Genomic DNA, 68,587 nt, shown 5'->3' with positions numbered 1-68,587 from the left:
CTCTCTCCCCCTCTCTCTTTGCCTTTAACTCCCTTATTCTTACTCTCTCTCTCTCTCTCTCTCTCTCTCTCTCTCTCTCTCTCTCTCTCTCTCCCCCTCTCTCTTTGCCTTTAACTCCTTTATTCTTACTCTCTCTCTCTGTCACTCGCGCTCTCTCTCGCTCTTTGTCTCTCTCTCTCTCTCTGCCTTTAACTCCCTTATTGTCATTCTCTCTCACTCGCTCTCTCTCTCGCTCTCTCTCTCTCTCTCTCCCCCTCTCTCTTTGCCTTTAACTCCCTTATTCTCTCTCTCTCTCTCACTCACTCTCTCTCTCTCTTGTTTTGTGTCTCTCACACCCACCCACACATACACTCTCTCACAGTGAGATAAGCCCACCCCTCCCCTGTGTTGACACTAAACACAGTCTTCCCAGCACTGCAGTATATCAGCCTGTTTCTCTTCACATGACGTCTGTTATCTCTCTCATTCCATCTTTATGAAGCAAGCGCAGCCAGCGCACCAGATGCTAATCCCAACATGTATGTATTTATGTGAATGTGGAATGTCATAGGGATCATACATGCGCACAAACACATCCTGACGTTTTCATGAAAAGTACGATTTGTCATCAGATCAGAACTGTATGCCCAGACTGTGGCCTTCTCCGTGGTTCGTCAGCTGGACAATAAAATAGCTGGACAGAAAAAATACAGGTGCCTTTGGATTTCGGTGTTAGTGGCAAAGACTTGTGAGACTTCCAAGGTAAAGAAAACAAACAAGGGGATTCTTAACCGAATCAAGCCTCACCAGTCACTCTAAGCTCAGATAACCAAACTGAAGCTCTTATTCTGGACACATTATGAGCAGAAAAGATTGTTACGCTTGGACAAATTGAAAGTAAAACAACTGTCAATAAGATGGAGGGATACAACAAAAACTCAGAATACTCTGGAGAAACCCGGTCCACATGGTCTCCAGGAAACAGAAACAACTTGATGGCAAAATACAACAGCAACAACAATAACAACAACTACAATAAGAAGAAGAAGACGAAGACGATGTAATAATAATGTGTCTAAGCACATGCAATATATATATATATATATATGGAGTTTGCATGTTCTCCCCGTGTCTGCGTGGGTTTCCTCCAGGTTCTCCGGTTTCCTCCCACAGTCCAAAGACATGCAGTCAGGTCAGTTGGTGCTACATTGCCCCTAGGTGGGAGTGACTGTCTGTCTGTCTGTCTGCCCTGCGATGGACTGGCGACTTGTCCAGGGTGTATTCTGCCTTCCGGCCGAAGACTGCTGGGATAGGCATATATATATATATATATATATATCGATGCTGTCAGAACAAAACCTTGTATCTCCAGAACTTTAGAGGAGAAGGAAAAAACCTGCTTTACTTTCAATGTAAGTCAATGAAACCAGATGTTTTTCCAAGTCTTTTTGGCCATTTCTGTTTGTCCATTCTTGGTTAAATTTACACACAATGTAAAAAGCAACAAGCATTCAAAATATGTCAAAAACTAAAAAACGACAAAAATGGAGATACAAGGTTGTGTTCTGACAGCAGCAATACACTTCAACACAAGTGAATATTATGATGCGCACGCACACACACACACACACACACACACTCCTCCTGAAATCAGACATACTCCTTAATGGTTCATCATAAAAACAGTCAGTTTTGGTTTCAGTGTAATTACAGTTAACCTGAAAGTGAACTGCAGACAAATGAGGCAGTAAATTAGAGATTTTGTTCCAGGGACATTTAATTCAGACAGCTCTGCTCCCTGAGGCCCAGAGCCAGAGTGCACAGTGAAAGGGCACAGGGCTGGCTGGAGTTTCATTCAGCCCTCAGCTAGTGTGAGAGAGAGAGAGAGCGAGAGAGAGAGAGCGTGAGAAAGGAAGGAAGTGAAAGTCAGGAAACAACCCAGCAGTCGGTTCTAGGACATGCATCATAATTGTTAATAATCTTGACCTTGTAATATTGATCTGATCTCGTCTTTATTAGGACTGTCACGATACCACAAGTTTAACTTCGATACCGATACCAAGCGCACTAAATATATCACAGTCCTCACTGCAAAAATGATACCATAGCACCACATTAGAAACCCTTCTCATTACCTGAACACACAGAGATTGTGCAAAAAGAAATATGATATTTAATATATATTTATATCATAATTGTTACAGTTTAATCAACATCTCTGACTGTCGATTTCAATTATTTAATGTAGACTAACTAAATCCTTTAAACAAGGCCTCATTTAACACGTTCTGAGGTGAAGACGAACTTTTAATGACTGAATTATGAAGCAATTAGGGGTAATTTGCATTTTGTGACAATGTTATGTGACATTTATGTAAAGCTATGTGACAATGAAACAGCAATCTGGACTGTAAATCACAATGGGAGTAAATCAATACATTGCATTTAAAAATACAGTCGTATGCAAAAGTTCAGGTGCCCCTGGTCAAAGTACATGTTGTTGATTTTGTGCGAAAGTTATGGCACATTTTATATTTTATGTTGAACTTTTTCCAATATGTTTTAACTTTGTGCTAAACTTTTCAGAAAAGTATTACATTTAGATTTGTTCCCTTAAAAATGGACATTATGTGTTTAGACCTTTTCATTCAGTTGCATTTGCAGAAATGACTTTAGAATACAGAAAGGAATATGAAAACAATAATGCTGATAAAAACTAATAGACTCCCGCTGTCCCACAGCTGTTACAATGTTGTTCTGTTGCCATATGGCAACAATTTGGTTTTACTCATTGTATTACTCATAAATGTAAAATGGCTTTGATTTGTGAAAAACAAACTGTGACCTCCCACAGACTGTATTTGCATTTTTTATTGAATTTGTTATGAATATTACACTATGTACACACACTTAAAAAGGCCTTTAGAGGCCAGTGACCAGTGACCGATTACATCTTGAGATTGTCCCTTAAGTATGAACCCTAATCGGCGGGGGGTTGTGGGGGGGGGGTGGGTTGGGTGGTGGTTTCCCTTACCAAAGGGGATTTGTTAAGGTTGCCTGAAATCCCTCGGACAATTCTTAAGGGAAAACACTGAGGGGTTTTCCACAGTAACTGGAAATTTGCTTTGGTAAAATTCCATCGTCGTAATTTTCCATCGTTCTCTGAAAGTCAGCTTCTCCTGCCAAGATGGACAATGAATTAATATATTTGAACTCGTATCTCAGTTTTGTTGTATTCAAAATTTCAAGATGAATGAACCAAAAAAAGGACCAAAATTAGTTGGACAAATATTCTGGTTCCATTGACTTATATTAAAAGTAAAGCATGTTTTTTTCCTTCTCCTAAAAAAACGTTTCGTAGATAAAAGGTTTCGTTTCAACACCAGTGACATAAACACAATACAGTACTTTTAAAATACAAATATTTGTGTAAGATTATTCATTTTTTAAACTAAGAAGACAATAAACATTCAGACAGAGGCACATGGGTCATGAGGTAAAAATGCCAGGGTGAAAAGGTTCCCATATAAAGTGGACTGTCCACTGTCCAGAGAGCATGAACTAATGGCTTTTACATGTAGTGCACTATATGGCAGCCATTCTGGATCCAGCCCATGAGTATCAACCGGAGGCGTATTTGTGTGTCGGCTGAACCATTAGCGTATTAAAAGTGTAATCTGTATATTGATCTCGCCTTGGCTTCTATTGTTAGAGTGCTCTTCTATTTCCCCGACGCCCCCCCCCCCCCCCCCCCCCCCCCTAAAAAAACAACAGTTACAAAGCTGAGAGCCTGTAGTTGGTTTCCATGTCTAGTTGTGTGTGTGTGTGTGTGTGTGTTTGTGTGTGTGTGTGTGTGTGTGTGTGTGTGTGTGTGTGTGTGTGTGTCAATTACCTCGATGTTGTGTTAAAGTTAAAGGGGAATTCCACTGATTTTCCTATATAATTCAATAGTCGAGAATCAGAGTTATTCCGAGTGCTCTGATGTGAAACGGTCCAGTTCAAAAATCTTTAGGACTCTGATTTCTTTACAGTGGTGGTTTCAGGAACCTGGCTTTGACATACAAATATGTCCATTTTATTTACTATCCAAAACCTCCAGTGAACCTACACATGTCTCCTGAGTTTTCCCATGTCCTGCATGTTCCTCTCCACATTGAGAAACCCTCAGGGTCAATTAAGGTTTAAAAGACTAAGAGGAAAACTGGCCAATCAGGGACTGTATTTCTCTGTGGTGTCTGGGTGGATGGTCAGTATAACTAAATGACAGCGGAATCATCCAGTCACGTTTTGATTACCAATAGTTGGGACCAATTTCTTGAGGAAAAACACTACTTTGTGTGTTTGTTACGGAAATCATTATGAAGTGAAGAGAAATTCAGTTCTCCTGTACTTAATATTGCCATATTGCCATTTCATCATTATATGTTTTATGTTCTGTTAACAGCATATTAGTTAAAATTTAACTGAGTGCAAGGTAGTTTACTGCCCTGTGGCTCCTCCCACACATTTAGATGGAACTTCTTTGGAATTGTTTTTTTAGAGCGTAGGTGGAATGACACTGGTTGCGCAACTGGTTTCAGGTCACTGCGTCACCACAGCACTCTGAAAATGACCACAAAAAACAGTGCTGGAGAAAGGAGCTTTGCTAAAGCCAAGAATTAGAACATGTAGGTGTACTGAGGCCAGTAGGCCTCAAAACCAAAGCAGACAGTTTCAACTTTTCTGACAGAAACCAGCTGGATTAATGATGACAGACGCACAGAGCATGGTGAACTGCTCAGTCAAGCTAAAGGCTTCATAGCAGTTCATGTTTATCACCCTTTATTACCTCCGCCTACCAGTGTGAATGGTTGCTAATACGAAGGCTTCTTAAAGTCAGTCCTGGGGACCCAAAACTATGCAGTTCTACAATGCTTTCCCAGATTTAACTCCTTAATCGACCCCTTTGGATAACCCCATTGTAAGAGTCCAGCCTGCACCGCCTGCTGCCAGCAGAGGGCGACGGCAGCAAGGCGCCCAGCCTGCTCCGCCTGCTGCCAGCAGAGGGCGACGGCGGTTACTAATCAGGCTCACTCGATACACCTGTGAGCTCCCCTATTTAAGGCTGCAGCAAAGGCCAGTGTTTGTCACACCTTTGTAGAGGGGTGACTGGTATGGTAGACAAGACAAGACAAGACAAGACAAGACAAGACAAGACAAGACAAGACAAGACAAGACAAGACAAGACAAGACAAGACAAGACAAGACAAGACAAGACAAGACAAGACAAGAGCTCAAAAGAAGCCTTGAACAAGAAACGACTCCAAGCCATGCAAAAGTGTTTGCTCCTCAAAGAGAAAACTGGAAAACCTAAAGCTGACCTTCCTCTCATAATCACGGTGTTTTGGAGGAGGTGTCTTGTTTTGTGATTTCTTTTATTTCACCTTTTTCTAACTCAGCCTTTGTTTGAGCACGCTGCTTTTGGCATTTTCTTTGTTTGCCGTTCTTCCCCACCTCTTCATTTCCACCTTCCTTGAGGTGCTTTGCTTGTGGTCGCTGGTGCATCCCATTGGCTTTGACGCAGTGGTAACACCGCGGACTGCTGGTTCATCAGACGCACACTCCGTGGCCCCATATATCTCCTTACTCCTTTTTGTTGGCTTTCAGTTCGGCGCTTGGGTCCGCCTCCCCGCTGTCCCGTAATGCCCATTAATTAGGTTTTGGACCCAGGGGGCCCGAAGTCTTAATACACACTACATAACCTAAGAATAACTCGGCTAGTTTGCATTGTTGTCCATGTAGTTAATGAATTATAAGCTTTATGTGAAAAGCCTCTGATTTTAAAAGGTTAATGGACAAGCCCCTCATGTACTGGGGCACAGGAGTTAGGCTGGCACAGTTACGTGCAACTTCATTTCCATGCAACGAAGCCTTTTTGCCTTCCGTGTTTGTACCGTTGCTGTTTTTTGGATATTGGTTTTGACCCCTTGCTAGGACTCTGTTTACTCTGTTTACAAACTTTTGCCCGTTTGGATTTGGATGACCGGTTTATCATTAAACCTCATTATCTTCCATCTGCAAGTGTCTGGAATTCTATCACTCCACGCTATACCAGGCTAGTGACTGGGGATTCCCAGCACACCTTTTTCTTTGGAAATAAAATTGCGATTAGATTGTTTTGAATATTTCCAAACTGGTGTCATTGTGTGTGTGTGTGTGTGTGTGTGTATGTATGTGTATATATATATATATATATATATATATATATATATATATATATATAAAATATTCTTTTTTTTTTTTTTGTACCTCCAAAGGCATCTGGATCGCAGGATATGCTCTTTTCTAGGCGTATGCTGTAACATCCTTGTAGATCTGATCTTGCCCTACAATTAAACCCAAATAAAAGCGACAAGAAACGTCCTTCAGAGGAAAGTACACAGTCATAACTGCCAGGCTGACTGCCTCTGCAAATAGGTGCTCTAGCATCCTGTTTGATATCCTGGGGATTGGCTGGTGAATTTCATTAACCACTACTGAGGACATTAAGGTGACCAGCTCGGACACACACACCATCTAAGCCGCTTCTTCTTCTGGGTCATAGGAGATGCTGGAGCCTATCCCAGCTGTCATTGGGCCAGGAACTTGAACCCATGCCCTCCTTGCTGTGAGGTGACAGCGCTACCCACCATGCCACCGTGCCGTCCTAGGCAAAAAAAAACCAATTTGTTTAATTCAAAGGTTAATTCAAACAGGTTGGTCATGGAAACATGAATTAAGAATGTCTTTGGTAGATAAAACCACATCCTAAATAAAAGAGTAATATAGACTATAGGCCTTCTAAAGGGAGTGAATGTTTAGTCTGGTGCTTTTCTAGACGTACGCTGTAACATCCTTGTTGATGATCTGACCTTGGCCTACAATTAAACCCAAATACAACTGACAAACGTCCTTCGGAGGAAAGTACAGTCATAACTGCCAGGCTAACAGCCTCTGCAAATAGGTTGCATTAGCATCCTGTTTGATATCCTGGGAATTGGCTGGTGAATTTCCTTAACCACTACTGAGGACGTTAAGGTGACCAGCTTGGACAGTTGATCATAAATAAACCACAGTGACCTACACCACACAAAGCAAGTATGGCATTTAATTAAGCACTGGAAAGCACCGGCCTTCACCTTCAATCAGAGTCTGCACTGTAATCACATTAACAATTCGCAGGGGCACTGTGGGTGGAGGTTCCTCCGGTCATTTTGTTTTTTTGTTTTTGCCCAGGCAGCTGAAAGACATGCTGAGGTGAAAACCTGAGTGAAATCAATGGCCAGCCTATCACACCCCAGAACGCGTAGCGTTTTCCTGAGGCCCACATTGATCCTGTAAGTCTGACTGATGGACTCCGTCAGTGATGGAGGGCTGTGTTTTTACTCTCACCACAGAGGTGTGAAGCATACCAATGAAGACTTGACCCAATGGTTTCTGGAATTGTAAACAAGGACAGATTAAAGGAACAGTTCAGTGAAAAATCTCATTTTACACAATTTTCCTCTTAGCAAAAATATTGTCTATCAGTCAAGATATTCGAGGTCTGTTCTTTGTTTTATTAGTTCTGCAGTTAGAGCTACGAGGTAGGTATAGCTAACGAGTCAAAAAACGTGTTTAGTTTATTTTACATTGATTTATCATTTAATGTATATGGATCATATTAGTTCAAACTGAACTCCCACAGTAAAAAAAAAGCTCTTAAAAAACAATTAAATATTTAGACCTTTAATATTTAGGATCAAGTTTTGATCTATTTAAACCCAAGGCTTTAATTGAGGCAGTACTAAGCTATAATACATAATTATAATTCATAGGGCACTTTTTTGGGCGGTGTCTGGTGTGGTACTGCTTGTAGGGCCTGGGCTTGTAGGGACCTGGGTTCAAGGTGACCAGAGTCCTCTCTGTGTTTGCATGTTCTCCCCGTGTCTGTGTAGGTTTTCTCCCACAGTCTGGAGACACATTGTAAGGCCAATTGGAGATACTAAATTACCCCTTGGTGTGTATGAAAGTGTATGTCTGTGTATCTGCGCTGTGATGGACTGGCAACCTGTCCAGGGTGTTTTCTGCTTTCTGGCCAGTGAGCGCTAGGATAGGCCCCAACACCCTCCGCAACCCAGGAGGATATTATTATATTTATACAGTCTTAGTCCAACTTTGCATTGTAACTTTTGGAAGTAAATGATGGTGACTCTTCTCTGACCTTTCGTCTCTAAAATTTACTCGGCCACTACTTGAAGTTAGCTCAATATACACCAAACAATATACACACACACACACACACATTACCCTCTTGAGTTGCGGGGGGGCTGCTAAAGCCTCTCAGCACTCACTGGGTGGAAGGCAAGAAACAGCCTGGACAGACCGCCAGTCCATCACAGGGCAGACACACAGACATACAAACTCATACCTATGTCCTGTTCGCCTTACTGCATGTCTTTAGATTGTGGGAGAAAGCCGGAGCAATGTTCTTGCAGTCATTTCCAGACTTGGAAATTACTGGAAAAACATTTCAGACTGAAATTGAAATTAAGCAAATTTCATAAAGTGACCTCCTGATGTTTCCACTGTTGTGTCCACTGTGTGAAAGTTAGTTTCCCACTGTTGAGTAAGAAAGCTTGAGACCTCAGAAACATGCAAAACTGTCTAAGTGAATCTGTAATTTCTGTTTCCTCTGAGGGCTTTTTTTCGTCAAAGGAAGCAGAAAATTCCAATCTTTCATCAAAGCTGTATTCTTTTGGTGTGCATCATGACCCGCTCTTCCCCTGATTCACTGGGAGCAGTCTTTGGACATTCAGCGGGCTGGAAACAGCTGCTCGCTCACACTGCCTGTTTGTAAGTGACATTAAAAACCCTTTCAGGCCAGACAACCAGTCTAAGTAACTGGTTGAACACAATTTTGTAAAATGAGAGTTTGATGTAATATGCAAACATTTTTAACCTTTGTGTGGTGTTGATGCCCTGCGATGGACTGCCGACCTGTCCAGGGTGTATCCTGCCTTCGCCCAATGACAGCTGGGATAGGCTCCAGCAACTCCCTGCGACCCTGAGTGAGAAGTGGCTTAGGAAGTGTGTGTGTGTGTGTGTGTGTGTGTGTGGTGTTTGATGTGTTTGTTACTCAGTGGTCTGTTGGACCCACCACATTATTTTTTTTAAAAATCAATACAGCCATAACAATTTAGGTAAAAATACCTGATGTTTAAAATATCACAAGTGGCCCGTGTAAGGTTCTCCTTTAGCAGCTGTAGCCAGTCAGCAGCCTGTCCACACACTAACAGCAGGCCATGTAGGAGGAGAACAGTGTGATGGACACAGCACCGCCACACTTTTCCTCCCCGCGTGTTCAGCCCAACACCGCGTGTGGGGGGGTGAACAGAGTGAAGCCCCTGAAAATGAGTTATTTTATATGTTCTTCACAGAAAATGAGCAAAGGACAAGAAATAGCACACTTTTTTTTTCTTTTTTTTTTGTAAACATTGAAAATGGGTCCCACAGACCCCAAAACCACACATGGGTTAAAGACTCAATTTATAGACTATACAGTCCATGTATAGAAACTGTTCTGTAAAAACAGCCCATTTTGAACTCCCTGTTTTTCATAATGTCATAAAGCTAATTTCCATACAAACACCTTTTCAGCCAACAGCAGTTTAACTCTGGCCATTCACCTTGAAGTTATAAGGTGTACTGTAGCAGCATATTAGGCAGGTGGTCTTATTTCATATCATTTAATGCTTCTACAGCTGGAGAGACTGAAAAATAATTTCACTGTGATAATAAAATGACGAGTTAGTGCCTTTCTCATAATAACTATAGTCTCAATAAAAATAATACAATACTTTTGCTACCATTTCATATAAAACAAGGCCATTTTATTACAATACTTATGTTTTACAGCAATGCTGCAAAATATGACAACTGAATTTTCTTGCATTATAAATATTTGCCACTCGCAGGTGTATTCCACCACAGAACATCTATTTCAACATGAAAGTGAAAGGAAAAAATGAACTGCCCAAAATAGACATGTGACCACTTTAAATACATAATTGACTTCTCACCAAACATGACTAATTGTGTCTGTTAGAAGATAAACCTGTCTCAAGGATAGCATGGAAAAGGCCTGAAGCTAATTCCCACACCTTTTTCTACACTTAAAGTCAGACTTCACTCACGTCAGGCCTGTTCGTGCTTGTGAAGTGCTGGATGTTGTCCAGGATTAAATGACAGCTCTGTTCTATCTGAATACAGGTGGTAATACAGCACACAGACAAAGAAGCAACTGCTCTAGCACGTGCCAGCCGGGTGATCACTACACGGACACTTTCGGCTAAAACTGTGCAGATGCTTAATAAGCTGGTTTATCTGACGACTCGTCTGAATTGAAGATGCCATTTGCTGTGAACTAAAGTGACATCTTGTGGTAATCAGTGCATTAACGTTCAAGAGAGGCCAAGGTCAAGTGCTGCTCGTCACCATTTGTGGGCAACAGATTTAGCATCAGCTGAGGTGGATTCTCTTACATCAGTGCTAATATATGCTGCACATTAACTATAGGATTCATTTACAACTCTGCAAATGCCAGAAATGTTTGGACATTGAATGTTTTATTACCAATAAGCTGTTATCTCCTCTGCAAGTGACCCATTTCCTTTTTGTTGCAATACTTCAGAAAAGGCACGAGGATTTAGCCTACACTGTTTTCCCACACTTTTTTCCATGGTGTCCAGTTCCATTAGCTAGGTCTCCCTGTCACTAGGAGGCTGAAGGCTACCTGAGAACGCCACCGTATGTTTTTAAACTGCTGCTGACACATCACTGGACAGCCCAACGAGCTTAGCACTGTCATCTTATCCACCCAGAGACACTAAGGACTATTATACTGTCTTGGACACTCGGCCCAGGATGGCTGTGGCATCATTGCTGTCTCCTGACAAAGGGTACACTCTAAATAAAAGTGCCAAAAAGAGCTCTTTCAAAGAATGACATGAACTTTCATTTGAGCTTTCAAAGAGCCATCTATTGAAAGGTTCAATAGAGAACCAGAAGTGGTTCTTCTATTGCATCACTTCTCAAATAACAATTACAGGCTGCAATCGATCAGTGTCAGGAGCATAGGCAGAACTTTTTGAACAGTTTGACTGGGCAAGATTTTGTTGGGGTGGCACACTGATTAAAAAAAAAGAAATAAAACTAATAAAAATAAATAAAAAGCATGGTTTGGAGACTGTGGCTCTGTCTAAAAGACAGGAGGCTGAGCTGGAGGCGGCGGAGATGAAGATGCTGAGATTTTCGTTGGGAGTGACGAGGCTGGACAAGATTAGAAATGAGCAGATCAGAGGGACAGTGAAGGTGGAGCAGTTTGGAGATAAAGCCAGAGAGGCCAGGTTGAGATGGTTTGGACATGTGTTGAGGAGGAATAGTGGATATATTGGGCAAAGAATGTTGGAGATGGAGCTGCCGGGTAGAAGGAGAAGAGGTAGACCTCAGAGAAGGTTTATGGATGTAGTGAAGGTGGACATGGAGATGGTTGGTGTGAAAGTAGAGGAGGCAGTGGATAGGGCAAGATGGAGGCAGATGATCCGCTGTGGCGACCCCTAAAGGGAGCAGCCGAAAGAAGAAGAATAAAAATAAATAAAAAGCATTACTGTACTAAAATGGCATTAATTGATGCGCTGTATTTCTCTGTACATAACTAATGAATAAAATAAAACATTAATACAACTGTCTAAAGGGGTGTGGGTGTGTGTGTGTGTGTGTGTGTGTGTGTGTGTGTGTGTGTGTGTGTGTGTGTGTGTGTGTGTGTGTGTGTGTGTGTGAAATGAAAAAATATTTAATCTCTTTTATAGAGGGGCCATAGAAGTTACTGCATTCAATCCAGCTTAATGATTAGTAAGCCAGCCAGACAGCACTACATAAGCTAACCTCCAACATATGTTTTCAATGATAAAAGAAATTAGAGATCATAATAAATGATTATAGATGATGGATTTTTGTTTCCTCTTATAACTGATTGTTAACTACCTGGATGGCAGATTTTCACCATAAAGGATAACTGACGCTTTATTGCCAGTGGCTGACTGATAATGCCTGACTGTCTTTCCGTAACTGGAATGGCCAGAAAGGTGGCAGTGTTTCATTCCAAGACGGCACTGGCCACGACTCTGATCTCTCCACACTGTTAGCCCCCTTTTTCCCACAGAGGAGAATCACTGCCCCCCCCCACACTACAGGAATGTTGAGTTGTCAATACTGAGCATGCATAATATTTCTGATTTGAAATCAGGTCGGTCATCCCGCACCACAGAATAATCTAGGAGGATAATCACTTAACGCCTTCTTGAAATCAGGACACCTCTGGCGACCGTCGGGAGGAGCAAATCGGCCTCAAATTTGACCTGATTGTCCTGTAGTGTGGGCCAGGTAGTATTCTTAAGCACGTACAGCACTTTATAACATTGTGGGAAAATAGGGGTCCATGCACAAACATCCAAAATATGGGCAAAGCAGTAGCTTGTCTGGCACACCTTTCTCATCTGGTAGCCATTAGAGCAACGGTTTTCCATTGCTCAGCTTTTCTAAAGATGAATGGCTGGGCCGCTCTATAAAACCTGTTATGGGTCCAAAGCATTTTTCTTTTTAGCTTGCAAAGCTGGTGGAGCTTTTGAAGTTATGTGAGTTATATTGTGACTAAAATAGTCAGTGTAGTTAAATAGCAACTGACCACCATGACTGTGCAATTTACGGTCAGTTTCTCAGACCCAGATTAAGGCTAAGGTTAGGCTAATATTGCTTTTTATGATGAAACCCCACAGAAAATCAGTTCAGTCCAACACTAGGCTTAAATCATGTCTGAGACCAAACAATAATATAGCAACTGCTTGTCCATATCATTGTAAAGGAATGTGCTACAGTGTGTTAGCTTGTTTATGCTAATTTTGCTAAAGAAGAAACTCCTTAGAAGAGAATCTGGTATAAAATTCCTAAACCACCGTATGTCAGGGTGTCCGTCTGCAGCCCTAAGCCTGAACCACCCATCACAACAAATACCGTTAAGCAGCTGCGAAGGCGTATTCACATTTTGGACTGTAGCGAGTTAGCATGGTGCGACATATCGCAGTAACACGAAGATTCGAAATGCTGATGTATCCACTGGTCCCTGCCACATCTCAGTTCAAGAAACACCACAGCTTCCATTTAAAGAGAATCTCAAGTCAAAAATCAAACTTGCATTCAGATCAACTGGAGTTACTGAGTAATGAATGTGTATACCCTGCCAATTAGCATGGAAAACCACCAATAATAAATGGAAAAGCTCAGCAAATCCATTATCAACTAGAAAAACTGTAGTAGTCAGTTTCAGAAATCAATACATTCTAATCAACTTGCCTTGCCCCAAATACAGTCTGTTAGCCAAGATATTCTTGCAGGCTTGTCTATTGAGTTTTGCATTGGAGTTACATAGTAATGAAAGCGGGTAACCTACCAATTGCATTGGAGTTCCAGAGTAATGAAACTATATACCCCACCAAATAGCATCACACAAACTGTACACCTAAATCACACTTGAAATAAGAACAGAAATTCGGTTGTAAAAAACAGGAAGCACACGCACCAACTTCAGCAGCAAGTTTTCAGTTCTTGTTTAAGTACAGGGACATGTCTCAGAATGATTGTCCGAAGTATCCAACCATATAATCTGTATCCGTATTTATTTTAAACCGTATGAAATAGAAAGCAGTAGTGCACTATGACTATTAGTGCATGGCCTTCAGTTGGGACCATACACGTCAAAAAACTGTCAAAAAGGAGGAAAAACCACTTCTATAATGATGAACTTCTGCGAGCACCCCTGTAAATTCTGGTATTGTATTAGCGGTAAGCTAACAGTGATTCACATGAAGATTTTTGGCCTTCTAGTTTAAACAAGGACACCTGAAGCTTGTAAAAGACGTCAATTTGAAGCCTGAGGGCCTGTTTGTGGATATAGATGACTCTATGCAGCTGAAAATGTAGTGTATATATTGGATTTTGGAATACTTTGACAGCATATTGTGGTGTATTCTTTTTTTAAAATGGGACTACAGGTCTTTTATATTAACTTAATGGAAGTTACTGAAGTGCAGTGACTAAATAATAGGAGGAAAAGCTCAAGAAATCTATTATTAAAAAGAAAACATGTTCATGCGTGGACATTGTCCCACACTGGATGCACATTTTTTTAGATTTAAGTCATAATCATTTTCAGAAATCACCTGAAAAGGTGTTCAAGGCTAGGCAACCCCCGCAGAACATCAAGTAAGGATTTTTCTTTCTTTTTTTGTGTGTGTAAAACAATCTTGTGGCTTGTGTTACTTACATATTAGTTTAATACTAGTTATCAAATGACTCTTAAGCTTAATGAAAGAATAGGCGGTTCAAATGGGGCAAGCACTGTTGAAACCTTTTCAGCAAGTCATCAGCAGGAAAGTACATTCACAGTGACACTGTGTGCCTTTGAATGACAGCATTTCACAATATTAAAGTAGCAATGAGTTTCAGAAATGATCTCAAGGGCTGACGGCTGTGGCAACCCCTGCAGAATAACAAGTAGGGGCTTTTTTGTGTGGCAATAAACAGCCCCCTGGCTTGTTGTCCAGGACTGCTGGTGCGCTTTTTTTTTTTTTTTTTTTTTTTTCCCAGTGTCTTCTTGCTGAATGAACGTGGATGCCTTTGAGAAGAAGGGAATGTTTACAGGATGTTATCAGTCTCTGCCGCCTGCCCCTCGTCCCTCTCTCTGAGTGGGCTCGCACGAATGTTCGCAAGGGGGATGGAGCCGATCCAAAGGGGGAGTGCCACAAGGTGAGAGGCTATATATACATGCGGACCCTGGGAGGCTGGTGCTTTGACACAGCTGGTCGCTGCTGGAACACTAGAGAGAGCACCTCAGTACACTTTACCCAGCTAACGGTAAGGTCTTCTCTTTTTTTCCCATTCTTTGTCTTTCTTTATTTTTTCTTTTTGTTTTGTCTGCTTTTGTGATTTTATTTGCTTTGCCATTTTTCTTTTTAACACAAAGCACATGAAAGAAAGTTGACAGAGCATAAAAGCAAGTCTTTTCACACACAATTCAGAACAAAATCTTTGAAATACATACATTACTGGCTGTTTTGGCTCAGGAGACACAGAGGTTCCTCAGAAGTAATGTGAGATGGCCGGATGTTGAGCTTAAGCAAATATTGACTGGCATAAGACTTTGTCTAACATTGTAAATATGGCTGGATTAGTAACCAAGGATGCGGTTTTGAGCTGTATAGGTTAGTTGCTGAAAAAAGATTGTGCCTACAACAGTGATCAAAGGCAAGGCATTTTTTTCCCCGTTTTTCTGGCCATGATCTCAAAGGTTCTGGCGCAGACTGTTACGTCTGGCTGAGTTGAGTGAATCATAACAATTGAGGTGAGAAAAATCTTGGCATTTGCGCTTCTTTTCTTTTAAATTGGATACTCACCCGTGGCGGCACGGTGGCATGGTGGGTAGCGCTGTCACCTCACAGCGAGGAGGGCCTGGGTTCGATTCCCCGGCCGGGCGGCCAGGGTCCTCTCTGTGTGGAGTCCAGAGACGTGCAGTCAGGCCAATTGGTCATGCTAAATTGCTCCTGGGTGTGAGTGACTGTCTTTCGGCCCTGCGATGGACTGGCGACCTGTCCAGGGTGTATCCTGCCTTCCGCCCGAAGACTGCTGGGATAGGCTCCAGCATCCCCCTGTGACCCTGAAGGAGAAGCGGCTTAGAAAATGGATGGATGGATGGATACTCACCCTGGAGTGGCAATATTGTTGCAAGGGAGGATGTGATCAGAGCCTCATTAAGGATCAATTTTAATAAGTATAATTTTTTTAATCCAGATTTTACTAGAATGCTGTCATTGACGTTAATTCTTGAGTCATCAATGGATTCCAAATGTGAAAATTCTTATTGTTCAGTGAAACAGAATGACCTTAATCACGTAATCTGGAAGTCGTTATGGGAAACATTATCACATTAAGAATGGGTAAGTCCTTCAAAACATACAGAGAGGTCAAGATTAGCCCAAATTCAGATTGTACGTACTTTGAATTCAAGCTAATTTTGTATCAGGTCTGTTTTTATATACTGACTGGTCGAAAGACTGTGGCTTATATCACTGAACAAGTGTAATGGTTACACATTTTCTCAGATCTGGGTGTGCCTTTTTTTCTGTAGTGTACGCAGGGTCTTGGGAAATGAGATGTGTGTGAGCTTATCTCCCCTGTGTAATCAAAGTACCCAGAAACGTCCAGAAATGCTCAGCGGCTCGGGCGTTTAAATGTCTTTTGCAGCAGCCCATGTTGAAAACAGATGTCCTATACTCTTTTTCTAGCTCTGGAACAGTAACTCACCCCCTTTCGTCCAGCATTATTTCACAACCCTCTTCGTCATGAGATGCGGTCATAATTTGCCTTATGATGTTTACTTTCAACCACAGCAAACTTTCAGTATGTTTGTTCTCATTCATGCCCGGTAGACACCTGATCCTGCCTAAGCTTCAATTGGAAGGTGTGGTGTATTACAACTTTGGGCATGTACAGAATTTTATTTTCCCACAATTTGTTGGCCTCTGCTTATGAGAAACCTGCATACCCATGTCCACAGTGCAGCAGTTTGCAGAATTGCTTGGTTTCTGTGATCTGCATGTCTCGGGTTACCTCAAAGATCTCATGTTGGGGAAATAAATATGACCCTTACAGATGACCCGCATTGATTCTGGCATTGATTTTTGTATTGTGGGTATCACTTGGCAAAGAGGTTTTTACATGACTTATCTCGCTCTGTTACAGAGAGAGCACTTGCCTGGCCCTTAAAGGATTAAGACAGGGCCTCTTTCCCGGCATCTAAAATGAATCGTGTGGAAGAATGGGTTCTGGAGAACAAGGGCAAGATTGAGAAAGGAGTGGAGATAATGGGTCAAGGCTGCGAGATCCTGGCAACCACCGTGGGCCAGTTCCACCCCATCCTGGAGGCAGTTTTCGTGGCCTCGGCGGAGCTCCTCAGCAACCCAGAGGGCAAGGAGGCCAAGTACCTTGCAGAGCAGTTTGAAAGGGTCAATCAGAAGCTGGAAGGGATCCAGGATGAAATTGACAAAATAGCCCTGGAGCTGCAGCGAACATCGATGAACAAGCAGAACTTCGACCGCGAGGCGCAGATGATCAGCCAGTACGAGAAGTTTCAGGAGTTCGTCCTTGCCCAGCCCAAGTTCAAGGAGAAGAAGAAGGAGAAGTTCCTCAGCCACTTCGAGAACACCGATGGCGATCTCAATATTGATGCTTTGTACAACGCTGTCACAGGAGAGAACACGTCTGGAGATGCAATGCTGGACACGGTGGTGACCACGGAGCAGCGAAGCAGAAGGGCAGTGGAGGAATTCTGCGCCCAACTGAAGAAGCTGTTTTTGGTCGGGATCATAGCGGTGATGGGCCACACTGCCCTGAAGGACGGGGCAGTTGGGGAGGCTATGGTAAAGAAATGGCAAGACCGCATGGAGGATGTGGAGAAACGCATGAAGGCGGCAGTGGATGAATGTATAAACAACTTCCCTGCGCAAGCCAAGATGGATGTAGAGCACCAACTTCTGGAGAAACCAGGCAGTGTTGACCCAGAGTTTGCCAAATTCCTGCTGGATGTTCTTGCCAAGAAGTATGACTGGGTCTGCTGGTCCATCAGGGTGTTTAATCATGGTGGCTTTTTTTTCTGGAATTGGTTGGCCGGCAAGATTTATCATGGAATTGGCGGAGGTGGCAATTTTTTTGACATTTTGACCAAAAATAACATAAGAATCGTGGTGTCTTTTAGTGTGGACCCCAAACCGCTCAACAAAAGCCAACTGCATGATCAGATCGAGAACCAAAGGCTTAAGGGCAATATGGAATCTGTGGCACAATCTCTGTGCAACAGTCTTCCCAACTGCCTTGTGCATGCTGTCAGCCGCTATAAGACAATTGAGGAAACCAACAACTTCCAACCAGAATGCCATTACTATAGTATCCACAAAAGGGCATACGTTTGCATCCATTCAGAGTAGTCGACTATAGATATGAGAAATATCAGAATGGCAATCACTTGTTTCTTCTTTTGGCTTTTTTGTATCAGATTTTATTAAAGATCTCAGCACTAAGAAAGGTGGGAAGTGCATGAAGAAATCCATTTTCGCTATGGCTTCTTTTTCACTGTACAATGTATAAGCACTCTGTGACATTATGAACTTTAACATGTTTAATCAAGATTGTCTAAGAGAATTGTGTATGTCTGGGCAAATATTGTGTTCTGTCAAACTCAGAAAACAAAGCATGGTAGTGCGAAACGTGCAAATATAAACAGCATTTGTTGATTGAATGAAAATCTGTGATGCTGGCAGCCTCAACATATTATTTTTAGGAATGATATTTAGGGTGGGAAGAAAAAACATTCCAAACTTTGTCAATGTATTACCAGATGTGTAAGTCCATACTGTCTCTTTTCATGTGTATGATGTCTTTTAGCCTGTATAAATAATATACTGTATTTGCAAAAAATGTTATCTGGACTTTTGTTTGCACAGATAAGCAGTTTAGGCCTTACACGGTCCAGTCTGACAGCAGAAGGGACAAGTCTCACGGAAAATAAAATGCTTAAAAGCGTAACTGCGGCCTACTTTCACTAGTCGAACCTCAGTGTGAAGGAGAATTTCACTGATTTTCCAAGATTTCTATGCTTAAATAATTAGGAGTCAGAACTGTTCACTGGGGTGGTAATAGGAACCAGACGTCGAACGCTATCGCATGAAATGATCAGGGATACGCCTCGGACATAGGTTTATGGTAGTTTTGAAATGAGGTTTTGACCTCGTAAGGAGTTATTATTTCAGATTTACCACTATTTTACCCGTGTCAACACTATATTGAACACTCAAATATGTACAGGTGTAATTCATTCTGGACTGTATATAAAATGGCCATATTTGCGATGGAGACATCACAACCCCTGGTTCCTATCACCACCACTGTAAAGACATCAAAGATACCAAAGTTTCTCTGAAACACACCATTTCATATCAAACCACCCTGAATAACTTTGTTTACATCTGAAAGAGTGGATTTAAGACATTTTTGAGAAACTAATGGAGTTCCCCTTTAAAGTCTGTGCATTTTAACAGGCTAAGGCAAGCTCTTCTCTCAGGAGCATGGGGTGTGCCTCAAGTTAAGATCTACCATTTCTATACGTCTTTAATAAAAACTGAAAATGTAGTATATATTGGATTTTGGAATACTTTGACAGCATATTGTGGTATATTCTTTTTTTAAATGGGACTACAGGTCTTTTATATTAACTTAATGGAAGTTACTGAAGTGCAGTGACTAAATAATAGGAGGAAAAGTAGCGAGTTAGCATGGTGCGACATGTCGCAGTAACACGAAGATTCGAAATGCCGATGTATACACTGGTCCCTGCCACATCTCAGTTCAAGAAACACCACAGCTTCCATTTAAAGAGAATCTCAAGTCAAAAATCAAACTTGCATTCAGATCAACTGGAGTTACTGAGTAATGAATGTGTATACCCTGCCAATTAGCATGGAAAACCACCAATAATAAATGGAAAAGCTCAGCAAATCCATTATCAACTAGAAAAACTGTAGTAGTCAGTTTCAGAAATCAATACATTCTAATCAACTTGCCTTGCCCCAAATACAGTCTGTTAGCCAAGATATTCTTGCAGGCTTGTCTTTTGAGATTTGCATTGGAGTTACATAGTAATGAAAGCAGGTAACCTACCAATTGCATTGGAGTTCCAGAGTAATGAAACTATATACCCCACCAAATAGCATCACACAAACTGTACACCTAAATCACACTTGAAATAAGAACAGAAATTCGGTTGTAAAAAACAGGAAGCACACGCACCAACTTCAGCAGCAAGTTTTCAGTTCTTGTTTAAGTACAGGGACATGTCTCAGAATGATTGTCCGAAGTATCCAACCATATAATCTGTATCCGTATTTATTTTAAACCGTATGAAATAGAAAGCAGTAGTGCACTATGACTATTAGTGCATGGCCTTCAGTTGGGACCATACACGTCAAAAAACTGTCAAAAAGGAGGAAAAACCACTTCTATAATGATGAACTTCTATGAACTTCTGCGAGCACCCCTGTAAATTCTGGTATTGTATTAGCGGTAAGCTAACAGTGATTCACATGAAGATTTTTGGCCTTCTAGTTTAAACAAGGACACCTGAAGCTTGTAAAAGACGTTAATGTATTTTAAGCTTGTAACAGATTGAAATGCACAGGTCAGGCTTTCACTCATATCACAGATTTCCAGCAGGCCTAGATTTTTTTTCCTCACAAAATTGGTCCCATCCCTTAAAATTCTAAATTGTGGTTGATTCCAGTGTCGGTTCCTGATTTAATAAGTGATGATCTAATGTGTAAGGCCTTTAGTTTAGCTCCTGAAGTGCTAGCCAATGGGAGAGCTGTATCTACTTAGAAACCATGGAGACCCAAAAATCCCTGGACGTGTTTCTCTCGGGCATTTGAAGTTCTCACTTCCAACCAAAACAGTAATATAAGAGTATTACTACAACACTCTGACAGAATGTGTAGGATAAGGGGAAAATTCTATAAATCTGATTTTTGGTGGAACCATTGGTTTAAATACAATGATTAGTCACTCTGGCTCAGCGTGTCACAGAGAAAACGCCCCAGCACAAAGGCTCTGGGTCAGCCTATCTGGCACGCTGTGGATGGAGAAACAGAGGAGTCTTTCACTGCATTGTCAAGCACTGTGACAGAAGTGACCCAGAAGCCATAAGAATGGGGGGTTGGGGGTGGACTAGCATGTTTACCATTCACACTGCTTACACTGATGATGCACAGCGGCTCAAAGCAGTCAGGTCAGTTTGGGCCATCATCTGAAACTGCTGCAAGAAGCAACTGTCTACCATTTCCATACGTCTTTAATAAAAACTGTAGACGTTTTTTTTATCAAACCCACTGTTGGTGAGGAAACATGTTCACAGATTGACACTGAGTTTTGAATAATATTTGCATTTTGCTATTTGAAGCCTGAGGGCCTGTTTGTGGATATAGATAACTCTATGCAGCTGAAAATGTAGTATATATTGGATTTTGGAATACTTTGACAGCATATTGTGGTATATTCTTTTTTTATAGGTCTTTTATATTAACTTAATGGAAGTTACTGAAGTGCAGTGACTAAATAATAGGAGGAAAACATTAACAAGAAAACATGTTCACGCATGGACATTGTCCCACACTGGATGCACATTTTTTTAGATTTAAGTCATAATCAGTTTCAGAAATCACCTGAATAGGTGTTCAAGGCTAGGCAACCCCCACAGAACATCAAGTAAGGATTTTTCTTTCTTTTTTTGTGTGTGTAAAACAATCTTGTGGCTTGTGTTACTTACATATTAGTTTAATACTAGTTATCAAATGACTCTTAAGCTTAATAAAAGAATAGGGGGTTCAAATGGGGCAAGCACTGTTGAAACCTTTTCAGCAAGTCATCAGCAGGAAAACACATTCACAGTGACACTGTGTGCCTTTGAATGACAGCATTTCATGATAATAAAGTAGCAATGAGTTTCAGAAATGATCTCAAGGGCTGACGGCTGTGGCAACCCCTGCAGAATAACAAGTAGGGGCTTTTTTGTGTGGCAATAAACAGCCCCCTGGCTTGTTGTCCAGGACTGCTGGTGCGCTTTTTTTTTTTTTTTTTTTTTTCCCAGTGTCTTCTTGCTGAATGAACGTGGATGCCTTTGAGAAGAAGGGAATGTTTACAGGATGTTATCCGTCTCTGCCGCCTGCCCCTCGTCCCTCTCTCCGAGTGGGCTCGCAGGAATGTTCGCAAGGGGGATGGAGCCGATCCAAAGGGGGAGTGCCACAAGGCGAGAGGCTATATATACATGCGGACCCTGGGAGGCTGGTGCTTTGACACAGCTGGTCGCTGCTGGAACACTAGAGAGAGCACCTCAGTACACTTTACCCAGCTAACGGTAAGGTCTTCTCTTTTTTTTTCCATTCTTTGTCTATTTCTTTTTGATGTCTGTATTTTTTCTTTTTGTTTTGTCTGCTTTTGTGATTTTATTTGCTTTGCCTTTTTTCTTTTTAACACAAAGCACATGAAAGAAAGTTGACAGGGCATAAAAGCAAGTCTTTTTACACACAATTCAGAACAAAATCTTTGAAATACATACATTACTGGCTGTTTTGGCTCAGGAGACACAGAGGTTCCTCAGAAGTAATGTGAGATGGCCGGATGTTGAGCTTAAGCAAATATTGACTGGCATAAGACTTTGTCTAACATTTGTAAATATGGCTGGATTAGTAACCAAGGATGCGGTTTTGAGCTGTATAGGTTAGTTGCTGAAAAAAGATTGTGCCTACAACAGTGATCAAAGGCAAGGCATTTTTTTCCCCGTTTTTCTGGCCATGATCTCAAAGGTTCTGGCGCAGACTGTTACGTCTGGCTGAGTTGAGTGAATCATAACAATTGAGGTGAGAAAAATCTTGGCATTTGCGCTTCTTTTCTTTTAAATTGGATACTCACCCTGGAGTGGCAATATTGTTGCAAGGGAGGATGTGATCAGAGCCTCATTAAGGATCAATTTTAAGTAAGTATAATTTTTTTAATCCAGATTTTACTAGAATGCTGTCATTGATGTTAATTGTTGAGTCATCAATGGATTCCAAATGTGAAAATTCTTATTGTTCAGTGAAACAGAATGACCTTAATCACGTAATCTGGAAGTCGTTATGGGAAACATTATCACATTAAGAATTGGTAAGTCCTTCAAAACATACAGAGAGGTCAAGATTAGCCCAAATTCAGATTGTATGTACTTTGAATTCAAGCTAATTTTGTATCAGGTCTGTTTATATACTGACTGGTCGAAAGACTGTGGCTTATATCACTGAACAAGTGTAATGGTTACACATTTTCTCAGATCTGGGTGTGCCTTTTTTTCTGTAGTGTACGCAGGGTCTTGGGAAATGAGATATGTGTGAGCTCATCTCCCCTGTGTAATCAAAGTACCCAGAAACGTCCAGAAATGCTCAGCGGCTCGGGCGTTTAAATGTCTTTTGCAGCAGCCCATGTTGAAAACAGATGTCCTATACTCTTTTTCTAGCTCTGGAACAGTAACTCACCCCCTTTCGTCCAGCATTATTTCACAACCCTCTTCGTCATAATGAGATGCGGTCATAATTTGCCTTATGATGTTTACTTTCAACCACAGCAAACTTTCAGTATGTTTGTTCTCATTCATGCCCGGTAGACACCTGATCCTGCCTAAGCTTCAATTGGAAGGTGTGGTGTATTACAACTTTGGGCATGTCCCTACATGTCCAGAATTTTATTTTCCCACAATTTGTTGGCCTCTGCTTATGAGAAACCTGCATACCCATGTCCACAGTGCAGCAGTTTGCAGAATTGCTTGGTTTCTGTGATCTGCATGTCTCGGGTTACCTCAAAGATCTCATGTTGGGGAAATAAATATGACCCTTACAGATGACCCGCATTGATTCTGGCATTGATTTTTGTATTGTGGGTATCACTTGGCAAAGAGGTTTTTACATGACTTATCTCGCTCTGTTACAGAGAGAGCACTTGCCTGGCCCTTAAAGGATTAAGACAGGGCCTCTTTCCCGGCATCTAAAATGAATCGTGTGGAAGAATGGGTTCTGGAGAACAAGGGCAAGATTGAGAAAGGAGTGGAGATAATGGGTCAAGGCTGCGAGATCCTGGCAACCACCGTGGGCCAGTTCCACCCCATCCTGGAGGCAGTTTTCGTGGCCTCGGCGGAGCTCCTCAGCAACCCAGAGGGCAAGGAGGCCAAGTACCTTGCAGAGCAGTTTGAAAGGGTCAATCAGAAGCTGGAAGGGATCCAGGATGAAATTGACAAAATAGCCCTGGAGCTGCAGCGAACATCGATGAACAAGCAGAACTTCGACCGCGAGGCGCAGATGATCAGCCAGTACGAGAAGTTTCAGGAGTTCGTCCTTGCCAAGCCCAAGTTCAAGGAGAAGAAGAAGGAGAAGTTCCTCAGCCACTTCGAGAACACCGATGGCGATCTCAATATTGATGCTTTGTACAACGCTGTCACAGGAGAGAACACGTCTGGAGATGCAATGCTGGACACGGTGGTGACCACGGAGCAGCGAAGCAGAAGGGCAGTGGAGGAATTCTGCGCCCAACTGAAGAAGCTGTTTTTGGTCGGGATCATAGCATTGATGGGCCACGCTGCCCTGAAGGACGGGGCAGTTGGGGAGGCTATGGTAAAGAAATGGCAAGACCGCATGGAGGATGTGGAGAAACGCATGAAGGCGGCAGTGGATGAATGTATAAACAACTTCCCTGCGCAAGCCAAGATGGATGTAGAGCACCAACTTCTGGAGAAACCAGGCAGTGTTGACCCAGAGTTTGCCAAATTCCTGCTGGATGTTCTTGCCAAGAAGTATGACTGGGTCTGCTGGTCCATCAGGGTGTTTAATCATGGTGGCATATTTTTCTGGAATTGGTTGGCCGGCAAGAAGTATCATGGAAGTGGCGGAGGTGGCAATTTTTTTGACCTTTTGACCAAAAATAACATAAGAATCGTGGTGTCTTTTAGTGTGGACCCCAAACCGCTCAACAAAAGCCAACTGCATGATCAGATCGAGAACCAAAGGCTTAAGGGCAATATGGTATCTGTGGCACAATCTCTGTGCAACAGTCTTCCCAACTGCCTTGTGCATGCTGTCAGCCGCTATAAGAGAATTGAGGAAACCAACAACTTCCAACCAGAATGCTATTACTATGGTATCCACAAAAGGGCATACGTTTGCATCCATTCAGAGTAGTCGACTATAGATATGAGAAATATCAGAATGGCAATCACTTGTTTTTTCTTTTGGCTTTTTTGTATCAGATTTTATTAAAGATCTCAGCACTAAGAAAGGTGGGAAGTGCATGAAGAAATCCATTTTCGCTATGGCTTCTTTTTCACTGTACAATGTATAAGCACTCTGTGACATTATGAACTTAACATGTTTAATCAAGATTGTCTAAGAGAATTGTGTATGTCTGGGCAAATATTGTGTTCTGTCAAACTCAGAAAACAAAGCATGGTAGTGCGAAACGTGCAAATATAAACAGCATTTGTTGATTGAATGAAAATCTGTGATGCTGGCAGCCTCAACATATTATTTTTAGGAATGATATTTAGGGTGGGAAGAACAAACATTCCAAACTTTGTCAATGTATTACCAGTTGTGTAAGTCCATACTGTCTCTTTTCATGTGTATGATGTCTTTTAGCCTGTATAAATAATATACTGTATTTGCAAAAAATGTTATCTGGATTTTTGTTTGCAAAGATAAGCAGTTTAGGCCTTACACGGTCCAGTCTGACAGCAGAAGGGACAAGTCTCACGGAAAATAAAATGCTTAAAAGCGTAACTGCGGCCTACTTTCACTAGTCGAACCTCAGTGTGAAGGAGAATTTCACTGATTTTCCAAGATTTCTATGCTTAAATAATTAGGAGTCAGAACTGTTCACTGGGGTGGTAATAGGAACCAGACGTCGAACGCTATCGCATGAAATGATCAGGGATACGCCTCGGACATAGGTTTATGGTAGTTTTGAAATGAGGTTTTGACCTCGTAAGGAGTTATTATTTCAGATTTACCACTATTTTAACCGTGTCAACACTATTTTGAACACTCAGAAATATGTACAAGTGTAATTCATTCTGGACTGTATATAAAATGGCCATATTTGCGATGGAGACATCACAACCCCTGGTTCCTATCACCACCACTGTAAAGATATCAAAGATATCAAAGTTTCTCTGCAACACACCATTTCATATCAAACCACCCTGAATAACTTTGTTTACATCTGAAAGAGTGGATTTAAGACATTTTTGAGAAACTAGTGGAGTTCCCCTTTAAAGGCTGTGCATTTTAACAGGCTAAGGCAAGCTCTTCTCTCAGGAGCATGGGGTGTGCCTCGAGTTAAGTTCTAATAGGGAAGGGAACCTACGTGGTGGGAAGCCGTGCTAAACCGGACTGCGTAAAACTGCTGTGTTTATCTAACTGTCGAAGGTTTCAAGGTGAGTTTTTAGTCTGCAAGGACACGAATTCATCTAATAAACTTGAGTGGCCCAGACGCCGTCCTTCAGTGCAGGCTGTAATGGTATGAGGAGCATGTTCCCATGAAGGACAGAAGTTGAGTAAGTTAGTTTTGGGCGTTGTTCCGTCTGAAAGCACGTAATTCTCAGAGTTTAAGCAGAATATAAGTGTGGGTTTTTTTTGTTTTCATGGTGGAATGTGATAACAGTTGGCCTTCCTCAACCTTTAGAGTCAGTCATTAGCTTATAAACATCTCGTGAATCGTTGAAAACGACTATGATATGGCTATAGCCTACCAGGAAGTAGCCTTCTCCAACCAGTCTGGAGTAGGCTTCATATTCACCAGGGTGTTTTTTTTTTTTTTTTTTTGTAATTTCCCGTTCCACCTTAAATAGTGCAGCAGCTTCAGCCTGGCGCCTATGCAGGCCTATGTGACCGCCGCGCCATTTAAGGTGGAACGGAAAAATTCGCGTCACGTCAAGCTCGAGCACAACTTTCCGGAGGCAGTGAACGAATTGGCTGTAGCTAATGCGAGTAGTTCTGTCAGAAGGCAACTATAGCAACTTTAATCCAGGCCTGGGTCTCTAATGTGAACTGGACAGTGGTAAAAATCGGACTTAAGTGTTGTTAAATGTTTTCTTGGTGCGTGTTTTGTACGAAAGACGTCGACCGGGCAGCTACACCACACTGTCTGAGTCACACCGTGTTGTTTACAGCTGATAACGGCCGTTCTGGTCACTCTTCCTCAGCTTGGAGTTCAAAACTAAGGGTCAGCTTTTGCTCTGGGCACCTCACTGACATGTTATTTGAGTGCTAACGAAGCGGTCAGCTTTTCTTTTTTAAACTGGGGCATTTTATTTAAACCTATCCTAGAAGAAGTGTGTCATTAGAGCTGGACGATATGGAGAAAAACAATATCGCGATACTGGTGTAATAATTTATCATGATATTTTACTTTTTTTTCTGGCATCTGAAGTGATATCGTGCCACATTTTAAAATGCTGTCAATAATTCAGTGATTTGTATGCAACCTACATACTAAAATACTCCAAAATAACTAATTACGGCTGTGTGCAAAAGTTTGAGCACCCCATTACATTTTGTTCATTTTTTTTAAGTTATAATGTGTTTTTTTGTTTTTTTTTAAATATATTTTCCTCCCAATATGTTAAAATCAGCCAATACACAGCAATTGTGCATTAAAATGTGCAGGAGTGTGTTCTCTGTTGAGCATAATGTAATGAAATGCGCTTGGGAAGTATTTTTAAGTACTAACAATATCCTTGATATGTTCAGAAAATCATATTGCGACACATTTTGCAGTATTTTATCATGAAAATGATAAATACTGCCATATTGCCCAGATCTGGGTATAATACCACTTCTAGATCCGATACCAATTTATGATTTCTGATGTCCAGATTAGTTTCGATTGTGATATTTTATGTGTTTACGGTGTCTGCATTGTGCATAACTCGAATTATAGGCTTCAGTTCACTTTCAATAAATACGAGGCCTCCATTTAACTGTTATTTAAAATGTAAGATGGCAAAGAGTGCACAATACTGATCTTAAAACAGTGCAGCTGCGCTGTAGATAATGCAGAAATAAACCTGGTTTTGCTTCGTTTTGGTCCAAGAAAAGTGGTTTATACAAATGATTGCAAAGGGGAGACCCTTGGAGGGGCTTACAGTGGTCTGGGAAGGTTTAAACACCCCCGGCGGAGAATGGACTTAAATACGGCATTTTTAATTCAGCAAATAAATAGCAACTGTGCATTGAAATGTCCATGTATCATTAATGTTCATGTAGAAAATCATGAGTCACTCGACCAGTTGCGTCCAGATTTTTGCATATGACTGTATTTTTTGGACACTTGATTTTGCTCATCACAGCCTTGCTTAGAAACCTCTTTGCAGCGTCTCAGACCTCATATAATGTGCCTGAAACCTCAGCCACTGCCCAGTATATTATCACTGCATTAGTGGTGTGTTCTGGTGTAATCTCCTCAACATAGGCGCTCTCTCACAAAAGTGCTGCAGAAGCCCAAGGGAGGAGGGGGTCAGATGAGGAAAGCTGTATGGGTTCTGTCTGGTGCTTTTTGGTGCAGTGTAGAAAGAGCACAGTATAACAGGGGGGATTCGATATTGCAGTGGAAGCTTATTTAATGTCCCACTGTTGAACGTGTGAGAAAGTGGAGCAGCTCTTTCGATCTATACGAGCTCACTAACCAATCTCAGATGTTTCTATCAAATACAGTGAGTGTTCTGACAAATGGCGAGCGTTCATGTGGTCTGACAGCAGCATTATTAGGTCAAATTGAACTTGAATTATGTTCTTTAAGTCTTAAGACGTTCATATGGCAGTAAATGTCAGTGTTTGTTGCAGTATCAGTAAAAGTGTCAGTGATATCTCGTGAAGGCCTAATTTTGTATCAGATGGTTCTGCACCATTTACACCCTCACCAGCAGTTCGGATTACATGTAGTTAATATAGAGCAGGATGAATAAAGAAAACTGTACCGATTGGAGGTTTATATGGTCAGCTCAGTGCACGGAGCTGGGAAAGAAGCTGTGCAGAAGGAGGGAGAGAGAGCCTAAAGTAGAAATGTGGGCAAAAACAAATCGCTGTCAGGAAGAAAAAAAAAAAGCTGACAGCCAGGTTTTCTTTGTCTAGTTTCCATGGTTACTGTCTGGGCTGCTTTGGAAAATGTACTCCTGCCCAGCAAGTTGAACTACCTTATTAATCATTTCCCCACCCACAGTGCCACTCACGCACCCTGAACACGGACAAACGACGCTTGTTTGTGGATATTGTAGTAATATTACATGTCCATTGGCGCGTTCTTGTAGATCTTCCAGTGCTTGTGTTTTCTAAATGAGTGTAATGTGTACTTTTGGACGTCTGGGCAAAATGTCAACAAAGATAATGCGTCGCTTCTGTTTCAGATGTGCTGTTAAAAGGCGTAAATGTGCTGTTTTGTGTGCATCATTTACACTTCATTAAAATATCGCTGCTGTCGTAAGAAAACCTCACATCTCCAGAATGGGAACTTTACAGGAGAAGGAAACAACCGACTTTACTTTTAATGCAAGTCAATGGAACCAGACTTTTTGTCCGAGTAAATTTGGGCCGTTTCTTTTTGTTCATTCGTTGTGACATTTACGCACACTGTAAAGCGCGACGAGTATTTTCCAATAATGTCAAAAACTGAAAAACAACAAAAATGCGAGGTTTTGTTCAGACGGCAGCAACGTTACATAACACGGCCAAAACAGTGAAAGCCAGTACTGTGGAATACATCTTATTCTCATGGAAATAATGGAGTGCTAAATGAAGCGACTTCAGTGCATCATTTACATTATGTCCAATGAAAGAGCTGTTATATTAACACTGTCAGTTTAATTGATCTTAATCCCCAAATCAGGTCTTAAATAGGAGCAATTTGCTCATACTTCAGTGTGATTTGAGAACCTGTTCTCAGTATAATGACTGGAGAGGCCCGACACTGGAAATGCCTGGTGTGTTATTGCCTCATTGCTCATGGGGTGTGTCGTCACAGAGTGGCGTGCTGTGATGGCAGAGCTAACTTGCTTTTTCTCTTCCTCTCACACAGTGATCCCCACTCACACAGCGCTCAAAGGCCCAAAAGCACCACAATCAAGGACTGTATGTAAGTTACATGTTTGCTACTTCTTTCTTAACATGAGAAATTACATTTATCCTGCTGTTAGAAGTGCTGTAACGTCATATACATATACCAGGGGTGTCTTCGAAGGGCTGGCATGGCTGCAGGTTTTCATTCCAAACAAACAGGAGTGCACATGATTCTACTTGATTAATCAGGTGATCTCAGTCTTCAGATAATTGGTCATGTGTGCTTCTGCTTTGTTGTAATGACTGGGTGGTATGAGCTGGTTGGTGTGATGGTTCATGTCATAGTGATAAATTGTGTCGCAATACAACATAATATGCTTTTCTGAGCATTTTGTGGATATCGTCAGTACTGACCACCTGCCTGTTTCATTATAAAGAGAGCAGAAATGGATTTAGTGCAACACAGTATGCGAAATATTGTATGAAAAGCATCATCGGGGTCATTGTATTCACATCGAGGTCGTTGTATTTAGTTTTTTTTTTTTCTTTTTTCTTTTTATGATATGGCGCTTCTGGATCGTTTTGAGGTATCGCAATATTATATTTTTGCCATATCACCCACATCTATTGCAGCCACACCAGCCCTTTGCATATACATTTGTACACCCCTGATATATAGTTTTATATTTTGTTTGCATCAAGTATTTGAACCTTACAGATTCATTAACCACTTAAACTGCCAGCTTATTATTCAGTTGAATTGTAAAACTTATTATTGTGTAACTAACAAATTATTCATTAATTAGTAGACTTGTAGCATATATTCCTTGTTTGTGAATCAGTCTCATGATATTGGCCTTTTGCAGTAATATATATATATATATATATATATATATATATATATATATATATATATATGCAGTAATAGAGGGCTCTAAACGGTCAGCATTACTTTATTTTACTGTTTACTGTGAGCATCCTGACAGTTACAGTTTAAGATGTGTGTCTCTGAGTTTTGATGAATCAAGGTATTAATGCAGTCTAACAAAAGTGCATTTTGGACAAGGTAATGCAGGTCAGTCTTAACCCATGCTACATTATTGATAATAAACTGCAAGGTACAAGTAGAAATATAATCAAAATACTAATATACTTTATCCATATTATGCAGACCTCATAACTACTGTGAAATGATTAATTCCTAAGTCTTGTATTATATAACTTAATGTGTGGACCTGCTTACAGTGCTGTGCAAAACTAACTTTTCATTTGTTTAATTTCCAGTCAAAACAGCCAATATATACAGCTTGTTTTGATATTTCTGAGATACATATACAATAATTCACTTGTGTGAGGAAGGTAAGAAACTACCTCTACTGTTTATACTAGTTCAAAAACTACAACATGGGCATCAAAAATATTAAGAGATAGCAAAGAACCACGTAGACGTCAACATCGCTGAATGTGTTTTGGATTACTTGGTTTGTAAAAAGCAGAAAATGCAACCAACTTCAAAGACTGAACATTAGAGGAAAAATACCCCTGCTGATTCCTTTGTAAAACTAAAAGCAAGTCTCCTGAAAAGATTGGAAGCTGTACTAAAGGCTGGATAAATAAAGGGTGGACACAGGTTGGGTTCCTTCACCTCACAAGAATGAGCCATAATAACTTGTACCCAGTATCCCTTTTGACAGGAAATTAAATGATAAATGAAGGGTGTGATGTTTGCACAGTGCTGTATAGACCACTTTACAGGCTTTATCTGGTTTGTGTTTGAAGGAAAGTGGGAATTTGTTGCCTGACCTTCTGTTTTCTTTGCACACAGAGTTGCGCTGTTTGACTTCACACCAATCATTAAAAATGGCGGATAAACTTCAGAAATTAGTTGCGGACAAAAAAGATGTGGTGGAGACGGTGATGGAGGTATTTGAGCAGGGTGCGGAGGTGGTGGCCAGTATCGCTGGAGATTTGTTCCCGGTCTTCTCCATCGCAGCTCCTATCGTGAAGCTGGCACTGGATAACGTGGAGAGCAAAGAAGCGGAATACATGAAGGAACAGTTCCAAAGGGTCCGTGAGCGCCTGGAGGTCGTGTCAGAGGAGATCCAGCGCATAAACGAGGAGGTCAAGAAAAGCGGGGCGGATGCTGCTTACTTCTCAGTGGAGGAGAATCTGACCAACCTGTTCCGCAAGTATATGGACATCCTAAATGCCAAACCGAAATTCCGGGAGGCCAAGAAGAAGCAGTTCATGGAGCACTTCAGCAAGACCGGGGGCGACAAAAATCTGCACACGCTGTATAGCGCAGTTACGGGAGATAACTTTTCCGGAGAGTCTGTGCTGGAGATCACTCTCAACTATGAGCAAAAGAGCCGTAGGGCAGTGGAGGACTTTTGTGCCAGGCTGAAGCAGCTGTTCTGCATAGGCCTCATTGCCTTGATGGGCCATGCGGCCCTCAAAGGCAGCGAAGATGAGGAGCAGCTGCTGAAAGAGTGGGCCGAGAAGATGAAGGTGGTCCAGGAGAAAATGATCATTGTCATCGAAGACTGCATCAACAGCTTTCCGAGTCAGGCAGAGATTGACATCAAGAGGCTTGTGAGGGACAACAGGGACAAGACCAACCAGCAGCTTGCAGACATGATTCTGGAAGCCCTGAAGAAGAAGTACGACTGGATTGGCTGGTCAGTCCGTGTCTTTAACTCACCCACAGGCCTTTTCACCAGCAAGAAGGACTACCATTGCCCCACAGGAAAAAGCAGGTTTCAAGTGCCTACATCAGATGAGAAACTGAACGTTTTTGTTTCTTATAGTGCTTCTCCAGAACCTCTAGACAAAACCCAGATCCAACAGTGGGTCGAGGCCCAGAAGAAGCCCTCAGTTACAGAGGTTGCAGAGATCCTGTTTGAGAAGGTCCCTGTGTGTGTGGTCCATACCGTCAAGACTTCTTGCAAAGAAATGGCCTATGCCTGGAGCTTTAAAGATGAGCTTCACTTCTTTGAGCAGTACAAGAACTTCTACCTGTTTGTTCATTCTGCTTAGACACCAGTAGCATAGAGACTATAATGTTTTTTGGACCAAAAATAATCACTAATATGTTTTTATGCTGAGTTTAGTCCTCTTTAAGGACTCCTGCTATGCATACTTCCCAGTAGGGGTGGGCAATTTGGCATAAAGATAATCAACACATTTTCACACAATGTAATGTTGCACTAGATATAATGCACCAACAGTGTCACTGTACTATCTAAAATACTATTTTAATGTATGAGTATAATTATATAATTGTGATTCAGACTTGCCGTCTTGCAAACAAGGTCAGGAAACCACAGCAACACCTTCTAAACTTTATTCTACTTTAATTTAATTAAATGTGCCGTTTGTGAGGGTTTCCGAGTGGCACAACTGTCTTAAGTGTTGGCGTTTCATCAGGAGACTAAGTTTGATGCCACAGCTGTCCATGGCTGGGATCATAACTGGCCTCGCTCTCTGTGATTGGGTAGAAGCAGTGGGTCAAACATCACTCTGTGCAATGCTAGCCAGTGCTGGTATCTGTTAGCTGACATACCACAAACTCCTTCAGGTGCATTTCATGTAATATCGCTGTATTTTGATCATCATACACCTTTATTTATTATCACACGTGCAGGCTCAAACAAGAAGGTCTGGCTCGTGGTTTAGTCTCAAAAGCAAAATCAGCACTATACTGACAAAGGTATGATGACCGTGGATGTGTCTGAGTATATAAGTGAACTATCTATCACCAAGTTTTGACCGAGATCTCTTTAAATACTCTTTCAGCATGCGGACAATCATCTGAATGATCTGCTCGTGAAGGGGTCTGAAGCATAACTGGTGTTCTTTTGGATATTGCATGCAATTACACATATCCACCAGAGGGGTCTCCAAATCTCCAAATTTGACATAGTGTAGCTTTAAGAAAAGTTATTAAGTTTGGAAACCCCTGTTCTAGAAGTCCTGACAATACCTGTGATAGAGGAGATGAAATGAAGCTCAGACCTGGCCAGAACCCAAAATTTAGAAACCAATAATGGTAGATCTCTAACTCACAACATGCCCAAAAAGGCTTATCAAGACACAAGTTATGATGATGATGATGATAACATTGTCATATTGCCCACCCCTAATCCTCTGCAAATAGGTTTGCATATATAAAAAATGTAGAAAAGTATAAGCATTATTCTTACTTTGAGCAGGAAAGAACAATTATTTTAGATAATAAAGTACAACACTAACATTCTCTTGTAACGCTGAAGGCGATTTTGAAGTGAGAACGTCTGATCTTTGTCATTGCTAAATTTACACTGCCTTTGTACTCTGATATTTTAAATATAGCAGAAGTGCCTTGTATCTTTTGTCTCGGTTTATCTAGGAATATTTTTGGGGAAAATCACTCACTAATCCTAAAATACATGAGGATGTTTTGGAAAGAAAAGAATAAACCAATGAATTGAAGCGAGGAGATTTATATTCTCTTGATTCAGTAATGCGATTGAAGTGCCACCTCTTGAAAAACTGTAAAAAACACAGCCCTGATTTCTGCTTCTACACCTGTTTGTCCCTCTGTGCTTTTAAAGGGGAGATGACACTGTGCTCCATCTAACCTGGAGTTGCTACATTTCAGCAGGACCAGTCTGGACATGTTATAGCACAATTAGTATCGTGAAGGGAGAAGAATTTGTCACCCTATGAATGTTTTCCACAGCCCGCTGGAATGCCAGACGGTTTATCAGGCGGGTTTGTTGTTTTTTCTGTCTTTGAGCCACGTAACCGACTGAGATGTGCCTCCACAATGTTACTCATGGAACTATGCAGCCAGAATTGCACTGATTGACACTAGTTTTGGTGGTTGTTGTGGGCTGTTGTGCTTACTTGATTCAGATATGTACATCATGTCCTCGACACAGTTATTGCCAAACGTGTGTAGCATAAAAGAGAAATTTGTGGTGGTGTATTATGTTCTACTTGTGGAAATGTGCATATTTGGATTAAGTAAATTCATCATGCATCATTTTTTTTCCTATATTTTTTTAATTAGCCAGTGTCATGCAAAAAGTGTCCAAATTCTGGCCTTCAGCATGGATAACAACACCGTCAGTGGGTTTGTTGCAACTGTTTGCCAAGTGCCAGGTGTTTTACGCTGTTAAACGAATGCCCTTTGGTCATTTGATCTGTTTTATTGACCACTATTGAGAGCGTCTCGGATATATGCGCGAGAATTCGGCCGTCCTTTCTGCTTCTGAGCAAAGTGATTGAGACTTTGTTTGGATGTTACTCAAGCCTGGCTGGATTTAATTATTATGCTTATACGTTTTGTGCCTCAAACACATTTTGAAGGTTTTTTCTTTTCTGCTCTCCTGTAAAATGTTCTTTTTGAAATAAATATGATGTGTGACATTAGGTTTAGTCCATTCATTCCAGCCAGTGGCATGACTAGGATCTTTAGAGGCCCCAGTGAAAAACAAATAATGAGACCCCAAATGCAAAAATGACATGAAGTGAATAAAAATGACAGTGTAATTTGCTTGTTTACTGGCTGTTGTACCTCAGACCTGATGCTTTCTCAGGCCTGTCACTCCACCCACCGGTATGCACTGTTAACCTAAATGTTTACAGTATATCACCTATTTTAAATCACAACAATCAGGTTATATTTAGCTCTCTGACACGCCGCTGGCCAAGGGGGAAGGCTATGTAGATCGCTTGCTGTGCAACCGACATATTTTGATAACGTAGATGTTTTTCATATATTATTTGAATGGAATCATCTTGATTTTGGATTTATACATAACGAATGTATAATCTGACAGATTGCAGATGTCCCGCTTGAAGGTGGTCACCGTGGATGAGCCTTTCAATTGATGTTATAAATAAGAGGGAGATGCATGTCTGGCACTTCTGTCTGATGTTTTGATGCGTCAGATTGTGGATCACCCTTCAACTTTATTAGGTTTTGAATTTTCAGAGGTGGGTTTTCCGAGAAGAAGATGGTTTAGGCTGATTCTGTTACCAAACTAATTCTGACAAATCCACTCAGTCGTCCAATCCGCTCTACAGTCTGGCTGTTTTGCGCATGCATTGGCGCTCAGAACGCTCCTTTATTTTGTAATAGAACTTTTTTTTTTCTGTTGACACAATTTTTCCCCACATGAAGTTAAAATTGTAGTTGCAAAGGACTCCATACAGCAAGCACACAGTGTTCCTCCTTAAGCTTGTAGTGCCTGTAAAGTCTCTTATGTTTTTCCTTTGTTTTTCTTACATTTGCTCTGTATTTTAGATTGGATTGCAGTGGGGCGGTCACTATTATATTCATAATTCCTCTAATGAATTAAATGGTTTGCTCCAGTGTGTTAAATTCAGCCAATAAACAGTAGCTGTGTATTAAAATGTGCAGAAGTGTGTTCTCTGTAGAGGCTGTGTTAACCTGTCGTTTGACAGTGGTGACTGTAGGTTGGCTTCCATCAGGCTGTTTCTTACTGTAAGAGAGCGGTAATTTAAAATATGCATCATGCAAACTGCCAGTCACTGCAGATTTAACAAAAAGGTGAATTTTAGTCAATTAAGATGTTTTAAATTGAGTAATAAAGTTCACTCAATAATCCTGACCGACCTCTGCTGCAGCTGGTTCCTGGTTTTCCAGTCAGTGGTAACACAGCATAAAGCAGGGGCGTCAAACTTGACCGCTAAAAGGACCATAATGAGAAATCTCTACAACTCTGTGGGCCAAAGAAAACACCTGTGTTTGAAAACATTTTGCTAAAACCCAAACTGGACATTATTTATTCAAAATGCAACAAAGCGTCAACAGCACAATGCAGGCAATTAGATAGTAGACCTTCAAATATTACATGGGTACTTGGAGTATTAACAGAAATAGGCCACATAAGCTCCAGATAACTGTCAACCTCTTGAACTCCTCGGGACCACCGGTGGTTCTAAACCGCACTCGGTCGTGTTCTTCATAACGTTCATGTTCCATAAGCTCCATTCAGAAGCTGGGCGTCGTGTGAGGCTGTAGCTCTTCTCTCCAGTCTAATAGACGGTGACGTCATTTTAAACCCTTATAATAAAAGAAGCTGAACTTTGTTTTTCTACTGAAAGTCGACCCGTTTTTCCCCAAATCTGGGCTCTAAACTATAAACAGACGGCGTCTCTTCAGTGATCTGCTCTGGAAACATCACTTTTAGAGAACAACACAAAGAGCGTCGGAGATTTTTGGCTTTCAGCACTGAATCGTAAGCATGTAGTGACATGTGGAGATCATAAAACACATGTTCTGTTCTTTTGAGGGGAGTTATTGAATGGTTTGGCTTATGATTTGGTCATGTAAATTCAGATGGACAAACCAGACTTGCTGGACATTTGGGGCCTAAAGTGTAAAGTGGTGTAGCGAGCATCACTGTGAGCGCGTTCTGTTTTGCAGGTAAGATTATTTCATGATTGCGTTTGGTACTCCAGGCCAGATCGCATTCCGGGCAGCAGTAGTAGAAGACGTTGCTTCTCGCTGGCTAGAGAAATAAATGAATAGATGTGGTTCTGCTCTGAGAGAAACACCCTTCTTGCTCTGTAATTATGCACAGGAACTGTGGCCTGTAGGGCTGCTATATTAAGTTCCACTTCCCTCTACCACGTGAACACACAAAACAAGTTTATAAATACATTGCCACAGAAATTCATGACTAAACTGACCACTAGGTTAGAAAGAAGAAATACCACTGACAGCTTCTGACATTATCATACTACTTTCTATACTATCTAGTGCAATGAAATGTCACGGGATGTCCGCATGGGATGAATACAAGGAACATGACGAATATGTAACCCTAGGGAAGTAACGGAGAAGAACACATGTATTGCGTGGCAAAAACATAGTGTATGCTACCTCACTGTAACTACACAAATCAGAGGGACACGCAAAGCAATTTGAATAGTTAGCTGCAAACAACATTGAGGCCACAGATTGCATCTACCTGACTTCAATCAACATCATAACAAGAAAAAGCTCAGTCTCATTTCCAAAAGCCTCAAAGCCTGTAAGTACATTAATCGTGCTTTTGTGTATATACACTGACTGCCCACTCCATTAAGTACACCTCACTGTCCATGTAGGTGCACTTTGTAGTTCTACAGTTACAGACTGTAGTCCATCTGTTTCTATGATACTCTGTTACCCTGTTCTTCAGTGGTCAGGACCCCCATGGACCCTCACAGAGCAGGTACAATTTAGGTGGTGGGTCATTCTCAGCACTGCAGTAATGCTGACGTGATAGTGGTGTGTTAGTGTGTGTTGTGCTGGTGTGAGTGGATCAGACACAGCAGTGCTGAGTTTTTAAACACTGTGTCCACCCACTGTCCACTCTAATAGACACCCCTACCTTATTGGTCCACCTTGTAGATGTAAAGTCAGAGACAGTAGCTCATCTGTTGCTGTGTCATTTGTGTAAGTTATAGGACGCTGTTGAATCGATGTTTCTGGTTGGTGGACTGTTCTCAGTCCAGCAGCGACACTGAGGTGTTTAAAAACTCCAGCAGCACTGCTGCGTCTGATCCACTCAGACCTGTCGAAATATATTTTGGATCTGGACTTACTAGTACGGGCATGACGTATGACTTCAGAGGTCTATACCACCAAAATTCTCCACTTTCAATTTAAACTGGACAGTTCTTGTTTCAGGCAATGCTTACATAAGCAATGCCGTCACCAACCACAAGGCAGTGAATACTTTGACAAACTGCACTGCCTAAAATCTACAATTCTGCAAACTGGCAGGGAAAAACTTTCCTTCAACATTTTTGCAAAATTGGAATTCCCTTCAAGATGGTGCCAGGGATTTTCCCAAGGCCAAGCGCGGAGGGGAAGTCGGGGAGTGCCTTTTATTTCCAGACTCAGCACACAGGGCAAGTTTTTGGTCGAGTCGGTCATCTAATTCATTTGTATGTTACAGATAAATGGCATAGTGAACTACTAAGGGTGAATTTTATGTTCCGGAAATAAACATCCATGTGACCTTCACTGCTGCTCATCCACTTTATTCGCCCCTTTCCCGAAATGATCGGCGGCCGAGATGACCTTTATTATACAAACTGAACAGAAGACAGTGATTCAGTCCTGGGATTTGCTGTGTTGTTCCTGCCATTATTTTGAATTGCACAGCTATACAGTAATTGTGAAAGAGGCTCAGACTTATACTGAGTGAACTGTTATGGATAATAAAGATATGCAGATAAAATGTGTTTTCCTTTTGGACAGGGCTGAAAAGACAGCATCATTATATAAAGGGCATCTAATCTTCTTTTTCCTATAATGAATGGAAAATTTGAACCTTGAACAGACTCAGCAACATAAACTTGACCTGTTTTTAAGTGTGACTTCACTATTCCCAATGAGAGCGCCAGACTCTACTCAGGTTAAGAGCTGACAAGCCAAAGAGTTGAAACCAAGCCTTAAACCCCTTAAAAGCACATACAGCTGTGTAACTACAAGGAAAACATCCATCCATCCATCCATCCATCCATCCATCCATCCATCCATCCATTTTCTAAGCCGCTTCTCCCTCAAGGTCACAGTACAAGGAAAACAATGTCACCAAATTATTCTTACGTTACACAGGGGGCCTGAAAAAGATTCATCTGATTCAAAATGATATTTCAGTTGGAAATCATCACAGATCAGTGCAGTGAACTGTAAACGGTTTAAATGAGCATAAAGTTTATTATGTAATTGTACAAGGTCTCAGTCTGAACCTCCTCCAGCTGTATGGACGAAATCAACGCCACAGTCAAACTCATCCCATACTGGACTGAGCGTGTTGGGCGTCGCTGCTCTCACGGCTGTTTCAGAGCGGTTTCGGAGATCATCCAGTGCTGTGGAACCAGGGACGAACGCTCTGAGCTGTTGGAGCTTCACTGCCCGTGAAAATCACGCTGCACAGTTATGACTGATTCACTCTTATTGACGTGGACGTCAACTTCATATGGGAAGAAATTGTCGGATCAAGGTTGGACCCCCTTAATGAAGAGAGATAGGATTGAGCGATAGGCTGGAGAAACAGGGAGGAGATGGGGACTGAAAACAGACCACCTAGCCAACATTTATGTCTTTTCCGGTCAAAACATCTATTAAGTACACATTAATCGTTTTTCAGTGCCAGGAAAAAGCAGAAAACATGCATAACAGAAAATTATGTTTAACAGAAGCCTCAACAAGTAAATGATATATTACAATATTTAATGTGACCACCCTTTACTTTTATTACAGCTTTTATTCTTTTCGGGTAACTTGGTTTCAGTTTTTCAAAGAAAACGGCGGCGATATTGTTCCACACATCCAAAGTCCATTATTCTTAGAACACTGTAAGGTTGGGGAGCGATGATGAGGTGGACACACACGCTGAGAGAAGCGAGATTTATTAAGGGCAAATCCAGAATCAGGGTCAAAATGGTCCAGGGTCACAGAGCCAACACAGAGAAAAGGAGGGACAGACATAACGCAAAGGAATACAGACTAAACAAAATAGAGACTAGGACAAATAACAGAGGCCGGAAGAACAACTACCGAACAACACCATGCACTTCAAACAATATACTACACGTCAAGCAAAGACCAGTGAGAGACTAGGGAAAACACAGGGCTAAATACAGGGACAGGTAATGAGACACAGGTGGTTAACAAGAGGGTAACAGGTGAAAACAATCAAGGGCAGGGTCTGGAAACAAGGGGGCAGGACCAGGAAGGAATCAAAACAAAAGCACATGGATGACTGGGCCAATCTTGACAAACGCCAACAGCTTCTTAGTTTACTTTGCACATCATTCTTCTTTCTTTGTCTATTTCCTTTTCCAAGTCATTCTTACCACATCTACACCTGCTTTATAACGTGTTTAAGGTAGTATGACATGGGATGGCATGTTTTGAGTTATTTTTTTACTGTTGGTATATAATTTAACCTGATTTTCCCTTAATCATAGGAAGCCATAGGAAAAGACAGGTCAGAGTCTGTGATATCAACAGGGACCATCTAACTCCACCCCAAAACCATCCCATTTTGTTTTTTACACGTAAACAATGGCATAAAGCACAAAAAAAAAAACAACAAATTTCAGCCTTCTCACTCAAAAAGAGTTGACCTATTGCATTGAACGCACAAGTTGCATTAGGGCAGCATCTATGCTCTGTGGAACCTTGGCAGTGGTACGATGATGCTGTCCTGGTGAAATAGCTTAAGAGATTCTTTTAATCAGACCAGAATTACTCTTCCATAAATATGATTTGGTCACACAGCCCTGCATTGAGTCCGGCCCCATCAGGTGACCACAGGAACGCAGAAAAACATCACGTGGCATCGGAACGCTTTCGCCCAGGATGCAGGAATACATTGTGCTACCATTCATCACCGTAATGTTACCCCGTCTCTTGCTTAATGCCACCTTTATGGAAATAATTTCATTTTGGTCCCCAAAAAAGGACATAGACATTCCTTATCAGATGATTGGCTCCCGTGAAGCATGAGCAGTACCATCAGGCCTTTGTACAATGGCCTGATGCAGCCACAGAGGAAGGACCATCTACTGAGGTGCATCCTGGTCCAAGGAGCTGGAAAAAAACAAGGATTAATGTCTGCATTGAAAAAGAGTCAAGTTTCCCTTTAGAGGAACCAAATGGATGCCAGGCATGAGCACCACCTACAAGATACAGGCCTTGGAGAAATGATATGAATTTTGACCTGAAGGCCTCAATTTATGATTTAAAAAACATTTTTTTTTAGCCATCTCTGTTCTCAATTCTCTACAGTAGCACTGTTCTTTGCAGACAGGTCCTGCTGGCATTATAGCATTTTAGAGTTTCAGCACATGTGGAGGAGAGGTAAAGTGATGGTTTCGACATTTACAAAATTTCCCATTTCCCCTAAATGTAGCCAGATACTGTATGATATACCGTTATCCATAAAACGTGGAGAAAACTACACTACACTGCTAAAAATAGCAACATTCATCTGAAAGCCTAACATTTGTATATTACCTTGTCCGTTTTTATAGATAACAGCACCAACTCCAGCTATGAAAGAGAAGAGGAAACAGGATACAAGTGCGAGTCTGACATTTTATTGCTTTCCATGATGAAAACAAAGGGAATCCACAAGAGTAATGAAGCAACAGAACTAGACTAAGAAAGAACACTAGAAAGAGTGAGATATTAAACTGAAAGAGAACTGTGGAAAAACAGGAAAATCAAGACAACAACCAGGAATACAAACAGATATGGGATAGTGTTGGGAAAGTATTTGCATTCATGCCAGGCAGTTTTCAGAATACAGTTTCATTATTAGGAGAATACTTTTAGAAAATATACTCGCTAAAAACACAAACAAGCCTTCTAAAGAATACATAATGTTTATTTATAACTATTGCTATACTCTTGTTAGAGCTCAACAACACAAGTTCTTGCTAAAGCCTGAGTAGACGGATAAATTCTCAGTGCGCAGAACTTCAGAACTTCAAATGATAAGCGGGTTTTTACTTAACATATTAGCTGAAGAATTAAAGAAAACTGCCATTGAGAGCTTTTTCCATGTGCTTTATCAAGATGTATTCTACATGTATTCTACATGTGTTATATGTTTATGTATTGTTATGGAGTGGAGAAGGTATTGAACACTGTTAAAGTCAGAGAGGTCTAGCAAAAATATACATTTTCATTGCATTAAATAGAGCACAAAAAAAAGACACAATGCAAGCAAAGTTTCTGCTTCCTGCTGTCATCAGTGCTAATAAAGCAACTCTCTCAACCAACTTTCTTCTGAAGACAAACTGCCTTCCTATAGGTTCTGCTAAGGCCTTCTTAAAGTGGCAGTACACCAACAACAGGATATACTCAAAATCAAATACATCAAAAAGATCAGTACAGAGGTCCAGAGAGGCCGAGAACTGTTGTTATAATTTTCTGGATTGTTATGTTTAGTTAACAAGATGCGTAGCTGGTTATTTCAAGATAACAATTTTGTTATCTTGAGATAACAAGATAAGCAACTTGTTCTTCTAGGGTCATTTGGTTATCTTGACATAAAAAGATAGATAACTCGAGTAACATGGTAGATATACTCATTTTCTCAAAATAACAATCCAGAAAATTACCGTTACAGGGTGGAGTAACAGACAAGACATAGGTGAGTGGCATGACGGCAGGTCAGAGGAGCAGGAAAACGAAGCCACTGCATGGTGAACATAGTTAAGACGTGCAGCGCAAGACGATTTAGGCATGCAGTTTGTACAGCGATCAATAGCGATTATCGTTACGAGTTTCCCGTTTTTATTTCCTACATTAAACAGATGCCAAATATGTCTTGGCTGATGGACGGCATTTGGGATACAGGAGGAACTGTGTACATGGGAATTGTTGATGAACTATTCCTCTAACCAAACATTTTGTCTTTTATTTTTGCATTTTTGTGCTTGGTGAGTTTTGGAATGATGCATCAGGAAAAATAGCTAAGCTGGTCCATTCCTTATGAATTAATATGAATTAAGATGAAACCTTTTTTTTTTTTTGCCTGTGCTATGACAGTTACTGAAGACATATCAGTGATTGCATTGTGTAAGTGGAGCGTGAAGAGCCAGAGGAGCTCCAAAGAAGCTCTGTAGTGAATTATTTAGCTTTAGTCACACTCTTTGAGTGAAATTTGTTTCATTTACACAGTGTGAATGTCAACCTCACTCTCCAAAAAACATGGATCATATGATAGACTGCAGGCACCAAAGCAGAGAGAATGGAAGACAAAGCGAAGCTGCAAACGAAATCAACTCATGATTCATATATTGCGGTTATTAATGTCATTATTGAGGATCAGGGCCTAAAATCTCATCTCTCTCATGAGAAATTGCAAAAGAGGTTTAGCAATATAGCAGAAGGAGACATCTGACTAGTACTGTACTGAACTCCAACAAGGGTATATTGTATTATGTGCAGTGTGGGCGTTGCCATTACTCACAAAAGATGCCCAGGAGTTACATCCATGAGCAAACTGTATTGTATTACAACGGTCTACAATAACCCAAGATGCATACAATAAAAAAGATGAAACTTGATTAAGGGTTCTTTGGTGTGATGCCAATAAAAAAAAAAAAAAAACATTTAGGTCCCTAAAGAACCTTTCAATCAGATGGGAACCCTCAGGGCCTTCTCGGCCATCAGAGAAGGTCTAATGATTTCTGGCAACTAAACAATTCACGTCTGTAATTTTATTTGTTTTAAATGGACTCATGCTTGTATTTAGACTCTTTCATATTACAGTACTGCTCTTGGTTCATTGTCAAGTTTTAGAAGGATACAAAAGAGCTAAATTCTTCAAAATAAACTGGGTAATCAGGCATTATTTTCTCCATGGTATCAAGGTAGATTCAGCTAAGCGAGCTCTCCTACTGTTTAGCACTGAAGAGAAGGCCAGCAGAAGGGGTCGGCAACCCACATGTAAAGAAGACCCATTTTGTCCTTTCAACAAAAATCAAACCACTTTGGGAGCCACAATATTTTGTCAGTTTTACCATTTTGGCTGTAAACAAGTCTCAGTACGTGCTAATGTTCTAGTATAAGCTAAAAGTATAATATAGTATAAATGAAAACGCAGACTTAATACGCTATGCTTTAAGTTCAGCTATAGCCGCTTTTCTCACATCTCTGGCAGGAAACTTTTCCATGTAGTAGAATAATTTCTTGTAAAACGTCTCTCAACATTCGACTTTTTACGAGGCTGAAGTCGCTTCTCATTCACCTGCTTCTTGTTAGAATTTCATCGCTCCACCTTAAATGGTGCTTGAGGCGCCAGGATGTACCTGCTGCGCCGTTTAAGGTGGAAATGGGAAAATACGAACAAGAAGCTGGCGAGCGAGAATCTGACTCTTTAGTGTTTGACAGTTCTTCGTTTCAGATTAAACATATCAGGAAACCAGCTGAGGACTTATAAACACAACTAAGTCCATTCATCTCCAAATTATTGATGTTTGTCTTAAATTTTTATCTTTGCTGTTTCATCAGCTACTAGTTAAGCAAGATTGTGTTGCTATGGTGACCAGCAGTCTGGTCAGGTTAACGGTTGGTGAATTAGCTGTTATAGGCTACATTAACTCCAGTTAAGACCATTTATTGTTAAAACAGTGTTAGAACGATCACATTTATGGCCTGTATAAATGGCCTTAAAGGCTCACTGCCTTCAATTGACTTTCATCTGAGGTTTTAAAAAACATGCAACATCCACTCAAAGGTTCTTTAGGGAACCATAGATGGTTCTTCTATGACATCAACCCAAAGAACCCTTCTGGCACCTTTATTTTTTAAGAGTGTAGTTAAACAGAAACACCTTTACCGACTGTTTGGTGACAAATAAACCATGCGATGTGGTCTTGGCCTCAAGGGACTCAACCTGGAACCCAGTAATTCACCCTGAAGCTAATCCAGCTAAAGCAGGGCTGAGAGAAAGAGAAAGGACGAGCCCAGCACTGACAAAAGCACAAAAAACACAGACATGCCTGTGGTATTGACCAAAGCGCTTCTGATACCTGCCTTTGTCTGGGAACTGCGCGTTGATCCCTGGTCTCAGGCCACTTGAAACTGGCACCTGTAACAGAAACTCATTATTTTTTGAGTGGGATGGAAAGAATGCTGAAATTATGTCAGGCGCTTCTACTCAGTTCCACGTTTCACTTCCACTCCAAGGCTAAATCTGTCTAGTGTCAATGTTAAGAGACAGAAAGTACATATTGACTACGATTTCTATGTTTTATGTTTCATATGTATATGTCTCATGTATTCATTTCATATTATTGATACCATGTTTGCTGTATCTACCAAACTACTCTGAAGTAATAGCTACTGTATAAGCAGATAAGCTAATAATATATAATAATAATAATGATGGAAATGCAAGCAACCTTTGGAAAGGCCAACATATTTACACACACATTGTTTGGAAAGATGTACAAGATGCTATTAAAATGGTACTATGGTCCTTGAGCCTATACTTTCAGCTGAAAGACGTTGACCAATAACCTTCAGGCCAACAGTATAACTGAGAACAGTACCACTTTATACTCGTTCAGTGTTGCAGGCACTATGAAGCATGTATGAAAGCGTCCTGTGGGCAGTATCTCTTGACCACTGTTGGAAAAACTAGAGGATGACCAACACAAACTGTGCAGCAGCAGATGAGCTGGCAGCCACAAGGTGGACCAACAAGGGAGGAGCATCTAATAGAGTGGACAGTAAGTGGACACAGTGTTTAGAAACTCCAGCAGCAACACACATTAACACACCACCACTGTAGTCCAGTTGTTTCCCTGCGTGCTCCCTGTTCACCCTGTTCTTCAGTGATCAGGACCCCCACAGGACCACCACAGAGCAGGTACTATTTGTATGATGGATCATTCTCAGCACTGCAGTGACACTGACGTGGTGGTGCGTTTGTTGACTTTACATCTACCAGGTGGACCAACAAGATAGGAGTGTCTAATAGAGTGGATAGTGAGTGGACGCTCCAGCAGCACAGCTGTGTCTGATCCACTCATACCAGCGCAACACACACTAACACACCACCCCCATGTCGGTGCTGAGAGTGATCCATCTGCTCTGTGGTGGTCCTGATCATTGAAGAACAGGGTAAAAGGGGGTAACAGAGTATCAGAGAAACAGATGGACTACAGTCTGTAACTGTAGAACTACAGAGTGGAACTATACAGTAAGTGGAGCTGATAAAGTGGACAAAGTCCTTCACAGGATGTCACAAGATGCTGCCCACAGGACGCTGTTGGCTGGATATTTTTGGTTGGATATTTTGGACTATTCTCAGTCCAGCAGCACTGCTGGGTCTGATCCCCTCGTACCAGCACAACACCACCATCATCAGTGTCAATGCAGTGCTGAGAATGATCCACCACCCAAATACAACTACAAAGTGCACCTATACAGTAAGGGGAGCTGATCCAATGGACAATGAATGTATATACAAGGTATGTGTACTTAAGGAAGTGGTTGGTCAGAGCTGACACCAGGTTAGCTCATTTATGTTAAAGTTTTAAGCAGAGTTTCTACATGGACAGAGGTTTGAGTCTTAATCAAAGCAGCCAGTCAGAGCAGAGGTCATTTACATATATGAGTCGTAAAGGGGCAGTAACAGAAGCACTGTTTAGTTCAGAGAGGCTGGAAAACAGTCCTGTGAAAATGAACTGCAGCTGTTTCTTGGTACATGAAACCAAAGCAAACACAGGTCTATTTGTAGACATCTGACTTAGTACCATTTTAGAAGTGATCTGATGAAGACTTCAGACTCATGGGGACTCTCTACCATTGTCAGATATTTAGACTTCACCTTATCCTTTCATTACCTCCTCTCTCAAAATGGCAACTGACAGTTTAATCAGTAAGTTCTCATGGCACCATCTGGTGGTGGAGGACTACAGCACAACTGATTAGACGTTGAACAAATGACACCTGGATATATTTCGATTTTCAGTCCAGTAAGCAAGGCTGGGTAGAATATTCTAAAACCTTTTGTTTTGCGTCTTATCAGCTCCACTTACTGTAGAGCTGCACTCTGTAGTTCTACAGTTACAGACTGTAGTCCATCTGTTTCTCTGATACTCTGTTACCCTGTTCTTCAGTGCTCAGGACCCCCATGGACCCTGGCAGCAACACTGAGGTGTTTAAAGACTCCAGCAAAACCACTGTGTCTGATCCACTCTGGCCAGCGCAACACACACAGCTGGTGGTGCAGATGAAAACAGATTTTTATTATCATCAGTGTCATCAAGATCACAATGAAAAACATAGTGCATGTGAAAGGTCAGAGTCAGCCACAGTAATGTAGTGACAATAGTAATCATGAGATACCCCTTAAAAGTCTCAAAAATGAGTGGGATAATATTTAATTATGCAAGCAATGAAAGCAAGGGATTGAAAGTGTTTTTAATATGCAGAGCTGGAAAGATCTTCCTCCACGAGAGGCTGGCGAAGCTCCGGATCCTCCTGTGAAAGTCATAAGAAAAACAAATCATGTTTAAACCGGCCTAGTTTCAAGAACACATCAGCAGCTTCCACACTCATTACAGTGCGTCGACTACAGAGCTTAATAAAAGCCAAAACTCAGATTTACAGTCATCTCCAAAAGTATTTGCACCCTTGGTACAATGGGTCAAAAGGTCAGAATGTATTTGCCTCACATAGAAATTGTGAGAGAAATCTAACCTTTAATAGAAATATTAAACTATTAGTCTAAATGTGTGAATTATTATTATTTTTGTTTATATACACACACACACACACACACACACAATATATATATAAGTGCTGGAGCCCATCCCAGTGGTCATTGGACAGAAGGCAGGATAAACCCTGGACAGGGCACCAGTCCATTGCAGGGCAGACCGACAGATTCACTCGCACCTGGGGACAATTGAATCATGTCCAATCAGCCTGACTGCATGTCTTTCAGAGGAAACCCACGCAGACATGGGGAGAACATGCAAACTCCACACAGAGAGGACCCTGGTTGCCCGGCCGGGGAATCAAACCCAGGCCCTTCTTGCTGTGAGGCAACAGCGCATATGTATATATAATGTGTGTGTGTGAGTTGGTTATAAAACTTGGGGCGGGGGCCAAATCGCTCTGAGTCCCGACAGAAGTTTCTGCTTCCTGTTAGCTACATTAGCCTCGAGGCTCAAGTGCAAAACTAAATAAGTGTTTCAGGGAGGTGGAATTTTCAGACAGTCCATCACAACAAAAGCCTTTCATACCATTTCGTCTCCTTTCTTCTTCTTGCACAGAGTCTTCAGAATCAGAACACATGAGCTGACGGTGACACAAAGTTGAAGGACAGCCAACACGATCAGCAGGATATCCAGTCCTCCATAGACCATCTAGATGGAGAGGAATTCTTTAGGTAATGCAATTTTAACCTTTAGGAATCATGAGTAATATGTCTCTTTATAGTATAAAATGTCTCTCTACCAAAAATGTGTTGTAGTAACATATTTACAAAATTATTTCCATTTCATTTACATTTTGCATTGACAGGTACAGTTTCAGAGATTGCTATTTGAGAGAATATGAGAAAATGATTAACAATTAACAATAGCTGCTGTAAAACTGAAATACCTTGAAGATGTGCTGGTTGTGCTCACAGTTCTCCATCAGGTCTTTCATCTGAGAAGGTGTGGTGTATTCATAACCATATCCATATCCATGTGAGTAACCGCGTTGTTTACAGTTGTAACGTCCAGGCAACTGCACCAAGTCTATTGAGTAGAATACAGTGGCAGTAATAGCCAGCGCAGCACTGACCAGATTCACCAGGCCCATCAAGCTAAGCTGTGAAAGAGAAAGATCAGCATTTCGTTTGATGAAAAACTTTGCTTTTGTTCATCTGAACTGATATTTCTCAACAACTTATTTAAAGAATTACAAAACAATTTCAATTGAAATATTATCGTCTGCTCCTGCCCCCAGTGACAACACTTTATTTTGAGGAGGGTTAACAAGCACGACAGCAGGTGGGGAAAAAAAAATCTACCTGTTTCTGCTACTGAACGTTCTAAAACCAAAAAAATACACTATACTGCCAAAAGTATTCAGTAATCTGCCTTCACACACATGTGAACTTGATATCCCATTCTTAATCCATAGGGTTTAATATAATGTCGGCCCACCCTTTGCAGCTATAACAGCTTCAACTCTTCTGGGAAGGCTTTCCACAAGGGTTAGGAGTGTGTTTATGGGAATGTTTGACCGTTCTTCCAGAAGCACATTTGTGAGGTCAGACACTGATGTTGGACCAGAAGGCCTGGCTCACAGTCTCCGCTCTAATTCATCCTAAAGGTGTTCTATCAGGTTGAGGTCAGGACTCTGTGCAGGCCAGTCAAGTTCTTCCACACCAAACTGGCTCATCCGTGTCTTTATGGACCTGCTTTGTGCACTGGTGTGCAGTCATGTTGGAACAGGAAGGGGTCGTCCCCAAACTGTTCCCACAAAGTTGGGAGCGTGAAATTGTCCAAAAACTCTTGGTGCTGAAGCATTAAGTGTTCCTTTCACTGGAACTAAGGGACCGAGCCCAACTCCTGAGAAACAACCCCACATCATGATCCCCCCTCCACCAAACTTTACACTTGGCACAATGCAGTCAGACAAGTACCGTTCTCCTGGCAACCACCAAACCCAGACTTGTCCATCGGATTCCCAGACGGAGAAGCGTGATTGGTCACTCCAGAGAACACGTCTCCAGAGTCCAGTGGCGGCGCTTTACTCCACTGCATTCCGTGCATTGCGTTGCGCGTGGTGATGTAAGGCTTGGATGCAGCTGCTCGGCCATGGAAACCCATTCCATGAAGCTCTCTACGCTGTTCTTGAGCTGATCTGAAGGCCACATGAAGTTTGGAGGTCTCTAGCGATTGACTCTGCAGAAAGTTGGTGACCTCTGCACACTATGCGCCTCAGCATCCGCTGACCCCGCTCTGTCATTTAACGTGGACGACCAATTTGTGGCACAGTTGACTGTGGAATATTTAGTAGTGAGGAAATTTCACGACTGGACTTGCTGCACAGGTGGCGTCCGATCACGGTACCACACTGGAATTCACTGAGCTCCTGAGAGCGACCCATTCTTTCACTAATGTCTGTAGAAGCAGTCTGCAGGCCTAGGGGCTCGGCTTTATACACCTGTGGCCATGGAAGTGATTGGAACACCTGAATTCAATGATTTGGATGGGTGAGTGAGGACTTTTGGAAATATAGTGTATATATGAGAGTTTATTCAGGAGATCAAGTAATATTATAAGCAAACGCCTTATATAACGAGTGTTTCCAGGTATAAACTGCCTAACTTGATTGACAGGATAGACCTAAACTATCAGTGACTGAAGATACTATCATTAATCAGCTCAAGCCTGGCTCAGTTTCTTTTGTTTGACTGTCATGAGGAAAATGGTAAGTTAGCCTGGCAGTTTCTCCCGTAAGACTGGAGTTTAAGTGCTGAGTGAGGGCTTATTGACTCTGTCGATGCTGTTCTTACTTTGTTTGTTTCTAGCTTAAGGCGGGGAACTTGTATTCTTACACTTGTCTCACTTGTCTTTCAAAATAACAGGCTCAAGTCGAGTTGCAGGTCCTTCTAGAATTTGTTGCGTTTAAGTCAAATTCGTGATTCGAGTCCATGTCAAAATCACAACTCACCAGGCAACTGCTGGGGAACTTCTCAGCAAGGATGCAGACGATGCCAGCTACAATAAACTTGGAAATTAATGGAAAAAAAAATGTGTCAATATTATTGGAACAACACAATAATGCAGCTTGCTTCACTGTGCAAAGTGTAAATAAAAATAGATTGCAATAATGTGTAAATCATAAACAATGTTTTAAAGGAAAATACTACAAAGACAACATATCAAATGTTAAAACAGAGAAACTTTATTGTTTTTTTTACCTCTGTCTTTCATCATGTCACGCTTCCCTCCGGCTCCCAGGCCAAACAGGACTCTGTTTGCTACTGACTCTAACATGACTCCTAACCAGAGTCACATAACTTACCCTCGCTCTCAGTCTCCTGATTATCAAGTGTTTTAACCTGTGCCTCAGCCTATATACACTCACCAGCCACTTTATTAGGTTGCTAGTAAAAGGCTGGACCCCCTTTTGCCTTCAGAACTGCCTTAATTCTTCGTGGCAGACTTTCAACAAGGTGTTGGAAACGTTCCTCAGAGATTCTGGTTGGTTATTTCAGTTCCTGCTGCCTTTTTATCATCTGGAACCAGTCTGCCCATTCTCCTCTGACCTCTCACATCAACAAGGCATTTTCGTCCACACAACTGACCGCTCACTGGATATTCCCTCTTTTTCGGACCGTTCTCTGTAAACCCTAGAGATGGTTGAGCGTGAAAATCCCAGCAGATCAGCAGTTTCTGAAATACTCAGACCAGCCCGTCTGGCACCAACAACCACGCCACGTTCAAAGTCCCTTAAATCCCCTTTCTTCCCCGTTCTGATGCTCGGTCTGCACTTCAGCAAGTTGTCTTGACCACCTCTACATGCCTAAATGGACTGAGTTGTGGCCGTGTGATTGGCTGATTAGCTATTTGTGTTAACAAGCAATTGAACAGGTGTACCTAATAAAGTGGCTGATGCTGATGCTCAGTCCTTTGCTAAGTTTTGACTAGCCCTCTAGCATTATGAAGTGTTCCCTGTCTGTATGATTTTGACCTTTGCTTGTTTTTTGACTCCGTGTTTTGCCTCTCCCGTTTAGACTCCCGTGTGTTCCTGTTTTGGATCTTTGCTTGTTTATTCTACTTTGTCTTTTGGTACACCCCCTTACTACTTATACTTTTTGCTGTTGCTGACTTGGACTGTTTTTGACTACCCCCTTGTGTCTATCCCCTTTATTAAAACCTCTCTTCATAATCTGTGAGTGTCTGACTTCTGTCCAGTCCTCCCCTGTTCTTTTAACTGAGGAGAAACTGCTGTAGTTATAAAAGTGAAATGTTTTCCTGTTCTTGTTTGACACAGGATTTCAGCGGCTCAGCAGTTCTGGGTCTCCTTTGCAGTATTTTTCATTTCATAATGTGCCAAATGTTTTCAGTGGTGACCGGTCTGGACTGCAAGCAGGTCAGTTTTGCACCTGGCCTCTTTTAATACGGAGCAATGCTGCTGTAAAACATGCTGAATGTGTTTTTACGTTGTCTTGCTGAAATAATCAAGGCCTTCCCTGAAAAGCACATCGTCTGAATGGCAGCACATGTTGCCAAAATGTATATATTGTTCAGCTTTAATGGTGCCTTCACAGATGTACTGCTATACATCATAGTGGCTTTTGAACTGTGCAGTGATAACAATCTGAGTGGTCTTTAGTATGGAGGACGCAGCATCCATGATTTCGAAAAAGAATTCCAAATGTTGTCGGTCCACTTCCCCTCAGTCCATTTTAAATGACTTCAGGCCCAGAGAAGGTGGCAGCGTTTCTAGATCCTGATTATATTTGGTTTCTTCTTTGCATTTTAGAGTTTTAACTTGCATTTGAGGATACAGCGACAACAGTGGTTTTCAGAAGTGTTTCTGAGCCCATGCAGAGTCCAAAGATCATGGCCAGCAAATACTGGTTTTTGGCCTTGTCTCTTGTCTTGCATACAAACATTTCTCTAAAATCTCTGAATCGTTTAATTCTACTATGTACTATAGATGATGAAAAACGTACGTTTTTTGCTATTTTATGTTGAGAAACGTTTTTCTTGAATTGTTGCACTATTTGATTGCGCAGTATTTCACAAAGTGGTGAACCCCTCTTCATCTTTACCTCTGAAAGACTCAGCCTCTCTGGGTGAGATGCTTTTCAATATCCAATCACTGACCTGTTGCAAATTGACCACCAGGTATTTTTTAGCGGTACAATTTTACCACCCTTTTGTTGCCCAGTCCCAGCTTTTTTGCAATGTGTTGTTGTAAATATTTTTTTCAAAAAACAATAAAGATTTTCAGTTTCAACATTTGATATGTTGTCTTTGTATGATTTTCAATTAAATATAGGGTTTAAATGATTTGCACATGATTGCAATTTGTTTTTATTTACATAACTCTTTTGGAAATGGGGTTTTGTGTATATATGTATATATATATATATATATATTATAGATATATAGATATACACGTGTGTACATAATTTACAGAGTATGTCATTGAATATGTCCTAACCTATTCCTGCCCTTTACTACGCATTTCTATTACCTAAGAATAACTCAGCTAGCTTGCAGTTCATTTGCAATAAAAAGCCATAATATGTAATAATGCAGGGGTTTTAAGGGGTTAACACCTCATGTATGGACATAGTAGTGAGTACTAAGCCTGCAGTTTAAAGAATTTCACAAAATCATGAAAGTTCTTACCACTGCCCCCAACCAAAAACAGCCGTTCCAAAGTGGAGAGGAGAAGCTGCCCACGTTCCTAAAGATACATCCAAAGCCCACATTCATTAATCCAACCAGAATCTGTAGAGTCTATGGGAAGAGAAGAGTAAATTATTCCATAGTCTAGATTCTAGAGGCAGAAACGTTTATATCATTATGTAATTACTATTATAAGTAAATATAAGCTTTGACTGGTTAAACACAAACAACCACAAACCCCAGCAATCATAGCATTCATTCTCATCTGGTTATCAGAACCTGAATCTGGTTGGTTAGTGTAGTGGGTAACACCTCTGCCTTCTACGCTGTAGACTGGGGTTCAATCCCCTGGACAAGCACCCTACACTACACCAATAAGAGTCCTTGGGCAAGACTCCTAACGCCGCCTTCGCCTTCCTGTATAAATTGATCAAATTGTAAGTCGCTCTGGATAAGAGCGTCTGCCAAATGCTGCAAATGAATCTTTTATTTGTTTTTGGTGCAGGTGCCACAAACCATCACTCTCAGAATCTCCTTGTATCTCCATTCTTGCCCTTTTTAAACATAATGTAAAAGGACCAGCTGTCATTAACTCTGTGTCAAAATATCTGGATTAACGGAAATCATCCAAAATCACTTGACTTACAAAATCAGTTACCTTACACTGAAATGTATAAATGGTGTTTGCTTTTCTTGGAAAGCTACTTTTTTGGAGATACAAGGTTTTGTTTTGATTATTGTAGACATACACACACACATAATTATATGGGTGTTATTTATACATTTTTTCTTATGCAAAGCATCTCATGGGCCTGGCTTGTAAGTCACTAACTGCTTCAGCAGGCTGAAGATTCTCTACAGAGGATGCTGTTTGCACTCAAGTAGTTGTTGCTGTGTTCCTGTTATCTCAGCCAAAGGAGCAAACCACCATGATCTGTATGTACAGTGTGAGTGTGGAGTCCTACCCCCAGAACTGTGTGAGTCCTGCCCATCTTCTGCTTCAAGCTCTGAGACACAGAGCAGACCGGACTGTAGCACAAGTTGCCCAGAAGCTGGCAAAGCAGCGGCCACTTGCTTTTGGGGTTGGAGGTGACGGTGAACACGGTCACCCCCTCGGCTTGAGTCGTAGTCAGTGACATCCTGAAGATTACGAAAGGGAAATTCCACTTATGTATTTATGCTAAATCATTCTGCTACAATAAAGTAATTCACAGTGGTTTGATGTAAAATGTACTGTACAGAAACGTTCTATATATTTCTAGATTTCTATATATTGGTATTGAGTGGAACCAGGACTTGCTAAGTGTACAATGGAAATATGTACATTTACTTTACCATCCAAGATGTGCAGCGAACCTACATGTCCTCTGAGGTTGAACGTGTAATGCTGATGATGGTAAAACGGTCATAAATCTGGAAATAAAAGTTTTCTTTGGGGACTATTTTGCCTCACAACGCCCTCCATGTACCTCTCCACCATGAATATACTTAAAATATATAAATGATATGCCAAAAGTTTCTCCAAACTATTATACAATGTCTCAGACATCGGGCAGTGATGGAGCTTTTAGACACATTAAACTCTTCAGACGTCTGGTTCCTATCACCACCACTGTGAACAATTCAGAGAAAGACCAACTGGCGTTCCAGAGAAATGTACCTTTTATCTGTAGGCAGTTACACGTCCAGGAAAGTGAATGAGATGCAGAAATATCTGACTTTAGACCTCAGAAATATGACTTCTGACAATATGCTGCGCTTCGAATATGAGACCATATATTAATACATTCCTTGAGCTCAATATTACTTTGGTAAAGTGGAAACCAGTGGAGTTTAAAGCCCTATTTACTGTCACCAAGCAGCTCCTTACAGTGGAAGAGAAATGCGGTGGCCTGGTTGCACCTTTAGTACTGAGAAAACCATAAAAGGCTGTGAAATATTAATCTGCAGCTGAGAAAAACAGAATTATTGAAGTTCAACATTTAGTGTTTCCTCCTTTTATACTTTTAATGACAGAACGCCGAACATCTTATACCGAAAAACAGGTTTAGTGGATATGATCCAGATTCCACTTCCCTAGCTTAGCTCATATCCATCGACTCCATTTGTCCTTTGTCTCCTAAAATGGCCACATATTCTCTGTATTATAATCCCAACATTTTCACAATAGTAGTATCACATGTATACAGAAATAATTCTACATTTTGTGACAGTTCACCTTATCCGGTAGAGGCTTCCCCACAAAACTGGTATTGCAGCTCTTTTCCTGAGTTCCTTATTAACACTGGCTCAGCTTCTTGTTTAACCCACAGGAGCATAAAACACTGAACTTTAGTCAGTACAGCTATCAGCCACAAGGCGCGCTGCAGTGCTACAAACCTGCCAGCTGTTTATCTCTGAAGTTTGCTCAACTCAAAGCTGTTCAGTTGTTTTTTGGTAAAGTACCTTGATTTAGGACGTTAGTAAGTTACGTGGGCTTATTTTTTGGCTGCAGGCTTTACTAACTAACACTGGTGTGTTGTTTATTTCGTCCAGCTGCACTTCTGTTTCTGAGCAATTTTCTCTGTAGGCTTGGTTTGGAGAGTTTATTTCAGTGATTCAGTGACAGAAGCGGTTCGAGAAAACTCCGAAGACAAATTGGACAAATTGGAAAGACAGACTATGCTTGAGCCGATTGGGGTTTGTCATCATGGTAGAGGATCACTGACACATACACAAAAATCTTCTAAGCCGCTTCTCCTTCTGGGTCACAGGGGGTGCTGGAGCCTATCCCAGCTGTCATTGGGTGAAAGGCAGGATACACCCTGGACAGGTCGCCAGTCCATCACAGGGCAGACAGACAGATTCACTCACACCTAGGGACAATTTAGCATGTCCAGTTGGCCTGAGGGAGGAAACCGGAGAACCAGGAGGAAACTCCACACAGAGAAGACTCCAGTCACCTGGCTGGGGACTCGAACCCAGGCCCTTCATGCTGTGAGGCAACATGCCATCCTGGTAGAGTATCACTGGCACCAAGAGGTGGAGCCTCATCTGAACATGCAGATGATTTAGCTTTGGTCATTACTCATCTGATAATCAGACTGTGTCAGAAGGAAAGATACGGAAAGATGCCTGTTCTGAAGGAACAAGGAGCCAACCAGGCATAACAGTACAGTACAATCACTTGACAAGTGTATGCGTAAAAGTGTCTTTGACGAAAGCTTCTCAGTCTTGGCTCGGATGAGAGGTGGTAAAGTGATGTTGCACAGACAACGAGCTACAGTGGTATGCAAAAAGTGGTCACCTCTGGTCAAATGAGGTTTTGCTGATTGGCTAAATGAAAATAAACGAACATATCTTCTACAGAGAACACACTTCTGCACACTTGAATGCACACTTACTGTTTATTTGCTGACTTTAACATACTGGAAAAAGAAAACATGAAACATGACCTGTACAAAAGTGATGGCACATGATTTTCATGCTTTATATTTGATGTCTACAAAACAAGTTATTCCATACAAATATGCAGTGCACGTGAAGGATTATAAGAGTCTACAGTAACAATACTACTAATAAAAACTGTTATAATGAGATGCCTTTTGACAGTAACTACAGCCATCTCTAATAACAACAGGGTAACATTTCAGTTCGCAAGAAAGGAAGGTGCTAGATAGAAAATTTGGAATTACATGAACAGATTGAGTGTTTCTAACAGGCGGGGTTTGAGAGAACTTCCTCCACGAGGGGCTTGTGAAGCTCAGGATCTTCCTGTAAAAAACAAACCAAAATCAAATCAGGTTAAAACAAGGCTCTTAAGAACAAATCGGCAACTTCCGCTCTCATAATATTGAACTGAGCTGAATTCAGAACCATCAGCCAACTGTGTTTGAACACTGTGGAATTAGACCTCCGCATTTAAGCCACACCCACATACATGCACACCAGTGAACACACACACTAGGGGGCAGTGAGCACAAAGCGGTGGGCAGCCCTGTTCACGGCGCCCAGGGAGCAATTGGGGCACTTCAGTCATGCTCTGTCAGGTGAGGGGATCGAACCAGCAACCTTCCGGTCTCAGGGCTGGCTCCCTAACCTCCAGTGATTTTGGCTACTGAGCCTATTTAAAGCGACGGTTTGGCCAAAATATACAGCCAGCTCCAAAGTCACTGACGCAGTTGGGCAGCATGGTTATAAAAAAGGCTATAAACATGTCTACATGGCTAATCTCACACTGAAAATGTGGAAGAGATCTAAGCTTTTAACTGAAGTAAATTTTAGCTTTTTAATTTTTTTTTTCTCAAAAATGCAAGTGTCAAATTTACTGGCACCCCTAGAATTTTTCCCCCGTATAGTACCTGTTTCAAATTCATCTGAGTGTTCAGGGATTCTTAAGTGGTCATCCATGACTTTCTGTGTCATCAACATGAAGAACATTAGAACATACACCCACCGGCCACTTTATTAGGTACAGCTAGGTACGAGCTAATGCTCGGCCTGCACTTCAGCGAGTTGTCTTGACCACCTCTACATGCCTAAATGCATTGAGTTACGGTCATGTGATTGGCTGATTAGGATTAGCTATGTGTATTAACAAGCAAATGAACAGGTACCTAAGCTTTTGACATGGCTGTCCCAGTCCACTGGTATAAAACATACTAAAAACCTGCAGGGTGAGCTGAAGACGAGGGTCCAAAAGAGAAGCCCTAGGACCCTTTAGAGAGTATGTAATGAGGAGCACTCTTCTCTGGCTTGGTTTCTCCCATCTTATCTAACATTATAACAAGGATTCACTGCTGTTATACTGGCACGCAGCTAAATGGGTATCAGTTATTGTGGAATTGTGATGTGGTACTTTTTCATAAGAGTGTTTGTTTCGGTGTGAGATCAGTGCTAATTAACCAGAAAGAGGTTTTAAAGAATTAATCAAGTTATAATATAATGAAGTCTATTGAAGATGACATAACAACTCAGTGTAGACTTCGTGTTTGCGTTGACTTAAGAATGCAGTCTGCATGATACTAACCTGGCAGAGACGTTTCTACTTCGCGTAAACTACATTCGCCTCATAGGTCAAGCGCAAAACTAATTAAGCATTTGGGCTAAGTGGAATTGTCTCCGCTCAGCCCCATCGAACACCTCTGGGATGAACGAAGACAGAGATTACTTCTCATCTAACATCGGTGTCTGACCTCTCCAAAATCCTGTAGACAGCTTCCCAGAAGAGTGGAAGCTAGCACAGCTGAAAAAGGGGGACCAACTTCATATACTGATGTCATAAAAGCTCCTGTAGGTATAATGTGTAGGTGTCCCAAAACTTTTGGCCATATAGTGTATGAACTCAGATACATCATGCTGTTCATTTTAGCAAAATTAAGCAGGTGCAAAACTAAACAAGCATTTGGGCTACATGAAATTTTTAGCCAGACCATCACAACATACCATGTCGTCTCCTTTCTTCTTCTTGCACAGAGTCTTCAGAATCAGAACACATGAGCTGACGGTGACACAAAGTTGAAGGACAGCCAACACGATCAGCAGGATATCCAGTCCTCTGTTGACCAGCTAGAAATCATGAGTGATAAATGTCATTTTAGGGTACTTCATAGAATGAATCACACCTGACTTACATTCTGCACTGACAGGTTCAGTATCAGAGATTCTCAGAAGCTTGCATTAGAAAAGCATACATTTAAAAATGACCCAAAGTACATATGTCACGACTGGCCCCTCCCAGTCCTGTACGTGTGTGTTTTGGTATAGGTCACATGCTTCTTTGTTTTGGTATCCGTAGTCCTGCCCCTTGTTTTGTGACTCTGCCCCTGATTGTCTTCACCTGTCCCTCGTCTTCCCGGTGTCCTATTTAAGCCCTGTGTTTGCCCTTTGTTTTCGCTGGTCTTTGTTTGCTTTGTTTGTTATCTGCTGTGTTGGATGTTCTGTTGCATTCTGGTGTCCGTCATGTCTCTCCCCCGATCTCTCCGTATTGGCTACTTGAACCTGGACTGTTACGCCGATGACCCTGGATTTGCCCTTAATAAATCTCGCCCATCTCAGCACGTGCGTCCGCCTCCTCGCTCCCCGTTACAACATAAAACAATTACATGACAAGTAAACGCTGTGAAAGATTCACAAGACGTGTTTATGTGTTGCAATTACAAAACGGAAATACCTTGACAATGTACTCCTTGCGCTCACAGTCCTCTGTCAGGGTTTTCTTCTCAGGAGATGGTGTGGTCCTGTAATAGCCATATCCATTTCCATACAGGTAACTTTGATCACATTCGGAACGTTGAGGCAACCACACTAAGTCTACTGAGTAGAATACAGTGGCAGTAATAGCCAGTCCAACACTGACCAGATTCACCAGGATGGTAAAGCTGAGCTGTGAAAGAGAAAGATCAGCATTTGGTTTGATGAAAAATTTAGCTTTTGTTCATCTTCACATCAATTTGTTTAAAGAACTAGAAATGTTGACTCAAAAACTGGTAAGATGTTTGTTACCACGATATTAAGGTTAAATTGGCCTTGAAATATTTATAAATGCTTTTAATGTTTTTTTTATATAGGATGGATATATATATACTGTATACATATTGCATGCCATATTATTACCACACATATCCTAAAAGCTATACTTTATTAACACCTTTGATTTTAATAACAAAGTCTTTAACATTTTTTCCAGTCTAGTATAATGAAGTTCCAAAGGTGGGAACAAGTCGCTACGTTGAAGGTAAAAAATCCTGAGAAAACACAGTCAAGTCTCAATTCAAGCCCCGAGTCAGTAGAGGCAAGTCTGAAGTCGAGATCTAAACAGGTCAGTATGCATTCTTCAGCAATGCAATGCCATTTAAACATCAAAATTGATGGAAACAGTAATGCAGCCCATTCAATACCAGCATCTTAGCAGGATCTTGTAGTATATTCAGTGTGTAAGTTGCAAAGCGTAGTGCGTTATATGTTAAACAACCTATAGTTGAATCATTTCTGATGATTTTTGGGTTGCGTGAGGAATGGTGGAATGGAAAATTACAATATGAAGCTCATGAATAAGAAGCCAACATCATCCATGTGGTGAATGTTTTAAATGCAAAAGTCATTAAAGTCATTTAAATAGAGAGCTTGGTTTAGGACTGAAACATTTCAACTGTCCAACTTGACTGACCATCAGGATAGATCTAAACTATCAGTGACTGAAGATACTGTCATTAATCAGCTCAAGCCTGGCTCAGTTTCTTTTGTTTGACTGTCATGAGGAAAAGGGTAAGTTAGCCTGGCAGTTTCTCCAGTAAGACGGGAGTTTAAGTGCTGAGTGAGGGTTTATTGACTCTGTCGATGCTGTTCTTTGTTTCTAGCTTAAGGCGGGGAACTTATGAACTTCTTATACTCGTCTCGCTTATCTTTCGAGATAACGGCATACAGTTAAAGACGTTTGGTGACGTTAATGTATAGCAAATTTGCAGACGCCTCTCCGCATTTCTTCCACTTTCGGTTCTTTCTGGGTCATAAGGCTGAAGTCTAAGTCAAAGTCATTGGTGTTCAATTCAAAGTCAAAGCCGGTCTCGGTTTTGTCGAGTCGAGTCTTAAGCCGTTAAATCCGTGACTCGAGTCCCAGTCATAAGACCCGAGTCCACACCTCTCACAACTCACCAGGCAACTGCTGGGAAACTTCTCGGCAAGGATGCACACGATGCCAGCTGCAATAAACTTGTAAAGAAAGGAAAAAACAAAAGGTTTATTCAAAAATTAGTTGGAACAACATAGTAATTCAGCTTGTTTAAATACATATATTACCTAAGGACTGTCTTATCCTATTCCTATGAACTTATGAAGGTCATAAAAACGAATGTTTAAGGTGGTTTTTTGCTGAAAAATCAATGACACAACATATAAACTCAGGCATATTATGCACTTCATTATAAGCCCCTTAACGCCAAAGAACTGTGGGTCCTCACTTTCACAATGACCTAATTTACATAGTAAAAATGCCACATAACTTGTTCTGAAGTGAATTTTGTGCAGTTAATAATCATAATAATAATAATCATTTGTATAATTTTGTAGAGTACATTAGATGATCCAGAACCAGACTTTGATTTTTAACTTATGGCATAAAAAAAACATCTAAAAGACTAAATTTATTAGATTTTTTATTATGATAAAAACCTCTTTTTAGCCATATGGTTTGATCAACTTCTTCAGATTTGTACTCGGGCTCAGAGAACATATGGACCAATGGATATTTAACCCCTTAAGCAGCCAGCGCCTGCCAGCAGGCCCAGTGTTTTACTTCACAGCTAAAGAATAACTCAGCTAGTTTGCATTTAGTCTGTGTGGTTACTGGATACCTGCAGTTTAAAGGGTTAATGAAATCGGGAAAGTTCTTACCCCAGCCCCCAACCAAAAACAGCTGTCCAAAAGTGGCCAGTAGGAGAAGCTGCCCACGCTCCTAAAGATACACCCAAAGGCCACATTCATTAACCCAACCAGAATCTGCAGAGTCTACGGAGAGAGAAGAGTAAATTATTCCATAGTCTAGATTCCAGAGAAAGAAAAGCTTATATCATTATTTACAAGTATACAATTATTTAATTATTATTATTAATTAAATTTAAGCTTTGACTGCAAACCATGAACAATTTGTGCCGGTGTCACAAATTCCAATCAAAAAACTACCAAAACTAAAATCTTGTATTTTCATTTACATTTCTTTTTTAATATTAAGTATAATGTAAAAGTACTAGCTGTGCATTAACGTAAACTGAAATGCATATATGTTGTATATACATACATAAATATACATACATACATATTATCAAAGGAGCAAACCAGCATGATCTGTATGTACAGTGTGAGTGTGGAGTCCTACCCCCAGAACTGTGTGAGTCCTGCCTATCTTCTGCTTCAAGCTCTGAGACACAGAGCAGACTGGGCTCCAGCACAAGGTGCCCAGAAGCTGGCAAAGCAGCGGCCACTTGCTTTTGGGATTGGAGGTGACGGTGAACACGGTCACCCCCTCGGCTTTAGTCATAGTCAGTGACATCCTGAAGAGAGACACACAAAACAGCAAAGTACACTGTAAAAATAGTGGCGTTCATTTTCGGCCTGTTATACATTTACAAAAGGGAAATTTCACTTGTTTTTTATTTTACACTAAAGTAGCTGGTTTGGGTGGCATGGCTGGGTTCGATTCCCCGGCTGGGCAACCAGAGTCCTTTCTGTGTGGCGTTTGTTCTCCCCGTGTCCTGTGTGGGTTTCCTCTGGGTTCTCCAGTTTCCTCCCACAGTCCAAAGACATGCAGTCAGGCCAAGTGGACATGCTAAATTGCCACTATGTGTGAATCTGTCTGTCTGCCCTGCAATGGACTGCCTTCCGCCTGATGACCGCTGGGATAGGCTCCAGCAGCCCCCTGTGACCCTGAGGGAGAAGTGGCTTGTGTGTGTGTGTGTATTTGGTTTAAGGGCGGCACGGTGGCGAGGTAGGTAGCGCTGTCGCGTCACAGCAAGAAGGGCCTGGGGTCAATTCTCTGGCTGGGTGACCAGTCCTCTCTCTGTGGGGTTTGCATGTTCTCCCTGTGTCTGCGTGGGTTTCCTCTGGGTTCTCTGGTTTCCTCCCACAGTCCAAAGACATGCAGTCAGGCTGACTGGACACGTTAAATTCACCCCAGGTGGGAGTGAATCTGTCTGTCTGCCCTGCGATGGACTGGCGACCTGTCCAGGGTGTATCCTGCCTTCCGCCCAATGACAGCTGGGACAGGTTCCAGCGACCCTGAGGGAGAACCAGCTTAGAAGGTGTGTGTCTAGTTGGTTAAATGTGAAATGGTGTGTTTTAAAGAACCTTTCCAACTTGTTTACAGTGGTAGTGAACATGAATATAGCCATTTTATTTACCATGCAAGACGTGCAGCAAACCTACATGAGCCTTCAGACAGGTTTTTTAGAACCTTTAGAGTCCAACCGGCATTCCAGCGCAATATACCATTTCCCTGTAGGCAGTTACAAGTCCAGGAACGTGAATGAGATGCAGAAATATCTGGCTTTAGACCTCAATAATATGACCTCTGACCTAAGTGAACTTACATGTCCTCTGAGGTTGAACGTGTAATGCTGATGATGGTAAAACGGGCATAAATCTGGAAATAAAAGTTTTCTTTGGGGACTATTTTGCCTCACAACGCCCTCCATGTACCTCTCCACCATGAATATACTTAAAATATATAAATGATATGCCAAAAGTTTCTCCAAACTATTACACAATGTCTCAGACATCGGGCAGTGATGGAGCTTTTAGACACATTAAACTCTTCAGACGTCTGGTTCCTATCACCACCACTGTGAACAATTCAGAGAAAGACCAACTGGCGTATCCAGAGAAATGTACCTTTTATCTGTAGGCAGTTACACGTCCAGGAAAGTGAATGAGATGCAGAAATATCTGACTTTAGACCTCAGAAATATGACTTCTGACAATATGTTACGCTACGAATATGAGACCATATAGTAATACATTCCTTGAGCTCAATATTACTTTGGTAAAGTGGAAACCAGTGGAGTTTAAAGCCCTATTTACTGTCACCAAGCAGCTCCTTACAGTGGAAGAGAAATGCGGTGGCCTGGTTGCACCTTTAGTACTGAGAAAACAATAAAAGGCTGTGAAATATTAATCTGCAGCTGAGAAAAACAGAATTATTGAACTTCAACATTTAGTGTTTCCTCTGTTTACACTTTTAATGACAGAACGCCGAACATCTTATACCGAAAAACAGGTTTAGTGGATATGATCCAGATTCCACTTCCCTAGCTTAGCTCATATCCATCGACTCCATTTGTCCTTTGTCCCCTAAAATGCCACCTGGCCTAAAAATCCCAACATTTTCACCTTGGAAGCGTCACATGAATGTAGTTTAGAAATAACTCTAGACTTGGTGATGACCCACCTTATTCAGTGACCAAAGGTTTTTAGTCTTGTCGGCTGTCTACAAAACTGAGCTCCCACAAAAACTGGGCTGAGTTTCCTCCTGACAGCGACTTACTTTCGCTTCTGGTTCAACCTTCAGGAGCACAAAACAGGCAGCTTCGGTCAGTGCCGCTAACAGCCACAAGGTGGCGCTGCAGCGCTACAATACTTCTGGCTGTTTATCTCTGGAGTTCAGCCTCGCTGCTGCTTGCTGAGCTCGAAACTGCTCAGGTTATGTGGTGAAGTGCCTTGATTTGAAGGTACATTATATGGGCTTATTGGATCTTTCTGAGCTACAGGAACATCTTGAAAGGAAATCTTTTAATAATCACCATCAAACCACACCGGTGTGTGTAGGTGGTTTCGTCCAGCTGCCCTTCTGCTTCTGAGGACTTTTCCTTTCAAAGCTCGGTTTGGAGACAAAACCCTAAGGCATTTAAAAGACAGACTACATGCTGAAAACATCACACATCCCACACCGTTAGAAATAACCGTACTATGCAGGTCCATGATTCATTCATCCAGGTACAAACAATGTAAGTGCACCCTCAAAGGTACAACAGTGGTTTCAAGGTCCAGTAGTGCGCCTTCCATGAGTTTTTCCCAGTGGAAAAGTAGATATTTGTTCCTTTTCATAACCAAACGTTTTAAATCAGAGCAGTAAAATAAAAGCCTCGAGGCGAGACGGGGGGTGTGGAGTCAGTACAGCTTAGAAAATATGATTTCAATGGATTATGGCTCAGTTATGTTCCCTGACTGAAGGTACTGAGATGTACCACCACAGTGACAGTGTCGTACCTAGAGTGCATGCTAGATAGGAATCTACTCTTGATCAGCATGGGTCAGTGATGTGACCTCAAGGTACTTGACCAGCAGAGCATGACTGGGGCCTACAGCCTACAAGGGGTGAATCTGTATACAAGGAAGGTCAGTGCTACATCTAAAGCAGCTGTTGGCCTTAATATGACCCTTACAGACCGGGCCCACATGTTTACAGCACAGTGAATTCAATGCAAAGTAAGGAGGATTTCAACACTACGTTCAATTCCATGTTAGGCACATGTATGTAGAGAAAAATCCAAGCTGAAAAAAAAAAAAAGAATATCCAAGAAATGTAGAAGGGGCTCCCAAGAAAGTGGTGGGCTTTTGTCAATAATGAATCAGGTAGAAAATGGAAGGAATCCGGTCGTATAAGGCCAGTGATTTTTGGTGCAGCCTGGTGTGAGAGCTCTTTATTAACCCCTATTGCATGATGTTGCCTCAGGGCAACAAACCCACTTTCCTCACTTTACTATAACGTTATACATATTCAAAGACAACGAAAGGGTTAATAATAAAGGGAAGAGCTTGAGTAAGTCCATTTTTTGTAACATTATCAATTTTTTCACAGTTAGCAGAAATATGTTTGTTGCCTAGAAGCAACATTGTGTGACAGTTGAATGGATTTAGCCAGTCACAAGCCAGTTCAGCGAACAGTTTCTTCTTATTGTTGTACCTCAAGGCAACATACTCCAAAAGGACCCCTGCACACATTTTTATATATGAATCTTTTTATGTTTGACTTGAATAATCGGGTAAGAACCATTTTCAATCAAGTGTAAAATTTTACGACTCACTTTCAAAGCTTTGCATAACCTTGATCCCCCCTACCTCAGAGAACTGCTGACCTCTTACACTCCCTCTCGCTCTCTCAGATCTTCTAGCAATAACTTACTTGCTTTTCCAGGCACCAGACTTTCCACCTTGGGAGGGAGGTCCTTTAGTGCCATGGCCCCCAAACTCTGGAATTCTCTTCCTCAATCCCTCAGGGAGGCTCTTCTCTTTCCTCTTTTAAATCTGACTTAAAGACTTTTCTGTTTAATGCACGTTTGTCTTCCTCCTCTGCATAGTTTTTTTTTCTCCTGCCCATGCTATGTGAAGCAACCTTGGGTTTGTGAAAGGTGCTATATAAATGTAATTTATTATTATTATTATTTTATGCAAGTGAATGTGGTTTTTTTTTATTGCCTTCATGAAAGTTAATTATTTTCCTCTCCCACAGTCGTCATGGCAGAGTGATCCCTGTTCTGCTGGGGAGGTGAACAACGATGAAGCATCCAGGCCTGACGGCATTCCCTCAGGGTTCCTGATGGAGCGTGCAGAGGATTCGGCTCCAGTCGTTACACATCTGTGTAGTCTGTCTATTTCCAAAGGAAAGATACCAACTGTACGAAAGAGCACGGATGCAGGCTTATTCTGAAGGGATGAGGAGCAACTCAGCTAGAAAATGTGACGTAGCCCAGACCACGAGCTACAATATACTGTATACAAAAGTCTGGGTGCCACTGTCTAAATGAAAGGAGAACAAACTTCTGCACATTTTAATGCACTTACTGTTAATTTGCTGAATTTAACACATTGGAAAAAGAAAATATGGCCATGAAATATAGCCTGTACAAAAGTTATGGCACATGTTTTATTGTTATGTTGACTCTATAAAACAGTTATTCCAGACAGATATGTAGCACATTTAAAGGATTAAAAGGAGGGATTCTACAGTAACAGTTACAATGAGATGTCTCTCAATCAAACGTACAGCAGTCTCTAATAACAACAGGGTAACATTTGGATTCGTGGGAAAGAAAGTGGCAGGTAGAAAATCTGAAATTACACGAATGATGAGAATTTTGAGTGGTTCTACCAGGCAGGGCTGGAAAGAACTTCCTCCACAGGGAGCTTGGAAAGTTCAGGATCTTCCTGTAAAATCTAAACCAAAAACAAATCAGGTTAAAACAAGACTCTTAAGAACAAATCAGCAACTTCTAAACTACGCACACAATAATATTAGCACTTTGGTTACTGAGCTTAATTAAGGTGTTGCTTGATAAACAGCCAGCTCCACAGCCGCTGGCGCATTCGGGAAAGATGGGCAAAAAAATAAAAGCTCATAAAATGTTTACGTGGTTAAGTAGCTCAACGTCACGCTGGAAACGTGGGAGAAATCTAACCTTAAACTGGAGGAAATTTTAGTCTAAAAGTGCAGAAATTAGAAAAAGTTAACTTTGGCTGGTGAGCTTTAATTAAAGCTGTCGAAAGTGTGCGGAAAAGAAATATATCGCAGCTGCCAGAAGAAAACCTCCCAACTCCATTTTTCGGTTTTTTGACATCATTTGAAAATGCCTCTTGTCCTTTACATTGTGTGTAAATTTCATGAAGAAAACCTCCAAACGTTCCATTGACTTACATTGAAAGTGAAGTAGGTTTTTTCCTTCTCCTGTAAAGTCACGATCTTGGAGATACGAGGTGACTCAGACAGCAGCGATATGTAAAGTGTTTGAATACATGAGATTGGACGCATTTTTTCTTCTGTGTGTTTGAAAGACATTCTGGAAGGAAACAATGGATTTGAAATGCATCCCACACACAAGAAATGCCTGTGCCCATATATTCCTTTTCCGTGGGGGTGAATGAAGCTTAGAATTGATTCATGTGATTGCAGGTTTACTGATGTTGCTCTCTCATATCTAGTTCTGTCACAATTATTACATAATTGCCCAATAATTATCTGAGATGATCGCAGTAATTTTAGATGATTGCAATTAGGCTGATGCACAATTATCAGTCATATTATGTCACCTGCAGCAAATTAAATGTAAATTGGGAGTGTGTGGTTGAGTCAAATAAATGTAAATAAAAGAAAGCCGCCAATGCATTCATCACTGGACTTATGGAAACAAAAAAAGTTTAGAGGGCAGCACTGAGCAGTGTTTAACTGTTAGTTAAGTAGATAATAATTAGTATGTAGTTTCACTCCTGTGAAGAACATGTAGCTGCGCTTCAGTTTACACACAATTCTATGTAGAGTATTGTTTTCAGTATTGTTTACAGTACAACCACTGTGTGCTACTAAACAAGCATAACTAGCAAGTAAGGTGACTAATCAGCCAATGTGGCTACTTTAGACTTGTATTTTAATAGCTGCAAACAACGAACAT

At 41.3% G+C, this 68,587-nt stretch overlaps 4 protein-coding genes across 11 annotated transcripts; 2 read left to right on the top strand and 2 right to left on the bottom strand.

Annotated features, from left to right (window-relative positions):
* Positions 1–14,708: 14,708 nt before the first annotated feature.
* Positions 14,709–18,669, top strand: LOC108433850. The gene is made up of 2 exons (XM_017708684.2): positions 14,709–14,946; positions 16,831–18,669. The coding sequence occupies exon 2, from the start codon at positions 16,890–16,892 to the stop codon at positions 18,069–18,071; it is 1,182 nt and encodes a 393-aa protein (XP_017564173.2). The 5' UTR covers positions 14,709–14,946; positions 16,831–16,889; the 3' UTR covers positions 18,072–18,669.
* A 3,148-nt stretch (positions 18,670–21,817) lies between these two features.
* Positions 21,818–36,161, top strand: LOC108433878 (protein rapunzel-like). 7 transcript variants are annotated; one of them, XM_037534041.1, is made up of 3 exons: positions 21,818–22,045; positions 29,779–29,835; positions 31,585–36,161. In XM_037534041.1, exon 3 carries the CDS (start codon positions 31,620–31,622, stop codon positions 32,793–32,795), a length of 1,176 nt encoding a protein of 391 aa, XP_037389938.1. In that variant the 5' UTR covers positions 21,818–22,045; positions 29,779–29,835; positions 31,585–31,619; the 3' UTR covers positions 32,796–36,161. The 7 variants fall into 7 exon arrangements, with proteins under 7 accessions (XP_037389938.1, XP_017564207.1, XP_037389937.1 ...); XM_017708719.2 differs by lacking the exon at positions 21,818–22,045 and adding an exon at positions 24,897–26,143; XM_017708722.2 differs by lacking the exon at positions 21,818–22,045 and adding an exon at positions 26,170–26,263.
* An 11,367-nt stretch (positions 36,162–47,528) lies between these two features.
* On the bottom strand, positions 47,529–56,014 carry LOC108433860. 2 transcript variants are annotated; one of them, XM_017708697.2, is made up of 8 exons: positions 55,894–55,963; positions 55,711–55,794; positions 54,641–54,815; positions 53,676–53,786; positions 50,980–51,036; positions 48,913–49,125; positions 48,552–48,674; positions 47,529–47,784 (listed from the first exon to the last, which is right to left on the bottom strand). In XM_017708697.2, exons 3-8 carry the CDS (start codon positions 54,812–54,814, stop codon positions 47,725–47,727), a joined length of 738 nt encoding a protein of 245 aa, XP_017564186.1. In that variant the 5' UTR covers position 54,815; positions 55,711–55,794; positions 55,894–55,963; the 3' UTR covers positions 47,529–47,724. The 2 variants fall into 2 exon arrangements, with proteins under 2 accessions (XP_017564186.1, XP_017564185.1); XM_017708696.2 differs by lacking the exon at positions 55,711–55,794 and having other exon boundaries at positions 55,894–56,014.
* A 1,028-nt stretch (positions 56,015–57,042) lies between these two features.
* LOC108433876 lies at positions 57,043–64,727 on the bottom strand. Its single transcript, XM_017708716.2, has 7 exons — positions 64,594–64,727; positions 62,527–62,701; positions 62,046–62,159; positions 61,308–61,364; positions 59,827–60,039; positions 59,100–59,222; positions 57,043–57,428 (listed from the first exon to the last, which is right to left on the bottom strand). Exons 2-7 carry the CDS (start codon positions 62,698–62,700, stop codon positions 57,369–57,371), a joined length of 741 nt encoding a protein of 246 aa, XP_017564205.1. The 5' UTR covers position 62,701; positions 64,594–64,727; the 3' UTR covers positions 57,043–57,368.
* Between the last annotated feature and the right edge of the window lie 3,860 nt (positions 64,728–68,587).

Source organism: Pygocentrus nattereri, chromosome 24, assembly GCF_015220715.1.
Source record: "Pygocentrus nattereri isolate fPygNat1 chromosome 24, fPygNat1.pri, whole genome shotgun sequence".
Lineage (NCBI taxonomy): Eukaryota > Metazoa > Chordata > Actinopteri > Characiformes > Serrasalmidae > Pygocentrus > Pygocentrus nattereri.
Note: the sequence above shows the minus strand (reverse complement) of the source record. Positions and strands in the feature narration are given on the sequence as shown.

What these genes read in the sequence shown, in the direction of transcription:
- LOC108433850 (XM_017708684.2), top strand. Translation starts at nt 16,890, where the DNA reads ATGAATCGTGTGGAAGAATGGGTTCTGGAGAACAAGGGCAAGATTGAG.
- LOC108433878 (XM_017708718.2), top strand. Translation starts at nt 23,709, where the DNA reads ATGAATCGTGTGGAAGAATGGGTTCTGGAGAACAAGGGCAAGATTGAG.
- LOC108433860 (XM_017708696.2), bottom strand. Translation starts at nt 54,814, where the DNA reads ATGTCACTGACTACGACTCAAGCCGAGGGGGTGACCGTGTTCACCGTC. An exon ending in GTTTTTGGTTGGGGGCAGTG is followed by an intron (nt 51,037 to 53,675) that starts GTAAGAACTTTC and finishes TTAATTTCCAAG; the next exon opens with TTTATTGTAGCTGGCATCGT. An exon ending in AGAAGAAAGGAGACGAAATG is followed by an intron (nt 47,785 to 48,551) that starts GTATGAAAGGCT and finishes TGACTTTCACAG; the next exon opens with GAGGATCCGGAGCTTCGCCA.
- LOC108433876 (XM_017708716.2), bottom strand. Translation starts at nt 62,700, where the DNA reads ATGTCACTGACTATGACTAAAGCCGAGGGGGTGACCGTGTTCACCGTC. An exon ending in GGACTCACACAGTTCTGGGG is followed by an intron (nt 62,160 to 62,526) that starts GTAGGACTCCAC and finishes CTCTCTCCGTAG; the next exon opens with ACTCTGCAGATTCTGGTTGG. An exon ending in GCAAGGAGTACATTGTCAAG is followed by an intron (nt 59,223 to 59,826) that starts GTATTTCCGTTT and finishes CATGATTTCTAG; the next exon opens with CTGGTCAACAGAGGACTGGA.